Below are 72,089 nucleotides of genomic sequence, written 5' to 3'. Positions count from 1 at the left end.
CCCATGTTCCCCTTCCCCCTTCCAAATCTCATTAGGAAGTCAAATTAGAAGCCTCCACGCAGCCAAGTTTTGTTTTGCAGACGCAGCCCTGCCCCCCCTCACTGAGCCCGCTCTCGATTGAGGTTAATGGGATTCCAGCCTCCCTCGGGCCAGCGGAAAGCCAGGGTGACCTACTTTGCCAGGTCCTGCCCGTGGAAGCTGACTTGTTTTTCAATGATCTTCATCTTTATCCACAGGACCACTTCTCCAAGGACAGCCACCAATGAACAAATTAGCTGCTGACTTGTTTAGCTCAATAAATCAAGCTGTGGCTCCCACAGCCCAGAGCGCAGGTAGAGACGGGAAAGACAAATTCTCAACGAAACCCACATCCGTCACTAGTTCCTCTGGCACTGGAATAGAAAATGCCCAGGGTTCCTGCAAATCAATTCAGAGTGTCCACCACCCAGGTCCTCTGGTCTAGTCTGGATGCGAGGAATTACTGAAACTCTTAAAAAGAAATTCTAGTTCTTTAAAAAATAAAATAGTAGAGATTGTATCTTAAAGAATTTACATTCCTTTTCACATAATGAGTTCCCTTAATTATTCCGGCCACTCTGTTTTGATTAACATTTGATTAGACAACGGTCCCTGTTTTAGAGACAGATGGTGAGGCGAGTGTATTGGAGACACGGTCACCCTCACCAGAAATCCCGCCTCTGGAGGTCCCGCCCCATAATCACCCAAGCCATAAGGTCAGAGGCATCTCTCGCCACGGCTGAAGGCACAGCACCCTCCCTGCTCCCAGTAGCACTTGCTCAGACCCACTGATGTCCTCAGGATTGTAAAGGAAGACTGGACCAGAGGATCTAATCAGCCAGATGGACCCGGAGCCCTAGATGCCTCCAGGTTATATACAGTTTTCCACGTCAGGAACCCTTCCTCCACGCACCCAGGATTTCAGCCTAGTGCATGGATAGAGCGCCCTCTAGTGGTATGATTGAGTTTCTGCAACACCAAAAGCTCTTTATTGAGGATTATTTGAAATACATGATGAGGAGACAGAACTCATCATATGAGTGACCTGAGTCACCAGTGACCTGAGTCTCATAAAACCCTTTATTGCCTCTTTTGTGGTGTTTTTGGAAGTTCTGTTTAGAAATGTTTCCTCTTATCTTTTGAGATTGTGCTATTTTCTTACGGATTTGGATTAGCTCTGGAGATGCAACAGATATTAACATTTGTCAGTCACACTAACTTAGTGTGACTAGAGGGAGACCTTTTGGCCAACATGTTATTATTTATCTCTAACTCAATGCTGCTGTTTTCATGACACAGATGTTTTTAGTTGGTGTCTAATTCAATGTTACCTCTGTGATTGCTTTTACTATTGCAAAGCTGAAAAACGAACTTTCTCTAACAGATCAGAAAACTTGACATTTTTTTCTTTGTTCTGATTGTTTTCTATTTAACACTGGATATGCGTGTGTGTGTGTGTGTGTGTGTGATATTAAATGTGAATATGATATTTTTAAATTGCAATTAAGTTAGCCGAACCCCACTTGTTGCACAATCTTTTCTTTCCCCCTAATTTGGAATAAATCTTCTCTAAAGTTCGTGGGAACTCCAGTCTGTGCCACTAATTTATATTTATTTCTTATCCTGAATATTGCATCATTTTAATTATCATGCTTTAGAACATATTCAGTATATGATATGACCACATCTTTGCTAGAAAGCTGATTAAAATTTAAATCCCACATAGAAAACTGAAACCAATATGGGGAAATGTGCCATATAAGAAAGCATGAGTAAGAATTTTAATTATGGTTTGGACAAATTAAAGAACTCCGATCATATCTAGCATTTCCTAAGGAAAATTTACGTATATTCTTATCCATTTCATTATTTTAAATAGCATTTTTATTATCGAAGTAATAAATACGTCGAGGTGATTTTTAAATTAAATTTGAAGGTCAAAGGAAGTACAAGAGCTTCACACTCATTTCTTAGATTAATTCATTTATTTCAACGACTCTTTGAGGAGAATCCACTGCGCGCCGAGTCCTAAGCCAGGCACTGGGATCTAGCTGTGCCCAAGACAAAAATGGCCCCCACTCTCTAGGAGCCCAGTCGGGAAGGTGGAAATCAAACAAGACACTCCATGGAAACACTGAGTTCAACATGCTCTGAGAAGGTGCACCGGGGTCCTCAGCAATTGCGGTGAAGTCAGGAAGCACTTCCCGCAGGACACGTTATGTAAGCTAGCGGTCGGTCGGTCGGTCAGGGGGTGAATTTTCCAGTCAAGGGGGCAAGAAAAGAGCAGGGTGTAGCTGAAGATTAGAAAGCCGCTCCTAGGCCCTTATAGATTCACATGTACCATATTACCCAGCCTTGGGTCAGGTGTGTGTGCAAGGATTGGTTGATGCCCGTTTCCTGCCTCCTGAAATGCATACCAAGGATTATAGGATCCCTCACTCAGGTTGCAGATTTGGCCAAAACGCATTTGCAAAGAACAGTTTGCATAAGTCCTTATAAAACTCAAGGTTCTTAGCTGGTAGCATCCATCACTGGGCAGTGTAGATGGATGGGGGTTGGTTTGGTTTCTCTAGCTCTGGATTCCTCAGTAGAGCTGCTTTTGTCCCCTTGGGTTATCATGGCGAATAGTGTGACCAGTGGGGTACGGGACATGAACCACTAACCTGACCCAAAGCCACATGCCCAGGGAGCTGGAAAGGTAATAGGTGGAGAGGATGGTCTCGATGGCAATGGAAGAGGAAGGTTGCTCTCCGAGGCGCTGCTGGGTTCCAGAGGCCAAGGGCCAAGGAGGGCTGGGGCGTACAGCAGCCCTGCCCAGATGCCAGTGTTCTCTGTCGGGCACTCATGGAAGGCTGGCCCCGGACTGTGTCCTCTCAGTCCCTAGGTGAGCAAGGCTGCAGCTCCCCGGACGCAGGTCTTCCAGGAACCAGGTCTTTAAGGAAGCTGCTAAAACCACTGACCTGCCTGCCAGGACACGCGGGCATGGGGAAGGAAACGGGCATGATGATAACAGCTCAGTGCCAGGCCCCGGGCTGAGTGCTGTGAGCACGTGATCTCCCTGAACACTCACAGTAACCCACGTGGGGATCCCCATGTTGTAGGTTTGGACACTGAGGCACAGAGAGGTTTGGAAATTTGTCCAAGGCTGCGCAGCTATGAGAGGCAGTGCCAGGATGCACCCGGGCTTCCCTCTCTGCGATGCCCACTGTTTGATCCCATCTGGCCTGCCAGGGCCCAAGGGGTCCAGTTCCATGGCTCCTAACCAGGCTGGAGTCCATGCTTTCCGGGGACAGGTGAGGGCAGCCAGAAGCAGCTGGTCCCAACAGAGGGACACAGGGACTCCCAAACAGCTGAGGTGGCCCAGCTGCCAGCTGGACTGAGCAGACGAGCTGGTCCCCAGCCGAGGATTCCCCGCGGTTCGCAGCCTGGGGGGGTGGCGTCAGGCAGAGCTGCCTTCCAACCTCGGCCCGCTGTTGTCGCTAAGTTCATGAACCTCTATAGACGCTTTGCGTTCTTCTCTACAAAGCGATGTAATCATTCTAACCCCGCAGGATTGTCCTGGGGGGCGGGAAATAAAATACCGCAGGTCTGCCACGCAGGGTGTGCCGACTGACTCTAATCCTCCGCCAGGCTCCTCGGTGGGCCGCCTGCCTGATCTCTACAGCCCTGGCCACTCCTAAGACTGCTTAGCAGCACAGGGACCTGGCTCTGTAGCCGGTCCCCGCTGGCCGACTGGAGAGCACGGCTGTGAGTCGGGCCGGGGCGGGGCCATGGAGGCAGCGGGATCTGGTGTAGATCGCAGTACAGTGAGGAAGGGGCAGGGTGGAGGATTCAGAACTGGATGATGAAAGGACACCGACCTTGCATGGACTTGGGTTGCGGTCTCCATTCTACCACTTCACTTGGTGACTTCGGACAAATTACATAACCCATCTGAGCCTAGGTTTCCACATCCATAAATTGGAGTCGGGTTTCCCGTTCTGAGGATTCGATGAGAATGTATAAGAAAGGGCTTAGGGCATTGTTAGCCAGTTTTTATTTGTAAAGTTCATCTCACATCCAACACAGCTGGGCTCACATGTAGCACAAAGTATTTATTCATTCATTTATTCAGAAACATTTACAGAGCATCTACTCCGTGCGAGGCACTGTTACCGGAACTGGAATTAAAGCCATGAAGAAGGCAGACAAAAGCCCTCCTTTCCTAGTCAATAAACAGCTAAACAAATAAATAAAGTAATAGTAAGTGCTGTGTACACATTAAAAGTGGATAGGCCCTAGCCGGTTTGGCTCAGTGGATAGAGCATCGGCCTGCGGACTGAAGGGTCCCAGGCTCGATTCTGGTCAAGGGCACGGGCCCTGGCCAGGGCTCATGCAGGAAGCGACCAATCCATGTGTTTCTCTCACATTGATATTTCTCTCTGTCTTTCCCTCTCTCTAAAAATCAATGGAAAAATATCCTTGAATGAGGATTAAAAAAAAAAAAAGTAGATAAGATGGCAGCATATGGTTCTCTCTACGTGTGGCCAAAGGATAAACCCAGGAGAGAGAATGGTGTAAACCACTCATGGCCAAAGGCACGGGGAGACCGAGAATCTGCCTTCCCGTGCCTTCATCCTTTACACCAGGCATGTCAAACTCAAAGGCTAACACGGGCCAAATAAACAAGGTTTAAGTTTATGTGGGCCTCAAAAAAACAAAAGCTTCCATTTTCATAGAAATAAATGTAGTTTTATTTCGATAGAGACATGCTGAATACAAAGGGCTAAAATAAATGAGTCATCATTAACATAAAATAATAAAACATTTTAATAAAAATTAATATTTTCTCTTGAACATTAACTTACCAGACACTGAATAACTGCACAAATTAATAAGCGTAACGCAAATAAACCTATTTAAACCTATTTTTCTTGTTCTCCAAAAGCAAAATATTTCCTGTTGCACACACCAAACAAGTCAGTCCAAGACTAACGATGTGGCAATCGGCTGCTAAAATATTCCCTGCTATTATTAGTGGAGAGAAATGGTGCGCCTGCGCCTAAGGCGTGTAAGGGAAATGAATGCAACACGATTCTAGTAATCAGTCATTAGCGAACGTTGAGGTTCATTATTAATAATTATGCATAACAGGATATTGTAAAAATTAAGTTACAAAATTATTATTAAAACGTTTCTTACATACCGTTATACTGGCTGGGCCGCAAAATTATTCGTTGTGGGCCGCGGGTTTGACATGCTTGCTTTACATGGTCTGGCCAGATGTCCCTCAGAGTGTGCACCCCTGGACCCCCTCATGTAATGGTCTCTGTTTGGTTTCCAGGAGAGCAGCACCCTCGGCTGAATTTTCCGTGGACAGGACGCGCCACTTAATGTCCTTCCTGACCATGATGGGCCCCAGCCCCGACTGGAACGTGGGCCTGTCTGCCGAGGACCTGTGCACCAAGGAGTGCGGCTGGGTGCAGAAGCTGGTGCAGGACCTGATTCCCTGGGACGCGGGCACTGACAGCGGGGTGACCTACGAGGTAGGCGTGTGCCTGGGGTGGTGAGTGACAAACCTTGCCCGCCTCCGTCCCGGCGTCCTGGACCCAGACGTGAATCTGGCCCGGGCCGTGTCCTAGACGAACTCACAGTGTGGCGGGGGAGGCCAGCGCGGTCTCATCACCACGTCCTCACACACAGTCTGATTTGGGCTCTGGACAGTGTCCGTGTGGCCAGTCAGGAGGGCACAGAGAGGGGATCTGCTAAAGAGCCACTCATGGGTGAGCAAGGGAACAGCAGGCGAAGGGCACTGCATGGAGGAAGCGGGGAGAGAGGGAAGAAAGGGGGGACTGGACCATATGCCGAAGGTTTCTGCACAGCCAGGCTAAGGAGTTTGGAATCTCTCCTGAATGCCAATATTTCTCAGATATGGTCAATACACCAACATCAAAATGGAGCCATCAGAAAACCAGTGGTAGAACAATCGAGAACAGGTGATGGTGACTGTGGTTTACGGGATAAATCCGGCCTACCACCTCATTTGGAAATAAAATTTTTGAACCCGGCCTCACATATTCGGTTACATGTTGTCTGGGGTTGTTTTCTCACTGTAACAGCTGAGTTCAGTCCTTGCGACAGACACGGTTTGGCCCAGAAAGCCTAAAATATCTACCATCTGACCCTCTGCAGACAAAGGTTTGCCAACGCCTGGGCTGGTAGGAAGAGCTCTGGATTCAGGCCAGCCCGGCTCAGCCATTTCCGAGCTGTGGGGACCTCTTCATCTGTGCGTAATCCCACCGTGTACGTGGGAGAATCTGAAAGTACAGACCTACAAATTTCCACGCACGACACATGGCCTGAATAGAATTCCATAACATAAATAGCAGTTAAACTTGTTAAATTCCTATCAATGTTTTTGTTCTGATCATATTACAATCAAATTACTTTGCAAGCAAACACACAAAAAATTGCTTTTGTGGTTCTTAACCAATTCTATTTCCCTCTCTCTGTATCTGTTTTTGTTGTTGTTGTTGTTGTTTTCCCCATTGCAGTCACCCAACAGGCCCACAATTCCCCAGGAGAAAATCCGGCCCCTGACCAGTCTGGACCATCCTCAGAGTCCTTTTTACGATCCAGAGGGCGGGTCCATCACTCAAGTAGCCAGAGTTGTCATCGAGAGAATCGCCCGGAAGGTACTGGGTTAGAGCTCACCCTGGCAGAGACCTTTCCCACCAAGGGTTCGAGGAGACAGTCCCCCTTTCTGCTTTAGAATCATGGGGTCCCTGGCATATCCCGGGATGTAGGATTCCTGGGCCTCCCAGAGTATCTAGTATGCAAATTATTCAGGTTTCATGATGAGTCCCACAATCAATTACTAATATCTGCCCCGGGTCAGGAATGGGAAGCTGTGACTTTATTGCCATTTTTTTTTCAGTCAGACTGTAAATGTCGACCCAGAACTCCGCCTTGTATACACAGGGTGGGCATTATATTTTACATCCTCCCTCCTCTTCCCCCTACCCGTTCCATTCTTCAATGTGAGCCCTCTGAGTAAAGCTCTCTTGCAGGGGGAACAATGCAACATCGTACCGGACAACGTGGATGATATAGTAGCAGACCTGGCTCCGGAAGAGAAAGATGAAGGTGTGTTGTTTCCCTTTGTTGCCAGTGGCAACCTAAATTGGCCCCATCTTCTGGGAAAGCAATTTGCTAACATGTTTTAAAAGCCACAAATACTTGTGTCCTTTGACTTGGTCATCTCATCTTTGAGAATTTCTGCTTGAGAGCTATGAGCCAAAGCCAGGCCAAGACTAAGCACAAAGATTCAGGGAACCGGTGAAGGTGTGGTCCTGGAATAAGCACTCAACAGCATCGGGCCTTTAAAATGATCGTGTCAATGGCATTTGCATAGGCCTCACAGTACTCAGGCCGCTCCCTGCTTTGGTTCTCGTACTGGCCTGTGAGGCAGACGTGGGTGAGTCCACTCCCCCAGCAAGAAGAGTGAGGCCCAGATCCCACAGTCAGGAGGGAGTGGCAGGGCCGTGGCCGCGGCTCAGGTTTTCTCATGGGATCTCCCTCACCTTTCTGCCACGGTTTCCTCACCTGGAAAATGGGGATCATAACAGAACCTGCCTCAGAGAGAGTTGTTATGTCTCCATTGGGATAAAACATGTTTGGTTCTTAGAATGACGTTGGCTCATAATAAGTGCTCAGTGAACATCGGCTGCTCTTATTCTTATCATGACACCCATGTGTGTATCGTGATCATGGGAAGATGAAGCAGCAACACACAAAAACCTGTGCTTCCCCCCATTGCCTGTGATGTGCCCACAATGTCTGCCACGGTGAGGGAAATGAAGACGTTCATTTGTTGAGGGGAAGGGATAGCAGGAGAATCTTTACTTGTTCTTAGGTTCTGTAGCTACCCGCGGAATGCTAAAATAAAGGTTTTAAAGGGAAGGGACCGGCTTGCTCCCATCCCAGGAGTACCAGGCTCACGGAGGCCGGCCAGGCAGCAGGGATTTTCTTGTCTCCCAATGAGCTTATCTGGGGAGAGGGCCAGTCTCAGCAGCCACAGGCTCCCAGGGAAAACCTGTCACCTACTCTTCCCAGATGACACCCCAGAAACCTGCATCTACTCCAACTGGTCCCCATGGTCCGCCTGCAGCTCCTCCACCTGCGACAAAGGCAAGAGGATGCGGCAGCGCATGCTGAAGGCACAGCTGGACCTCAGTGTCCCCTGCCCCGACACCCAGGACTTCCAGCCCTGCATGGGCCCGGGCTGCAGCGACGAAGGTGAGGAGGCAACACAGGCCAGCAGGTGGCGGGCAGAAGCTCAGGAGGGAAGGGTTCTGCCTGGTGATGCCGGCCCCTCATACCTACTCAGGCCGGGTCCGTAGTGGGGCACCAGGACCCTGGCTGCAGTTGTCAGTGGGGTCCACCTAGGTCAGTGCCCCATCTCTAACAGTGGCTCCAGGCCTCTGAACACAGAGCACATTTTATGACATCAAATGGATTATTGAGATTGACTGACCACCTGCCTCCTTCCCCAGCCACCAGAAGAAAATATACACACGTTACTGAAGAGCTAGCAAACATCTCAGGACAAATTACAGATAACAAACAGCCTGCTCTGGGCCTTAACTCCAGCCTATTTTAAAGAAGCAGATGAACAGGTTGGGCAAGATTGCACCTAGGTCCCTGGCCCTGATTCTGGGTCAGGACCCTCTGGCTCTCTGTCCTGCCTGAGCCTGAGGCAGAACACTGGCTTCCTTGTGTCAGGGCCTGGGGGATGATTGCAGGAATCCTCAGTCTCTCTCTCTCTCTCTCTCTCTCTCTCTCTCTCTCTCTCTCTGTGTGTGTGTGTGTGTGTGTGTGTGTGTGTGTGTGTGTGTGTCTGCAACTGCTCAAAGGTCAGGCTAGAACTACGAGCTTGCGCCCCTATGTCAGGACGGCTCAGGCTTCCAGATGGCGCTAAGCTGATTGCTGTGCAAAGGTCAGCTGCCTCCTTTCCAGAATACGATTCCTCTCTCTGTCTGGGCAGATCTCTGCTCGGTGCTCTGTGATCTTAACCATCTCAGAGGGGCAGTGAGGCAATGGGAAGGGAGAAGACTGAGCTGGTTTATGGCCGGAAGAAAACTGCTTCCAAGCTGGGGATGGTTGAAGAGAGCTTCCCGCACTGCACGTCATCCACTAGCTGGCTCTTCCTGGGGGGCAGCCTAAGCACCTCTCCTGGCCGCACTTCCACGGTGGTTTCTTGTTAACGGTGCCCACGATAAGACTCCTCAGAGGGGAGTGAATTTTAGGATATGCTTTTCTATTTCTGCAAGTCAGCCTGCTCTTTGTACCTGGGGTCCATGTTCCCCAGAGGCTACTCGACCCGTCAAATAAGGTTCTCTTGTGCCCACAGCAGGCTCCCCTCTGCACTGGTTATTTGGGGAGCATTTAGAACAGGAAAGAAGCAAGGACCCCTTTGGACATTTGGAACTCATTATATGACCTCACGAGTGTACGTTGTATTGTGCAACCACAATAAAATAGCCATCGTTAGGGTTTCTTCCTGATTATCTGAGCCAGCCCTTTATCCCAGGCCGTATCGTCTCTGCCCACGTCCAGGCACCACTAGGAGGGTCCTTTGCCAACGAAGATCTGGTCGTGTCACTCCTTAGCTGAAAACTCTGTGGCTCCTCGCTGCCCAATGTGCAAACTCCTCCGCTTAATTCACTGGCAAAATAGTTCTGCGGAGAACCAAGGTGGAGGCCTGGTGCAAATGAGCGCTCGGACACTCACCCCACGCAGTGGACATTGTACTGAAAACACGTTGTTAGTTAAGGCACCTGAGGATGTCTGGGGGACGCCTCTCGACTCCAACCTCTTCCTCTCACAAGACACTGGGGTTGGTGGTGAGGGATTCTTCCTGCTCAGGGTAACGTCTTGCCAGGTTATGGGCAGCCTGAATTGGGGCTTGCCAAACCCTGAACCTCCACCCATATCACACCGGAACATCATTATCTTATTTGGATGTACGTGCACCTTTAGTTAGCTTTGTCCCTGGGTCTAACGTGGGTACCAGCTATGATTTCTTGCTGTGCCACCAGTATCGTGTAGCTACACTGTCCGAAGGTTAAATGACAATGTGTGGGCACCACACATGTGCAGGTGGCAGCCTGTGGCCATGTGCAGGCTGGCCTCACACTCTGACTCCAGTCTTCCTTTCCAGCTTCATCTCCCAATACCACACACATACACACTCTCTGCAGGGTGTTTGCATAAGCTGTTTCCTGTACCTGAAATGCAAATATCCATTTCCCATCCGAGTTCACTCAGATGTGCCTCTTGTGTGAAATCTTCCCCAGAACTCCCAGAAGGGGTGACTTTCCCCCGGCTCCTATGCTCCCCAATTCCCTGGGCTTACCTCTGTCATCATATTTTCAATGCCTGGAATTATTGTCAGTCTCCCCCCCACCCCCCTCTTCCTCTCTCTGGAGTAGAACAAGATCCATATCTTACACCTCTTTTTAACCTCAGAGTGTTTGCCTAAGCATTCAGTGTCTTCAGTGACATGAATAAACGGAGAGATGGTAGAGGGATGACTTCATTTTCCTCTTTTTTAAACAAGAGCGTGCGCGCACGCACACACACACACACACCTGTGCTTCCAACTGGAGCAGCACACCACCACCACCACCTTGGAAACAGGACCACAAGCCAAGCTGGGAGGTTGGCTATCTTCTTCACCAACATCCTGAGTGTTTCCTACGGGATCATGGTCTTTGCTAACACCCACTCTTGGGAGCAAAGCCGTAGGTAGTCCAGGATATCAACATGGCCTTCCTCATTCTTCCTCTATGCCCCCCTCTCCTGACACACACAGACATTCTCTCTCAATTCCCCACCCAACCGTTTGCTCCCTATTAGTAGCTGAGGTCTTCTCGTCTTTGTCATCAACCTCAACTGAGGCATTGAGGTGCCTGCGGCCACTTAATATAATTTGCTCTTTGGGTACAAATCAGCCCTCAGGTCCTATGTCTCAAGGCCAGTCATGCTCTCTCCTTTGGGAACAAAATTCTCTCATCTGTATTTCTAGACTGGGAACTGACAGCTTACACAGTACCTCAGAATATGTATATACTAGAGGCCCAGTGCATGAAATTCATGCAAAGGTCAGCTGCCAGCCCGGCCTGCACCCTCTCCAATCTGGGACCCCTCAGGGGATGTCCGACTGCCAGTTTAGGCCCGATGTGGGATCGGGCCTAAATCAGCAGTCAGACATCCCTCTCACAATCTGGGACCACTGACTCCTAACCACCTCTGCCTGCCATCCTGATGCCCCCTAACTGCCCTCCCCTGCCAGCCTGATCGCCCCTAACCACCTCTGCCTTGCCCCTGCCACTGTGGCTTTGTCCAGAAGGACATCCGGAAGATGTCTGGTCTAATTAGCATATTACCCTTTTATTAATATAGTCATCCTTCTATCATCCAAGTGTCTTTCATATGCATTATCGTGGAGTAAGGAGTAATCCTCACTGAGTGCCCCATGTACCTGGAAAAGAGTATTTCATTTACTCTTAGAGACATTTCTGGTTTTAAAATGTAGACCTTTTATGTTCCCTTACATTCTCAACTGCCTAACTCCCCTTTGAAAGCCAGCTGGTTCCTTTTGATTCCTGCCCTTATGGAGTTGGGTCCCACGGGTCGTGTCTGGCGCGCCCCCTGGCGCCCGGCGCTGGGGCTGCAGCGTCCGCTCCGTGTGTTGCAGATGGGTCCACCTGCACCATGTCCGAGTGGATCACCTGGTCGCCCTGCAGCATCTCCTGCGGCATGGGCATGCGGTCCCGGGAGAGGTACGTGAAGCAGTTCCCGGAGGATGGTTCTGTGTGCACGCTGCCCACGGAGGAGACCGAGAAGTGCACGGTCAACGAGGAGTGCTGTGAGTGCGGGGACGCTGGGTGTGCGGGGCGGGGCGGGGGCCCGGCTCTGAGGCAACCAATGACTCCGAGGCCACTGGTCTCCCCAGCTTCCAGCAGCTGCCTGATGACCGAGTGGGGCGAGTGGGACGAGTGCAGCGCCACCTGCGGGATGGGCATGAAGAAGCGGCACCGCATGGTCAAGATGAGCCCAGCGGACGGCTCCATGTGCAAGGCCGAGACCTCTCAGACAGAGAAGTGCATGATGCCCGAGTGCCGTGAGTGGGCGTGGGAGGTGGGGCAGGGGAGGGAGACAAGGACAGGATGGGGGACCACAGCACCCCCTACTACCACCTCCATCAAGGTCGGAGGTGGGGTAGGTTCCGTTCCACCGTCCTTGCAGGGCACTGCTAGGATCAAGATGAAGGCCATAGCTGTGTGGACGTCAACCAGACCCAGAGAGAGTGGCCTCCTTTGAGGGACACTCTGAGCAATGCTGGGTGGCAAAATGGTGACTTTTGGATAGAATTCACCTGCAGCATGTTTACAGGGGCCCGGAGTATCTTTGTGAGGGTAACGATACATTCAGGTGGCATGTGCATTCCCCAGGTCATCCGAGGCCTCCCCACTCCTGTACATTGGCTTTGCCTGGCCCCATAAAACACTACACCCCTGCTCTGTGCACAGATGCACATAGGCTCACACATCAGTACACATATGTACACATGCACAGAGTACATACACATTCTAGGGGTTTCCGCACATGTCCAAAGATGCAACATTGCACCTAACTTTTAGTGTATGGTTCCTGGGGTGTGTGGGAGGTTTCTGTCTCTAATAAGACCCAATCAGACCCTCAGTGGTGTTTCAAGTGGGGACTTGTATATTCATATTACTTGTGTGTTCAGTATCATGTGATGTCAGGTCAGCCTCCAGCAGGGCCAGAGGAGTTGCAGGAGAGTGACAAGAACAGCAGGAATCTGCTGAGCCACTTCTTGCCCCTGGGGTTCACTTGAGTGTCTGAATCTACCAGTCAGTTTCACCTTATTCCATGGACAAGAGTGGGGACAGGGAGTGGGGGGCACAGGGATCAAAGAAAGCAAAGGGGGCTTATTCTCAGTGGCAAACCTGGCTCTCCGCCTAGACACCATCCCATGCTTGCTGTCCCCATGGTCCGAGTGGAGCGACTGCAGCGTGACCTGTGGGAAGGGCATGCGGACCCGCCAGCGGATGCTCAAGTCTCTGGCTGAGCTCGGGGACTGTAATGAGGAGCTGGAGCAGGTGGAGAAGTGCATGCTGCCCGAATGTCGTAAGTCCTGGCTCCCACACACCCGCCGTTAACCAGCCCTGTGCCGGATCACAGTGCTAGGTCGAAATGTCCAACCAGCCCTGTGCAGGAGCACAGTGTTAGGTCGAAATGTCCAACTGTTTGCTGGGGAGGGGAAAAGAGCTTGGATTTCCATCTCTGTGTGAGCAAAGTGGTTTTGGTTGTTAATCCTAAACCTGAGGATATTTTTCCATTGATTTTTAGAGAGTGGACAGGAGAGGGAGAAAGAGAGAAACATTGATGTGAGAGAAACACATCGATTAGTTGCCTCCTGCACATGCCCCAACTAGGCTGGGAATCAAGCCTGCAACCCAAGTATGTGCCCTTGACCGGAATTGAACCCTGGACCCTTCAGTTCGTGGGCCGACACTCTATCCACTGAGCCGAACCCGACAGGGCTCTGTGTTAGCAAAGTAATTTAAATAAGCGTCTATAGACGCAAGGATGGTTTCCGTTTTGGACACGTGGCAGTTAACTGGTTAAACTCTCAGTCAGTCTCCTCATTAGTAATGAGGATCCCACATCCATCTACAAAGCACACAAACCGCAAGTTGTTGTGTAGTCTAAACAGGAGATTTAGATGAAAAACCCTTTGCACAAGGCTCGGTAAGCCTTACTTCTTAGTTCTTTCCCTCCTCACCTTCATCCCCAATTAGCAGCTGTCTAACCAATGGATATTCCAAGCTTTTTTACTTTATTCCTCTTCCCTCTGACCATTTTATTTGTCCATGACCAAAGGGTGGACACTGAGTCAGTGACTCCTGTACCCTTGCAGCCTTGATAAGAAAAACAAGCCAAGCTCTCAAAAGCTTAGTGCCCACCCCATCTCCTCCCAAATCTGCGATCAGCTGTGTGCATTACACGGGGACTAATCCTGAGGGGAGAGAGCCTGCTTTTCTGGCTACTTTTCCAGGAGAGCTTCTCTTTTAGGTGTTGGAAAGTCAGACACACTTGGCTGTGATCTGCTTTTTGGCTTCCTCTGAAATGCACTTGCAGTCGTCTTTCATGCTCCCTCTCCCTTATGACTCAGGCTGCTTGCCCAGATTCAGATCTATGCCAGAAGCTCACAGAGCAAGGCAAGAGGCTCTGTACACATCCACAAAGTCCTCTCCCCACCCCCCCACCCCCACCCCGCAAGCCTTCTTGAGTCACAGAGAGGCCATAAAATGTAGGTTATGACCTGGGCACCAATCCTGCCCCTCCTGCTTACCAACCGTGTGGGCTGGATTCTTCTTCTGTGGAATGGGATAAGAGCACCTGCTCTCACAGGCTTGGTTTGAGATGTTCAAAGGAGAGTGTAAGTGGCGGTATCTTGTTTCAGACATGAGATGCACTCATGCCCTTCTGTGTCTTGCCAGCCACTGACTGTGAGCTCACCGAGTGGTCCCAGTGGTCGGAATGTAACAAGTCATGCGGGAAAGGCCACATGATTCGAACCCGGATGATCCAAATGGAGCCTCAGTTTGGAGGTGCACCCTGCCCAGAGACTGTGCAGCGAAAAAAGTGCCGCCTCCGGAAATGCCGAAATCCATCCATCCAGAAGCTGCGCTGGAGAGAGGCCCGAGAGAGCCGGAGGAGTGAGCAGATGAGGGAAGAGTCAGATGGGGAGCAGTTCCCAGGTACTGCTCCCACGTGTGAGGCTGGAGTTCAGGGAAATGAAGCGGGGGAAAAGCAAGGGGGTCTTAAAGAGCTTGTAGGAGTTTGCCAGTTAGAGCAGGAATAGTAATTGCAAAGGCACAGAGATACCAAAGAGTGTGGTATGTTCAAGCAAAAAATGGGACGCAGATGGAGCAGAGTACAAGGGGAGCGGCAGGAAACCCGGCTGGAGCGGTGGGGACCAGGCCAGGAAAGGTCTAGTGGCCCGCTGAGGATTGGAGACTTGGTTCTGTAGGTGAAGGTTTTAAGCCAGAGCGACTTTCACAGACACGTTGAGTGGTTTGGAGGAGGCACAAAGCCAATTATTAAGTTTTGTTTGTAGCCTGGGAGAGAGATTATGTGCCCCCTCCTCCAGCATAACTTGAGGGGGTTTTAGGACTTAAATCTCCCCACCTGAGGCTACACTGCTGAATAAGCTGATCCCAGCCAAGACTGCAAAACCATCAGTAAATCCATGAGACAATGAGATGGGAAGATCCATGGTTCAGTCTTGGGTGCAGGCCAATGGATGGTCTTTGGATTCCCTAGAGTGAGTGAGGAAGGTGCCTGCATAAACGTGAAGGTTAAGGGTATGTCGTTGCACTGTTTTTAAAAGCACAGCTCACATTAGCCTTTTCTTCTCTCTTCCTTAAGGCATTCCATCTAGGGCGATGAGAAATGCACATACAAGGAGCTATCTGACAGTTCATGATCTTTCTGATAGCAAGCTGCTTGCACACCGAAATGCTGTCTGTTGCACATGGTAGTCGGTCGGCTAGTCAACACTCATTTGAGCCCCACCAGGTGCCAGGCAGACACTATGCCAGGTTCTTCTCCTCCATGAAACTCAGCATAGTATTGAAGGATCATAAACGTGACTGGTTCTACAAAGCAGTCATATGGAGAAAGCCAAGGAAATTTTTTTTTTAAAAAAAGATCTAACCTTATATCCGGGATTCAGGGAAATTTTCTTTGGGAAGGGCACATTTATGTAGGAAGAATAATAAATTACACTTGCGTTTACTTAGTATTTGGGAAGGAGGCTAAATACTTGGGGAGCAAAGCATAAGAGAAAGAAGTGATTAATTGCAACTTGCATCGTTGCTGCCTTCAGAAGCCACCCCAAACAGTAGCTACTTAGAAGTCATGTATTAACATGATTCTGTGCTCAGTGACTTGGGCTGGCTCAGCTGGATGCACCTTCTGTGGTCCAGCTTCAGTCCTTCGTGTGGTTACTGTCAGCAGCTGGCTCACCTGGGGCTGGAAGGTCTACACAGGCCTCGCCTGCATTTCTGGGGCCTCAGATAGGGTGGCTGGGGCCCCTCCACAGGCCTGCTCCATCAGTCTCACCAGGCTTTCTTATGTGGCGTGGAAGGTCCCCAGCAGCTATTTTTCAAGCCATTGGCAAGTCATATAATCAAGCCCCGATTCAAGAGGTGGAGAAGCAGACAGCCCGGTGATGGGAGGAGCTGCAGAGTATTTGCAGTCTATCACCTAGGAACTATCAGTTCCTAATAGGGACTCTAGCCATTATTTAATTCAACAACTCATTTCGTACAAGAGCAGAGGAGAAGCCCAGACAACCAGATGTGACAGCTGTTTGCTAGAATTCAGCACCCCTGTGCTGCCCCAATGTCTGCTGGCCTAACCCGGCTTCTCGTGCTTTCAGGCTGTAGGATGCGCCCCTGGACAGCCTGGTCGGAATGCACCAAACTGTGCGGAGGGGGGATCCAGGAACGCTACATGACTGTCAAGAAGAGGTTCAAGAGCTCCCAGTTTACCAGCTGCAAAGACAAGAAGGAGATCAGAGCCTGCAACGTTCACCCTTGTTAACAAGGGTCCAAGTATCCAGGGCCCCGCTCGAGATGCCAGAGTCACCGGTGGCTGGATCGTTTGTTTGCTTGTTTGTTTAAGGCAATTTAAATCGTGTATGCTAGTTGTCATTTCCGCCGTGTCATTCGCCCAGTGGTCTTGTGGGTGCCAGGGACATCCTTTCTGTATACTTCTTGGTGGGCACAGGCTGAGCAGGGCTCCCTCACCCTCAGCCGGTCCTCCTCCAGCACGAATGTGTCAGCCACCCTGTACCACACGGAAATGTGTCCCCCGAGAGCATCCACCCGGGCGCAGGGCAGAGACGTGGCCTCCAGGAAGAGGCAACTGTGTCTGGAAATGACTCTGTGCCTCAGTCCCGGGGTGCAGCAGGAAACACACCCCTCAGATAAAGAGAGCAGATCCCCTCATTCTCTCTGGCCCGCCCTCTCTTGCAAGAAGCTATGGTTTGCTCATCTCTTTTCCCTTAGTGGAGCGTGAGGTCCCTTGTTGAGTCTCCTGGGTCATCAATAGTTCTTGGGGAAGACGGAGACGGTAGACAGGAAGAGGAGCATTGAAGTTGGATGGCTTTCTTCTTTCACTGAGAAATTCCGAATACACTTCTCTTTCCTGATACTGGTTCCTGATAGCCCAAAGGAAATGGTGGCGGGTTTATCTGAATATAAGGGTGCCGGTTCTTATACCTGATGCACAGGGTCACTATGTCTAGAAAGGATTTTTGCCTTGTTTTAAATTGTTTTTTGCCATGATTCTCCTAGGAAGCCAGTCTTAAGACGTTTCCAGTACTAGGTCCTCACCAGAACCAAGGCCCAGGCAGCAAAAGGGGCCTCACTAGCAATCCCAAACCTGAGTTTTTAAAAATCTCCCAACATGCATCTAGACCTTTACGTTTTCAAACCAATTCTAACATATTTTACTTATGCAAAACAAACCTTTTGCTGAGTCTCCCCAACACCCACCACGCCATTCTTCAATAAAAATGTATCTCTGTATTTTAAAGAGGTTTTTTTAAATCATAAAATGTTATATGTAAAGTTTTTTCTTTCTTCTGTAGACAGAAAAGGTGTGGCTAAGACATTTAGAAGATAGGAATCTAGGGAGAAGAGAATATGACAGAATCAAGCTGGGCAAGAAAATCTGCTGAGAAGTTAAGCCTAGGACAGCACTCCACCCTGGGGTTCTGGTCCTGGGCACACCCGTAGGGAAGGCCGTGGTCTCCATCCCCTCCCCAGCACTCAGCAGCACCAAACAGGGAGACTTGACTACCAAGGATTAGTGTAAAAGGACATTTTGTTGAATCCATTGGCAGTTCTTATTCATTTATTATTAAAATTCATTTTGTTTCCGTTGCAGGTCTTTTTCATTATGCTTTATCCAAATATGTATCATGAATGAGATGCATACAATGCTTTGAATACACTATTTTAAGAATTTACATTAAACACATCAGGATATTTTCAAACACAACATGTAGTATATGCTATAGCCCTGAGTCTGTATTATTTTCTTTAACCCAAGAGGGACTGTTCAATAAAAAACTCATTTGGGTCTGTCTTTTGTGTTTTTACACGAACGAAGTGTCAGAAGGTTGGGTCTGTTTACGGTTGTTATCCACCTCAATCCTATTCAGCTAAGGATGTGGATTTTGCTTCCTCATTCTGGAGGCGCCATTATTGTCACATCTTTGAGTTCCTGGAGCTTTGTTTCCAACATCATTGTTGTGGCCCTTTAATAAACCGCTTTCTCCCCCTACAAAGGAAGGTAATATAAATAAGAGGCTTAGCCCTAGCTGGTTTGGCTCAGTAGATAGAGCATCGGCCCACGGACTGAAGGGTCTGGGTTTAATTCTACCCAAGGACATATACCTCAGTAGCAGGCTTGATCCCTGGCCCTGGTCGGGGCACATGCGGGAGGCAATTAATCGATGCGTCTCTCTCACATCGATGTTTCTCTCTCGTCTCACCCCCTCCCTTCCACTCTAAAAATGAAAAAATATCCTCAGGGTTAACAAACAAAAACAAAAAAACAAAAAAAGAAAGAAGAAAGAAATGAGGTTTAATTTTCATTTGGACAAAAATAAAAGTAGATACAGCATCTGCTCACTTTGGCGCTATTACTCTTCGCTATCTAGAGGCACGCTTCCTCTCAACCCATGAAAGTCAAAGTTCCTTAAGGTGGTGATTCCTAAGTAACTCAAAGGACAAGCCACCCCAGTGTCTCATGTTATTTGGTCCCTATCGGGTACACTTTTAATCCTAATTTTGGAGCATTAAAACCAGGTAACTGGTTAATGGCTGAGAATGGGTAACATCTTCCTTGTTACATAAGTGTTATTTCTTTTGCTTACAAGGGGAAATTTATAAGAAGCGCCAAACCTCTTTTTTTACCAAAGTCTTGTGTTAGGTGATTTATAGTTTTTCTGGCTAACCAGTCATTTTGGAAATAAAGACTTTTTACTACAAAAATGAAATTTGTTTGAACTTGCACTTGAGATAGTAAACAGGTCATAAGACACCCAGAAAACCTTGCCATATAAAGAGAAGCTGTAATTGTTGTATATATAGTTTTATCAATACCAAACCAGCTGTGATTGAACTTACATCCACATTTTCAGATTACAATACATTCAGAGAGATAGTCCCTAGCCAGACACTGGGTCACCCACCTGTCACCTTGCCAATGCATTATTTGAAGGAAAACTGTTGTAGCAAATGAGAAAAAAGCCTGAGCTTCTCCGGACCCAACATTGAAAAAAATTAAAGACTTTGTGCTGTTTTTAATGTGAACTTTGTGTATTAAACATGTCTCAGGCATACTCAAGTCTGTGTACTCCTTCCAGGAAGGGCACATTACACATTCCCACGGGAAACTTAGTTCAGGTCAAGTCCATGGCCAAAATGTCAACACACAAAAACTCTCCATGTCAAGGTGTTCCTGTGACCTAACAGCCCACACTGTTCAGGCAAGTTTAAAGGAGTTCAATATAAAGTGTACTAGGACATACAGTCAGTTCCTTTTGTCCCAGAGTTAAATGGTTACATCTTAAAGGAATGGGTACCATTGTCCAAACAAGACAAACTATACATATTTAATCCCTAATTACAACACAGAATCAGGGAAGACACAGACATTTCACTCTTAGTTATTTGGTACCACTAACTTTAATAACAGAATGATTCGTTTTGTTCTTTACATTGCCCAAAGTCGAGAATGAATGAAAATAAAATAGTCCTTTGGAAAATGAGTGAGATGCTCTAACAAACTGTAAATAGCAGCTGAATGCAAATGAGCATGAAGCTAATTCTTCATTTTAGATCTGTTGAAATCTATGAGCTCAAGATCTGTACTAAAATGTCAGATTTAAATAATGACATCCTGCTTCAGACACCCTGTCGGTTCAGGTTTTATACACTCTGCAGGGCAGAGAGGCAGATGTCGCTGATGGCTGAGCAAGAGAAACCTGGGTTCAAACACCCCTGTGCCCCTGAGAAACCGGGAGAGGTGGGGGCAGTTACTTGAGCTTTTCTGGTCTCAGGCTTTCACACAAGCTTTCGTACATTAAAGGATTCTATCCCACCTCCACAATGTAGCCAATTCTCATCTTGAGAGCAAGTCCTGATGGTATCCTGACATAGGAGCCATGGAAAGCCAGTTTTACCCACCAGTCCTCACTTCTTCATAAACCAGTGAATGCCCATTTTGTGTTGAAGCTGGCTTGAGTTCCACGCCTGTCACTTATAACAGAAAATGTCCTCACAAATAAATTATAAATGCAATACTTTGACCCAGGTTATCATCAGAGAGAAATGCAATTTCAGACTTTCCACTTAACATGCATAATGTCATAATGTAAGCTAGCATTCATTAACATTTACTCAGCGTGCTCTAAATACTCAGATTATGTTCTTAACTGCTTCCTGGCTTTAGAATTGATTGGTAAGAGTTTTCATATTTTAAGCAGTTGTATGTTTAAAGAGTTCTCTTTTATTTCAAACTAGGGGTCCAGTGCACAAATTCGTGCACCTTGAAAGGAACTGTGGGCTGTGAGGCTGCGGTGGGCACAGGGGCGGGTCTCGGCTCATCCTCCGCACCCCTCACCGGCCCCTCCCACGCAGCCCCTGGTCCCCTCTGCTGGCAGCCCCGCTCCCGCCACCGCCCCCACATGCTGACAGCGCTGGCCCCACTCGCACCCGCTGATGGCGTGGAGCAATTGGGGCTGGCGCTGTCAGCGGGTATGAGTAGCAGCTGCTGCCCCAATCGGCCCTCAGGAGCAGGGGGAGGTGGAGAAGCCCTCAGGGGCGACTGGGGCTGGCAGCCACCTCTCAAACCTGCTGCTGGCGACGGTCCTGCTCACACCTGCTGCCAGAGTCAGTCCCGCTCGCACCCTCTGACAGTGCCGAGCAAAGAATTTTCAGTAACAACCAGAGGCTCGCCCTGATGACAGCAACCAGCGTCCCACCTTGGTCTGGCACCCTTGCTCATCTGCTCCACCATCCCACCATGGCTGATGCCCGCCATGTTCCACACTCTGCTGCCTGCTGCCAATGCCCACCATGTTCCGTGCGCGCCCCCTGGTGGTCAGCGCATGTCATAGTGATCGGTTGTTCGGTTGTTCTGCCGTTTGGTCTATTTGCATATTAGGGTTTTATATATATATAGATAACTTTAAGTATTAGCAGAGGGGAAAAGGGCAAACATATTCAAGACTACTGACTCCATTACAATAGTAGTGTCTCATTTTTTTCTAGTATTGGCATGCAATGCCCACTGCACGATCCTAACCTGGAATTTACTGGCCTGTCTGGGAATCAGAGGGCCACTTGTGAAAAACACCTGACTCTCCAGCACCCTTACTTACCACATTAGTGCTGCTCACAGCAAGATCTGCGGCCTGAGGACTCCCTCAGCTGTTCATTACCATCCTATTAGATGCAGAAACTGGAAGCAAGCACTTAGAACATTTTATAACAATTTGTCATTGCACGATTTCCAAGAGATGATTGTTTTTATAGTAATTCATTTTTTATTACATTTAGCAAAAGTATGTCCACAGGAGTAAAAATGAAAAATTTAAAAAACTGGCTCTTCACCGCAGACAGTCCGGGAAGGGCTGCAAAACGCCATCCTCACTCGCCAGTCAGAAGAGGACACAAGCATGCGAACGCTGGGCTTTTCAATCTTTCAACTGCTTAAGCATCTACATAGTGCTATCTACCTGCAGGCTTGTATGCCTACATTATCTACAGTTAAGTACCCTGCACTGGCTCTTTTTCTTAATCCTCTAACATCCTACCCTATAGAGCAAGATAACTGCCCACTGCCCACAGAATTTCTGAGAGGAGTAACTCACGCTTACTTCCTCCACTTCTTCGTCCTCCAATCACACCTCATCCTCCTATAACCTGGTTCCCATAACCAGTAACTGAAACAAATCTCTCAAAGTCATCAGCAACCTCTGACACTCACTGCTGCCTCTTGCATGCCTTTCACCACCCCGTCGTCGTCGTCCTCAAAAATATGTCTCTTGACTATTTCTCCAGGTCTGATGGTTTCTCATGGCTTTTGGTTGCCTTATCTTCTACCCCCAATGTTCATTTTCCCCCACAGAATTTCTACCCTTGGACCTTCCCTCAAAACTGTCTACTTCGACTCCCACCTCTTCAATCATTAGCTCACACTAGATAAATTCCAAATCTGTACTTCTAGTCCTAGCCCAGTGATGGCGAACCTATGACACGCATGTCAGAGGTGACACGCGAACTCATTTTTTTGGTTGATTTTTCTTTGTTAAATGGCATTTAACTATATAAAATAAATATCAAAAATATCTTTGTTTTACTATGGTTGCAAATATCAAAAAATTTCTATATGTGACACGGCACCAGAGTTAAGTTAGGGTTTTTCAAAATGCTGACACGCCGAGCTCAAAAGGTTCGCCATCACTGTCCTAGCATCTTCTTTCGAGTTCCACTCCCATTCTCAAATGCCGCCTGGACTAACCTCATGTGTACTGGCACAATCACCACATATTTCTATCACTAGGGGGTTGCCTGTGCTCCTTATTCATTCATCAGGTAGTTTTCTGCACGTGCCAGGAAACCTGAACATAGCAGTAAACACAGCAGACATGGTTCTGCCCTCACAGAGCTTGTGACCCTATGGTGCAGGTCAGGCAAGACACATAAAAAAACCACAGATGGTAAGTGTCATTAAGCAAACACAAGGCAGTATGATACTAGAATAGGTGGTCAAGAGGGCTCTTTGAGGATGTGGCATCTAAGCCAAGAGCAAAAGGATAAAAACAGCTCACTGGAGTGGCTGAGTGAAGCAACTGATTTGGAAAATACACGGAGTGTTCCAGAGGGCAACAAAGTAAATCAACCTGAATATAAGTGAGAAGCAGGAAGATGACAGTTCCTTGTAGACTATGGTAAGAAATTTAGATATTAGGCCAAGAGCACTGAGATAATGACAGGCTTTAAGCAGCAGTGTGACATTTAATTTATGGTCTAACAAATATCCCTTTGGCCACACTGAAATAACAGCTTTGTGGGGGCAAAATGGAAATAAATTACTTCCGAGTCCACTGTAGTAACCCGGCTGCAAGATAAGGGGCTTAGACAAAAGTGGCAGAACAAATGGAAAGAGGACAGATTCCATGATTCCAATAGCCTTACCTGGCAACCCTTCCTTCAGTCCACACTTCTCTGTTGTTCAAACCTCCACCAGAGGAGATCTAGGCACCCGTTGTTCAGAACCCTTGGCAATTTTCCATTATAGACAGAAGGACCATCCTATTTGAAGTCCTCCACAACCCACGCTGAGTCTACTTTATCAGTATGTTTTTCTCACTACACTTAAAATCCTTTTAGGTTAAGGTTCCAATCCCAGAATACACCTTGCTATCCGGCCAACTCCATGCCTTGGCCCAGGCTTGCCCCCAGTCTTTCCACCTCCTCTCCCCACCTCAAATCCTACCAATCCACAAAGTTCCGGCTAAAACACCACTTCTAATTAAGCTCCCCCAGATTTTCCGGGAAGCATCACTTCTGAACTTGACAACTTTCTGCATTCTTCTTATAATGTCTTATTTCTACATATTTTTCTTTTTTTTTCTTTTCTATTTTTGTCCCTCTTAATCTTCCTCCACTAGATATTGAATAATTTGTAGGAAGAAAAAGCTCCAACGTATCCATTTCCCTAAAAACACCTAGTAGTCTTATATAAAGAAATCTGTTTACATTGAAATACCCTTTTTCTAAAAAGTACTTTGAAACTTTATAAACAGTCACTGGTTAAATATTCATAAGTGGTGAAGTGATGTTGAGAGCGACTACAGTCACCTGTTCAATGGGAACATCATGGATAGGAATGGAAAAAGAAGTAATGTGGTAATCAAAGTTAGAAGAGGAACAAGCTAGACCTTAAGTATACACAACCTTGTCACATCAAATCTTAAAAGTCAAATGATAAAGGAACCAATTTATATTATAAAACTCAAAAGCCCCAAATTTAAAGAATCATCCATTGAAGGTGTATGTCAATAAGGTATAATGTCCACCTCTAAAATATTATAAATCCTTAAACAATATAGGGAGCAAATTCCTAAGACAGAAATTCATGATTGTCAATTCAGAAAATCCTGTTTGAAAGAATTTCTAAATATATAAAGAAACATAAAAGATTCTAAAGTTAGAAATGTAACCTCAAATGCTAAGTGTGCTCAAGGGAGCAGGTTTGGCACACCACGGCCCGCAGACCAAATCCAGTCTGCCATCTGCTTTTTGTACAGATGGTTTTTACAAGCTTAAATCAACTTTAAAAATTCAAAAGATTAATACTTCATGACATATGGAAATGATATGAAATACCAATTTCACTGTCCACAAATAAAGTTTTATTGGAACATAGCCACATTCATTCATTTATTGTTTATGGCTGCTTCAGGGATACAATGGTAGAGACTATATGGCCCACAATGACCAAAATGATATTTACTATCTGGTCCTTTACAGAAACAGTTCGCCAACCCCTCAGCTATAGAGAAAAGATTTCAAGTCACAGAGGAAGAGAGCTGCAAGGCACCTCTGACTATATGAGAGAAATCAAATAGCAGAGACTTCAGCTTCCAATCACGGAATAACCAGGAACAGGATTTACCCTCCTACCTTAGACAATCAGAAAGCTGGTGTAAAATATGTGAAACAATTGTTTTCAGACATTATACACCAAGGAGCATAGGACTACAATCCCTAATGGAAGAGCAACAAACAGATAAGCCTTATAATTGCCCTGACTCTGCTAGAGGCACACTCCAGACTACGGAGGGATGGGAATTCTAAGCAGGGCACAAATGTGTCCCTGAGCTGAAAGGACGGGCACTGGAGATGGGGGAGTCTGAGGAAGCTGAAAGTTGCAGGACTAAGTTCTGGAAGGGAGAGAGCTACACAGAAATGCATAGAGTCCATGAGTCTTTGCTGAATATTAAAATATACATGTATAGAGTGAAACTCCAGTCAGCTGGACAAAAAATGGCCCAGGAACTGTGAATAGAATGGTCCCCAGAGTTCACATGGGGCTGAGAATTCAGTTCCCACTGGCCACACTAATTACTCAGTGCATTCAGTAGAGACCCCAAATGGGCCACACCTATTAGTGGAACTAAACTACCCTGGGAAAAAGCTACTTGAGATGGCATGAAGCTTAAAAACAAGCCTTAAAAGGATCAAACAGAACTGCAAGTCAATAACCGACTGCCAGAACAAAGGCCCAACAAAATCTAGGCATCCAACAACATAAAATATACACTGTCCAGCATTCAATCAAAATTTAGTAGACATGCAAAAAAGCAAGGAAATGTGACCCATAACTAGAGAAAAATCAGTCAATAGAACAGATGCAAAAATTGTAGAGATGATAGATAGGATCAGCTATTTATAACTATGTTCAAATATTCAAAGCAGCAAGAGAAAGTTATTTTAGTGACTGTTTTCTCAAATCTCTCAAGGATACACAGCTAGTACCATTCTAGATGCACAGAAGTGAATGTATTACATGCAACAGTTAAGGCATTAGACTCAATTCTGGGAACCAAATTGAGAGAGGCTGGGTAAGAGAAATACATAAACATAATGAGGAGAGAAACAGAAGATAGAAAAAAGAACGAAACAGCCCTGGCTGGTGTAGTTCAGTGGGTTGGGCATCACCCCGCACACCAGAGGTTGCTGTGGTTTGATTCCAGTAAGACACATGCCCGATTGCAGGCTTGAACCTGGTAGGGGGTGTGCAGGAGGCAGCCGACTAATGTTGTACTCTTGCATCGAGATATATAATCTCCCTCTCTCTATTGAAAAATCAATAATCTATTCTTTAAAAAAAAAAAAAGCCTGGCCAGTGTTGCTCAGTGGTTAAGCATTTGACCTATGAACCAGGAGGTCATGATTCGATCCCTGGTCAGAGCACATACCTGGGGATGTGGGCTTAATCCCCAGTAGGGGTCATGCAGGAGGCAGCCAATCAATGATTCTCTCTCATCATTGTTGTTTCTCTCTCTCTCTCTCCCTCTTCCTTCCTCTCTGAAATCAATAAAAATATACATTTTTTTAAAAAAAGAACCAAACAGAACTTCTAGATAAGAAAAAAAAGAGAATAAAATGAAAAATTCATTGGATGGGATTAATAGCAAACTAAACATTTGCAGAAAGGGTTAGGGAACTTCAAGATGTAGCAATAACATTTATCCCAAGTGAAACACAGAGAAAAAAAGTAGTAAACTGAGATAACAAAACTTAATTTCCAGGCTGCTTTGCTACAAATCATCTATTCAGAATAAAATGCAAGGATTCCCATTAAGTCTGCATATTACGTAGACAGTCTCTTGCTATCTGAAGTTACCCATGATAAATAAAAACTTTCCCAACTGAAAGTGCTGACAAGAGTAAATGTGGTATCTTACTGGGTAATAATTTTAATTAACATTCAAATAAATGCATGTACTTTCGCTTCAGTGTTTGAAGCTTCATCCTCAGATGTATTCCTCTCTCCCGTACAGTTGAGGTCTCTGTCAGGGGCACGTCACAGAGAAAGTTTAAAAAACACTGACTTAGGAACTACTCAAGAAACCCTCAGAACAAGCCATTTCACTTCAAGTTCACCTACTAAATGACTGATATTGACTTTTAGATTCAAACCCTAAAGGCACTGTTGGGAAAAGGCTTCGAGCTACTAAAGTAAGTTTCCTCGTTCACTCCTTCAAGAAACCACCGAAATAACAAGTCATCAAGCGACATCTTGTGATAACAGATCAATTTTAATTCCAGCACCTGAATCTATACAAGGGAACGAATTATAAACCTCCTGGGACTGTTGTACACATTCAATAAAGTGACAACTGTGCAATACCACTTAGTATCTCAAAATCAGGAACAGACTTTTGAATTGTTTAAACACAATCCACAGAATTAAAAATGAAATCAGAAGCCATCCACGTTACGGTAATTGTCAATTTATAGGTTTACAGGTACTACCGGATACACGGTCAATGTCTAGCGGGACGTTGAGGGCGATTTCAGATCCTCCTCTTGTTGTACTCTGCTGGGCAGGTTTCTCGCGTAGCTACGTGACTGGCCAAAGATTGCCACAACCAGGACCAGAAGAGCAGGTCAAGTTCCACCACAGTTCCTGTAGTTGTCACTTTTTTTTTCTTTGTCAGTTAAAAGTGAACAGTGAGAATTAAATACTTATCTTTACATATGCACAAGGTATGCTGTGAAAGCATAGTTGCTTACAAACATATAAAAATACTTGTTAACTAGTTTGATAAGAAAATAATGTATAAAAGTATATAGCAAAAACATTAATCATCTCTGACCCTGGAAAGATCAATTCCATATTTTATATTACAAACAAAAACAGTTTTAGTTTTTTTTGAACCCCCTTATCCAGAAATACTTACAAAGGAAGACAGACATAAATTCTTTATTTTTACTCTGAACATGGTTGTGAAAAGAGTGAAATTAGGAAACCAAGACCACTGAAATGCCTAAGTCCAGAATCAGTTCAAATATTTGGCCACACAGAATATTATCACCTTTAAGAGCAGGAGTAATAATAAAGGCTTTTAAAGCAGTTTTTAATTTATAAATACAATAGGCATTTTGGTCTTTTGGCCACTGGAAAACAAAGGCTGTAACATCAGTAAAGGTCTGAGATGTCTCACTTTTGAGGATTCAATTCAGTGTATTTAAGGTAACTAAAGGTGACATAAAAAGTTTTATAGATAGGCAAAAATTCACATTTAAAAAAAACTCCCTATGTTTCTATTTAGGTTAACAGTAGGCAATATGATTCCAGAAGTTAAAAGTTATTTCAAAACCTATGATTTCAGCTTGGCAAACAGCTTAGGTTCCAAATCTGATTCATCCCTATTAAAATGTAAGCCCTTAAAAAAGAATGTGTCTGTTTACACAGTTATCTCTTTTGAAATAATCAGACAACTTTTGAAGCAGCCTTAGTGTTTCCTTTCCATCTGTCTTGAAACGACGATGGGGTCAGCCTCACGGAAAGGGTCAGCCAACTTCTTGGTCAGAGGCCACCACCGTGATCACTTGCCTAAGGCTAGAAAGGTATCGACGTGACGTCACCGTACGGAGAGAAGGTGAGGGCTTTCCTGGCAGTTGGTAGCTGTAACTCAAGGGATTCTTAGAAAATGACACAATGGCAGCCTTTCTTGTCTTTTTCTTTCCGCGTTGGTTCTGGTGAAGGAGGACATTCCTGCTCCTGAAATTTCCTGTAAGACAGAAAAATCTACGTATAAATCTACAAAATCTACATATGCCTTCTTGGTAATATACTATTACAAATGCAGGTTATTTTTGGATAAATCCAGTGTATGTGCATATGCTTTTCAATGCTAAATTTCACCTAGGGCAGTGGTCAGCAAACTGCGGCTCGCGAGCCACAGTTTGCCAACCACTGACCTAGGGAATCAATGCAAAACTTGGGGAGAGGAGTGCCCACAAGTGCTTTAGCACCAGCATAACAGGCTGTCCAAGCTTCTTCATTAATGGGTGAGATGCTGAAGCGCCTCTAAATTCTCTTCCCAATTTAAAGTTCCATGACTCTAAGGCATACTTAAAAATAAGCATGCATCACTACAGCACAATATTAAATTACCCTTATGAGGTATTTATCCATGTTCTTTTTTTTTTTAAATTGATTTCAGAGAGGAAGGGAGAGGGAGAGAGAGATAGAAACATCAATGATGAGAATCACTGATCAGCTGCCTCCTGGACGCACCCCCTACTGGGGATCAAGCCTGCAACTCAGGCATGTGCCCTTGACTGGAATCTAACCTGGGACCTTTCATTCAGTCCACCGAGCAAACCAGCTAGGGCTATCCATGCTCTTATCCATATCCTACCACCTACTAGCTACAAGTCAGTACTAAACAAGTTAGTTGACCTCTCTGAACCTCCATGTTTTAGAAGGGAATAATAAAAACCCACCTTTTACAGTTGCTATGAGGCTTTAAGAAGATCGTGTTATGTTTACCTATTGTTTTACTCCTCACCCAAGGCTATTTTTTCATTGATTTTTAAAGAGTGGAAGGGTGGGGAAGAGACAGAGAGAGAAACATCAATGTGAGAGCGATACATCGATTGGCTGCCTCCTGTACGCACCCCAACTGGGGCCAGGGATTGAGCCTGCAACTGAGGTATGTGCCCTTGACCAGAATTGAACCCAAGACCTTTCAGTCCAAGGGCTGACACTCTAACCATTGAGCAAAACCAGTTAGGCCTGTGTAGTGTTTATACGCCTAACAATACCTAGCATTAGAAAGCCTGCCCTACCTTCTCCTCACTCCTGAGGGATGGATGGATATAAACAGATTCTGAGAATCAAATCCAAAGACAAAATATTTCAAAAAGGCAGTAAAAATTATTTTAAGAAGGACTAGTTCATCTCTGTGTATGTTACAATACACATGACATAAAATTTACATCTTATCCATTTTTAAGTGTCCAGTTCAGTGGCATTTAAAAATATTCATGTTATATAACTATCACCACCATCCATCTCCAGAACTCTTTCCTCTCGCAAATCTAGACTCTGTATTCATTAAAAAGTAACAGGCCTCAGATTTTTAACAAACTAGTAAAAAATATATAATCTTTACCTCACCGACCACCCTCCACAGAGAACGCTCAGGCAAGGGCTAAAAATTATAAGAAGTTCAGAGGTCACGTCAGCTTACGAGTAGATACACAATTAACATGAGCCTACTCCACAGACCTGTCAAACTATCTAACTAGCAGAGAACCCAGTAGATCTAGAGAGCAGGGAGTATGCTAGGGGCTAGGCATAGACTCAAAATAACCAAATCAAACCCTGCTCAAGGAAGCACCCTAATCTCTTCGCACAAACATACAGAAACTCCAGTGGACTTCACCCATCACCACAAGCTTCCTGGAACCCATTAACACTTTCTGAACCACAGGGGCCTCCTAGGCCAGCTAACAGAAAGACTCTTTGTAGTCTGGATTACACTCCATGACCCATGGGGACGCTCAGTATCTACCACTCGATTACTCTTCGCTGGGAGGAGCTGGGCAAGAAGCAAAGCTAAGAGCACAGTCTGGACTCAGAACTGTGGATTCAAGTCCCCATTTAATATGCCCAAGCTTTGGACAAGTTAGTTAACTTCTCTGTACCTGTCTCCCCATCGGAAAGTGGGGATAAATGAAAGTATCTGACTTACTGGGTTATGGTGAGGATTAAATGTAATAATACACGTAAAGCACTTAGCCCAGCATCTGCCAGAAACTACCCTTAAACATCAGCTGCCGTCATCGCTATCCTCACACCACCACCTTTGGAAATTGCATAGATTCTTTTCAAAACTCCTATGTGGACTCTCCACTTCAATTTAATTAAAGTAGGGTTTATATGCAGGAGGTACCTAGAATATAAAATGTACTTAATTAAAAATTTTAACACATGTATTAATCCCCAAATCAGAATCATTTCTACATATAATTTCCTTTCTTACTGAAAAACATTTAATGGTCCCCCTGTTAATGGTTTTGAAAAGCACGGTGTGATTACCTGTCAAATCCAATAAATTAAAACAAATTTCTAGAATGTACTTTGCTTACCTTATAACCCGGACAAGTTCATGGAAAGCTTGATCTACATTCATCCTAATCTTTGCAGATGCCTCCATATAAGTCACCTTCAGTTGCCGTGCTAACTGCTGTCCTTCTTCCTGTGTTACCTGAAATTCCAAGAGTAGTGTGTGAGGTACTGTATTAACAGTGACATCTGCTCCATCTAACCCTCAGCCACGGTTGCACTGTTAATACACCCAGAGGACAAGCTGGTCTATCACAAAAGGACTTAACAGTTCAGCACACACTGAAGCCCAGCTCTGCCGAACTCAGGAGCGCACACCTGTGACAGGAGCACGACTTCAGTCTAGAGGTTACCAAAAAGTATTAAACACAACAGTGATAAATCTGGGAAGGTAAAGGTCAAGATGCTATGAGAATCTGTAACCCTGTCCGGCTGGTCAGGGAAAGCTTCCCTGAGGAAGTGATATTTAAACTAAGAACTAAATAAAGAATATGGAGCTAGCTGGGGGTGGGGTGAGGAGGTATCCCTGACAAAGGAAATGGCACGGTGAGCAAGGGCCACAGTGGGGAATGTGCTTTCCAAGTTCCGGGAACTGAAAGAAGCCTAGAATGGCTGGGTACAGCAAACCAAGAAAGAAAACGACAAGAGGTGAGAGATGGGGAGGAGGACAAGCCTCAGGAGGCTTGGGGTCTTTTTCACTTCTGCACTTCCCAGTACCCGGTACATAGGAGATGCTCCACAAATATGTGGAAAAAATGAACAATAAATAGGACCACGAGCCTTTACAATGCCTTTCTTACATTAAGAGGCAAAGGAAGACAGGCAGGGAAGGGTGCCATGCCAGAGCTGATGACAGAAAACGGTAGACCGGAATAAGAACACATTAACTGAACTAAGTAGATACCCTATATATTTAAAATGTAAAAGGTCAGAATAGTGACATTTGCCTAAAATTATTAAACCATATTACATTTACATTTACGTAGTGGGGCTGAAAGGTATGTTTTTGAAAAAAGACTTTATTGCTGTCATTATCACAAAAGTAAACACTTGCAAAAAAGTTAGAAAAAAGGTATGGGAAAACAGAAAAGGAAGATTAGGAGCCTGTCACCCATAGAGAAGCACATTCTTCTGGTTTTTCAATGATATACCTTTTTCTCTACAAAAATAAGATCATAACTTCTGTGTATTTGTGTTACACCCTGGAAACACGCTAAACTCATTTATCTAGGTGTTCTTTGGTAATAGCCTTTCTACATAAACAGCTTATGTCATTTGCTAATAAAAAGTTTTATTGCTTCCTTTCTGACGTGGATGCCTTTTCTTTTTTCTTGCCTTAGCTCACTGCCTAGAACCGCCAGGACAATGATATCAGTGGTGTGAGGGGTACTTTCGACTTGTTTCTGATCGTAGTGACAAAGCATTTGGTCTTTCACCTTTACGTGTGCTGTTTGTTGCAGGTAGGGTTTTATGTACCTATAACAGCAGAAATTTCAGCATCCCTTTCTCAATAACTGAGCAAGAAGAAAGAAAATCAGTAGTGACACAGACGGCCTGAACCACACTATCAAACACCTTATGCTAATTGACATGAGATGTCCTTCGTCATCAGGCTAACCAAGGTCCTCACTATTCCATTTGCAAAGTGTTTTCATCAGGAATGGATGTTGGATTTTGTCAAATGTTCTTTTTTTCTGTGTCTATTGAGATCATATGATTTTTTCCTTTTCCCTTTTTTAGTTTGTTGATATGGTGAATTATATGAATTCATTTCCACATGTTAAACCAATACTGCATTCCCCACTTAAGGGATGATGCACTGTCCTTTCCATATATTGTTGAATTCTATTTGTTAAAAATCTGTTTTACATCTCTGTTCATGAGAGATGTTGGATTGTAGTTTTCTTACACCTTTGTCTGGTTTTAGTATCAGAACAATGCTGCTTCATATGATGAGTGGGACAGAATTCTCTCTTCTTCAATTTTCTGGAACAGTTTCAGCAAAATTGTTTCTATATAATTCACTAAAGATCCCATCTAGGTTTGTGGTTTTGTTTGAGGGAAAGTTCTTACAACAAATTAAATTTATTTTATCGATACAGTACTGTTCAGGTTGAGTGAGCTTTGGTAATTTGCACCTTCCAAGGAATATGTCTATTTCATCTAACATGTATAGTTATTAGTTTATTAGTATAAAGTTGTTTATAGTATTTCTTCATTATTTCTTAAATATTTATATATTTATAAGATCTGAAGTGATGGTATCTTTCCCATTACTGATGTTGGTAACTGTGTCTTCTCTCCTTTTTACCATTCTAGCCAGATTTGTCACTGACCTTCTAAAAATCAGTCTGGGTTTTTTCCCCTGTGTTTTCTATTTTCCATTTCATTGCTTTCCATTCTTCTGATTAGTATGGCTTTAACTTACTCTTTTTCTTTTAGTTTTTAAGGTGGAAGTCATTTCACTGAGACCTTTCTTTCCTAATAAAAGCATTTAGTCCTATAAACTTCTTTATATACTTCTTCAGTAGCTCCCATAAATTTTGATATGTTGTTTTAATTTTCGTTCAGTTTATAATGCTTTGTAATTTCCCTTTGGGTGTTTTTTGTTTTTTTTTATCAAGGACTTGAAGTATGTAGTTTCCCCATATTTGGAGATTACTTAGATTTCCTTTTTATTGATTTCCAATTTAATTCCACTATGGAATTAAAACAAAATATATGCTGTCTCATTAGAATCCCTTTAAATTTATTGAGATTTGTTCTGTGATCCACTCACATTTCAAAAGATGTGCATTCTGCTATTGTTAGGTGAAGTGTTCATTAAATGTCATTAAGGATAAGTTGTTTGATAGTGTTGTTCAAGCCACCTATATATCTCACTATTGATTTTCTTTCTGCTTGCTCGGCCAACTAGTGAGAGAGGGGTGCTGAAATTTCTGACTCTTAGTATAAATATGTCCATTTCTCTTTGTAGTTCTTTCAATTTTTGCTTCAAGAATTTTGAAGCTGCTATCAGGTACATGAATATTTAGGATTGTTATGTTCTCTTGATGAATTAACCTCTTTATCATTATGACACAATCCTCTTTATTCCTGGTAATATTATTTGCTATGAAATCTACTTTGATATTTATAGAGCCATTTCAACTGTGTGTTTTTTTATGTTTTTATTGATTTTTTAGAGAGAAGGGAGAGGGAGAGAGAGAGAAAAAGAGAGAGAAACATCGATCAGCTACTTCCTGCACGCACCCCAACCAACCAGGGAACAAACCTACAACTCATACATATGCCCTGACCAGGAATTAAACTGGCGACTTTTTGGTGCACAGGACGATGCTCAACCAACTGAGCCACACTGACCAGCGCCAACTGTTTTTTCATTAGTGTTACAATGGTATATTTTAGCCCAACCTTTTATTTTTAACCTATTTGTGTCTTCACATTTAAAGTAGATTTCTGGTAGGGTCTTGCTTTGTTTATCCAATCTGACAATATCTGCCTTTCAATTGAGGTGTTCACACTATTTACATTTAATGTTACTGTTGATATAGTTGAATCACCTTGAAATTTGTTTCCTGTCCATCCTATTTGTTCTTTGTCCTACTTTTCCTTTTTCTGCCTTGTTGTGGATTAACTGTGTTTTTTTAATGATTCCATATTATTTCCTATGTTGATTAATGAACTGCATACTTATTATGTTATTTTAATGATTGCTTTAGAGTTTATAATACACATTTTCACTCATCGCAATCTAATTCAAATGACATTGTACCACTTCATGTATAGTTTAAGAATCTTATTACAAAATGAGTATGTTTCTCCTTTCTGCCTTTTTTTAATTACCTTTTACCTCACAATACATTGCTATTATTCTTGCTTTGAACATTCAATTGTTTTAGAGATTTAAATAACAAAAGTAATTTACATTTGTCCACATAATTACCATTTTTGGTGCTCTTCATTTCTTTGTATAGATCCAGATTTCCATTTGGTGTAATTTCTCTTCTTTTATTTTTCTTATAATACAGGTCTGCTGGTAATGAATTCTTTCACTTTTTGTATACCTGGGAAAAGTCTTTTTTTCCACCTTCATTTTTGAAATGAATGTTTAGTGGGTATTGAATTCTAGGCAACAGTTTTTTCTTTCAGTACTTCGAAGATGTTGGGTCACTCCAGTCTGGTTTGCATTGTTTCCCATGAGAAACTATGACGACTGGTCGCATCTTTATCTTCACTCCTCTTGTCATTTTTCAGATTCTCTCTTTATCTCGAGTTTTAAACAATTTCATGATAATATGCCTTATTGTCATTTTCTTCATACTTCTTGTACTCACGGTTTGCTGAGCTTCTTAGATATACAAGTTTATGGTTTTCATCAAACTTAAAAATTTGTCATCCTTTATTTTTGCTGTTAATCTCAGACATTGTAGATCTAATTTCTGGGAGTTCTATTTTGATCTTTATACATCTTCATGTCTATAGTTAACATATTCAGTCTTTTCTCTAGCTCCTTTAATATAGGAATATGTTTTAATGTCTGTGTTCACTAATTATGTTATCTGTGTCATTTCTGGGTCTGTTTCTATTCACTATTTTTTTTTCCTATTATGAGTCATATTTTCCTGCTTCTTTACATGCCTAGTAATTTTTGAGTGAATGGTTGGGTACTGGACTTTGACCTACTAAGTTCTGGATAGTTTGTATTCCTATAAATGTTTTGAGCCTTCTTTTGAGATTCAGTTATTTGGGAAGTTTGATCCTTTTTGTTATACAGTGCCAGAACAGCATTTAGTCTAGGGCTAATTCTGCCCCACTAGTGAAACAAAACACCATTCAATACTCCAAGAATTATGAGGTTTTCCACTCAGACCAATCAGATTATGAATTATTTCTGACCCTATCTGAGCTCAAGGCATTGTTCTCTCTAATCTTTTCAGGTAGTTTGTTCTCCCAATTTAATAAATTCCATTCCCCAAATTCAGCAACCTCAATGAAATACCATTAGGTTATTATTACATTAATGCATATACATCTAACAAGTACTTCATAACACTTTATACCCTGTTGTGTTCCAAAAGGGTGGCAGGCAGGTTTCAAGTTTATGTAATTTTTAAATTTACCCTTCCTCTCTTCAAAATAGCATATGCACCATAAGACCTATGGTTTTGAAATATAAACCAATCTGATTTAGCAATCAATTAACAAGTAAGGAAACCAAGTAAGAAAGTTTCATGAAGCCAAGAATTTAGAAAACATATATTTTTTAAATGTCCTTTAAAAATAAATTGACATGGTAAATTCCTTCCTATAAAAATATCCTCATGTTGTCACAAATTCTGTTCCTTCTCTCTGGAAGAGACCTCCCAACTCTATACTCTTAATTTGTTTCTTACTAATACTTTAAGACTGAAACAATCAGCAATTTCTCCTTAGTGTGGATGTTGTTTTAGAAGAGCCTGCCAGGACTCCCGTCACACCCTGCCGTGGCTGTGCTAAGGTTAACACACTACACTACACTGTAATTTTTGGTTTAGGTTTCTTGTTCTTCTGCTATTATCTCGTCTCCTGACATTGTGTTCTTTGTAGCTAGGGAATAAGGAATACTTGTCTTTGTAAATCAAGAGCCTAGAAGAGGGCAAAGTAGTTAACTAAATAAACATATGTTAGTGAATATGACCAATCAAGTAACTACACCTTGAAATAAAAGATGATATAGGGCCCTGACCGGTTTGGCAGTGGATAGAGCGTCGGCCTGTGGACTGAAGGGTCCCTGGTTCGATTCCAGTCAAGGGCATGTACCTTGGTTGCAGGCACATCCCCAGTGGGGGGTGCGCAGGAGGCAACTGATCGATGTTTCTCTCTCATCGATGTTTCTAACTCTCTATCCCTCTCCCTTCCTCTCTGGAAAAAATCAATAAAATATATATATTTTTTAAAAAGATGATATAGGGAGAAAAGTAAAAATAAATATTTGAGACAAGTTCATCTCAACAACTTCCTTTATTAATAGAAATTTGACTGGGGAAGGAAAATATGTGTCCTTAAGAATTTTCTATTTGTCTTTCCGCTCAATTATTCTTCAAAAAGGTAGTTTGCCTTATTCCCCCTGCATAATGTAATTCAGCTAGTGGGGAACAGCAAATGACCTGTCTTTATAGACAGTAAGAAAATTAACAAATTAATGGTCTAGATGATAAAACAATCCCACTGCTAAGACTGTGTATGTGCTTAATTTATTTATTTTTAAAGCATGGTCTCACACCACTGTCTTCCAGGAATTAAGGTCAGCAAAGTTTGTACAACCATATTTCTGCTCAAGAACTCTCTAACCACATATAAAGTTGATGTCGAGCTCACGGGTGTAGCCTAATTTTAACTGAGTGGAAATAGCATTGCTACCACCAACACAAAGAAAATGAACATCACGTGGAACAAAGCGAAGCCACAGCACTGCGAAGCCAGAAATTGACAGAAGCTTGAAGACTCACAAACAAGGCTTTCTTAGAGGTTCCTCAGAGAGTTTTATAAAGATGCCAAATACTCAGCCTTATCCCCTGGATATTCTGATTTGGTAGGTCTGAGGCCTATCTAGAAATGTTTTGTTTTAAACAACTGAAGTGAATCTGCTGCAACAAATTCACTGATCTACATTTAGAAACCTCCAGGGAGACTATTCCAAGGCACAATGTATAGTAGCAGAAATCTACAATATTATGAACTTATGTAATATTACATATTTCCAAAGAGAGAAGACCAAATTGGGAATGATGAGAGCAACTTTATTAAAACAAACTGGGCTTAAATGGAACAGACCACAGCACTTGTAATACTTATTTCGGGATGTGTGTAGTTAATGAATAACCTAAGTTTACAGAAGCAAAACTTGTTTTTCAAACCTATTATGTAGAAAGAGTCATTACATTAATACCACATCTTGATTCGTTGATGCCGATTCATTCATTCAGCAAATATTTACTGAGTGCATCTTTGTTCTATGTGCTAAGGATAAAGCATGAACAAAACCAACAGGTGGAAACTGAGAGGCCCTCGGTGCACGTACTTCAAGTCAACAGTTGACAAACCTTTGAGATGCAGTCAAGGCACGAACAGGTAAGGCTAGACGACCCTTGCTCTACTGTTAGAGGGGGATGAGTTCTTTGTCCTGGGAGGCGGCAGGGGCACACTGTGGTCCAGGTACTGACAAACAGGAGGAGTTAGCACATTTAGGTAGCTATTATTATAAGTGTAATGAGTTCCTTTATTGTTGTTTTTATATATATATATTTATTTTAATTTTGTTATTTATTTTTTGAGAGAGAGAGGAAGGGTGAGGGAGAGAAACAATCGGCAGCCTCCTGCACGCCCCTCACTGGGAGTTGACGTGGGCCACTAGCAATTAAACACCTAACGAAGTGGAAAGAAAGGGACAAGCTAAGGCAAGTCAGGGAGGAAAAGGGGGCTAACGACAGTGCATTCTAGACAGAGCTGTCTGAAGGACAAGGAACTTGAAATCGTAGGTTCGTAAAGTCCACAGCCCGAGACCACACACTGCTGTATTAAGTTTCAGCATCAGTGTGCTGTCATACTTACCTACTCTTACATTTTAGCACGAGCAAGCCAATCAGTTACCTATGTGTTCTCCCTGAACTTTTGGTAGGATAAACAAAATGATCAATGCATCTCTAAGGGATCAGGTATGTGGTAATGCTAAATAACCATTCAAATTCTATAAATCTCTTTCTATAAACTTCAGTGATTTTGTTTTTTCCTACTGCTCTGTTGTCAGTGTCTGGAAAAAGAGTTCAATAAATTTTGAATAGATGAAAGAACAAGTCTACGGAGATACGAAGCCAAAGGAAGCAGGCGAAGCTGCTTCTGGCTAATCTCCCCTCCCTCATGGGTTTAGTCTCAGGGGCCAGTGGCAGGAAGCCCAAGGCTGAGCACACACTCAGAGAACATGGGGAACTGGCATTTGCTATCAAAGAGAAAATAGGCTAGAAGCTAGAGAAAGTCCAAAAGATCGTGTCTAAGACAAAGGCAAAGATGAATGAGCTAGGTCAACAACTATGAGCAAGTCTGACTGGTTACTAAGAACCTGGAGATGACCAAAATGTAAGCATTTCTAAAAGGGGGCGGGGGGTGGGGGGGTGGAGAGAGTTCCTATGGCCTGTCCGGGCTCAGACAGTAGAGCAATTAAGGGTGCCAAGACATTACAGAACATCACCTTTAATTTTGAAGAGATTTTAAAAAGGTAACATTTCAATTTCAAATGTAGTTGAGTATGGCCCTCAAGGCTGGGAGGCACGTTTGTCCTTGTACATCCCTGGGCCCTAAGACACCCTAGAAAGATAAGGTGGGGAGGAGCCAACAAAGGCCACTGCAGAGGAGAGGAGAAGGGGAGGGAATGGTGTCTCAGAGCTAAGTAAACAGTGTTTCAAAGAGGAGAATGTGAGCAACTGTGTCAAATGTCACTGACATCTGCGTAAGTGGTGACCTTGACTGGGGCACTGCATGCCAGAAGTCAGCGCCAGCAAGAATGGCAGGAAAGAAAGCAGAGGGAGCAAGTGTACAATGCTTTTAAGGAGTTTTGCTATGGGGTGGAGCAGCAAAAAAGTACCTGGAGAGAAATGTCAGATTGAGAACAAGTATTTGCTATCATTCCTTTTTGTTTTAAAGACTGTAGCATGTTGTATGCTAATGGGAATGACCACGCAGGAGAGAAATGCAGCAACTCAAATGAAACAATCACTGGGGCGGTGCCCACGAGCTGGTGAGAAGGAACAGGACCCAGTGCTACAGGAGGGGCTGGTCAGACAGAGGTGAAGGGTTTATCCATGTAAGTGGGGGAAGGAAGAATTGGTGGGATACATGTGCACTGAGGTTAGTTCATGTGGAGATCGGACATGTAGAAACTTCTCAGTGAAACAGAAAAATATCACTCATACAAACTGAGAGGAAGGGGAAGAAAGTGTTGTAAGTTTAAGAATGAGAAAGTAGATATCAAGCTATATTACCAAGCCACGATTCTCAAAACTGCCTGGTACTGGCACAAGAACAGACATATAGACGAATGGAACAGAACAGAGAACCCAGAAATCAACCCAAGCCATTATACTCAATTAATATTTGACAAAGGAGGCAAGAGCATACAATGGAGTCAAGACAGCCTCTTCAATAAATGGTGTTGGGAAAATTGGACAGATACATGCAAAAAAATGAAACTAGACCACCAACTTACACCATATACAAAAATAAAATCAAAATGAATAAAGGACTTAAATGTAAGACGGGAAACCATAAAAATCTTAGAGGAATCCACAGGCAGCAAAATTTCAGGCATATGCCGAAGCAATATCTTCACCAATACAGCTCCTAGGGCAATGGAAACTAAAGAGAAAATAAACAAATGGGACTACATCCAAATAAAAAGCTTCTGCACAGCAAAAGAAACCATCAACAAAACAACAAGAACGCCCACTGCATGGGAGAACATATTTGCTAATGTTATGTCTGATAAGGGTTTAATCTCCAACATTTACGGGGAACTCATACAACTTAACAAAAGGAAGATAAACAATCCAATCAAAAAATGGGCAATGGACCTAAATAGATACTTTTTGAAAGAGGACATACAGAAGGCCAAGAGACATATGAAAACATGCTAAAACATGCTCAAAGTCACTAAACATCCAAGAGATGCAAATCAAAACAACAATGAGGTACCATCTCACACCTGTCAGAATAACTATCATCAACAAATCAACAAACAACAAGTGCTGGAGAGAATTCGGAGAAAAAGGAACCCTCATGCACTGCTGGTTGGGAATGCAGACTGGTGCAGCCACTGTGGGAGACAGTATGGAGTTTCCTCAAAAAGTTAAAAATGGAACTCCCATTTGACTCAGGGATCCCACTGCTAGGAATATATCCCAAGAAACTAGTGCCCCCAATCAGAAAGGATATATGCACCCCTATGTTCATAGCAGCACCATTTACAATAGCTAAGATTTGGAAACAGCCTAAATACCCATCAGCAGATGAATGGATTAAAAAACTGTGGTATATCTACACAATGGAATACTACACTGCTGTGAAAAGGACGGAACTCCTATCATTTGCAACAGCATAGATGGATCTGGATAGCATTATGCTAAGTGAAATAACTCAGTTTGAGAAAGATAAATATCACCTGATCTCACTCATTTGTGGAATATAATGAACAACATAAACTGATGATCAAAAACAGATCCAGAGACAGGGAAGCATCGATCAGACCATCAAACCTCAGAGGGAAGGCATGGGAGGGTGGGGGTAAGGAGGAGAGATCAACCAAAGGACTTGTATGCATGCATGTAAGCCTAGCCAATGGACACAGACAACAGGGGGGGTGAGGGCATGAGGGCAATGGGGGAATAAGGACACATATGTAATACCTTAATCAATAAAGAAAATTTAAAAAAAAAGAATTAAGTTAGTATAAACCAGCCTGCAACTAAATACTGAAAATATTTTTTTCTTGCTGGTTACTAGTGGTAGAGCTAGCCAATGTGAAAAATTAACAGAAAATTCGGTCATTAACGGGACTTAGAAAAAAAATCAAGTCCTGTCATTTAAATCAAATCCACTCTCTACAAGAAAGTAATTTAGCGCTAATAATGAATAAATTAGGCCTTTGGGGGTAATTTTAAGAATGTCTAACTAAATTAGAGCTTTGGATGTTACCCAAGAAATTATAACATGTGAACTGGAGCTAGTATAAATACTTGTAGGTTTATACAGTCCACTAAAGCTCTGCGCAAAAAAATGTGAAAACTTAATTTCCCCAAATCTACTACCTTTTTATTTCTTACCTATTGTGACTTCTATAAACAGTGTGCTGTGTCAAACAGCACAGTCTTCCTATCATGGCACTTTCAATTGTTGCATTAAATACATCCACTCACTTACATAGAAACAACTGTTTTCCCAAATGCAAAATTCCTTCTCACCTGTCTCTGATGATCCAGATCTGCCTTGTTACCAATTAAAATCATTGGAAACTCATCACGATCCTTTACTCTGAGAATCTGTCTTTGAAACTTATAGATCTCTTCAAAACTAAAAAAAGAAAAACAATTAATTTGGCCAAGGAGCAGCATATGTCCCATGTCCCATTTAATACTCTATTTCTTTTTCTTTCTAAAAACCAGAAAATCCAAATTCAATAAAACAGTGGTCTAGACCCGCGGTCGCCAACCTTTCGGACCTCACGGACCATCAGTGGTCCGTGGACCACCAGTTGGCGACTGCTGGTCTAGACTGAAGAGAGATCTCCATTTTAATATTGGTACAAACCTGCCTCTATCTGTGACTGAAAAGACCAACAGGAAACCCTCGCCGGTTCGCATATACTGTTCTCTCATAGCTCCAAACTCTTCTTGTCCTGCTGTATCTAGAACTAAAGAAAAAACAACAACTGTAACTGTGTCCATGTTTTCAATGTAAAAATTGCCTCCCACAAAGGCAGGTCCAATTAATGTGAGTCCTTCAGAGCATGTCATACTTAGTGTGATAAAGAAACCGTTTGGCTCGGTTCTGGTCAAGGGCATGTACCTTGGTTGCGGGCACATCCCCAGTAGGGAGTGTGCAGGAGGCAGCTGAATAGATGTTTCTAACTCTCTATCCCTCTCCCTCTCCCTTCCTCTCTGTAAAAATCAATAAAATATATTTTTTTAAAAAGAAATGGAATTCTTCTCCTCCTAGTACTTTATTCTCAATATGAAAGACATATATATTCTAATGGCAGCCAGTTTCAGAATTACCTTCATCAGCACAGGTTGATTTTGTAGTTAGAATATATTAGCATACCAATTACAAGGTTAAAAATATCAAATACATCTAGGCAGTTGGAGTCGGATAACCTCTGAATTCATTTGAATGTTTATTTCCTCCATGGAAAGAACTGGAAAAGATACCTATAAATTCAAAAGGAAACTCTGCTTTACACCCCAAATACCATACTTCAAGTGCAGGTGCTAATGTTTCCTTCATCTCTGTGAAAGAAAGGACTGTACTAGTCAAAGGGACAGGGCTTTCTTTTGTGGAGAGGTGAAGTGTTAGGCAAGCAAAAAAAATATTTGCTAAAGCCTCTGTGCTATAAATTCTAAGCAAGTTAACAAATATTGAAGCTCTTCTTTATTTACTTCACTTAGTTTAAGCTTTACCAAAAGGTAGTACAAGAAAAAGAAAATCCTTGGATATTCTAAATTACAATTACAGCTGCCAGAGAGTGAGAGAGACAGTCAGTCTGTGGACCAGGACTGACAAAAGACGGCTCACATTCCAGTGTATCTGCTGGGATTTGGATTAATTTCCAGGTGGCTATTCCCACAATTACCCAAAAGAGAGAACAGCGGGGCGCCACAGAACCCCAGGAGCCCCCACTTCTTTTTTTTTTAAATATATTTTATTTATTTTTTTACAGAGAGGGAGAGAGATAGTTAGAAACATCGATCAGTTGCCTCCTGCATACCCCCCACTGGGGATGTGCCCGCAACCAAGGACTGGGGATGTGCCCGCAACCAAGGCACATGCCCTTGACCAGAATCGAACCTGGGACCCTTCAGGGCCCCACTTCTTATTTACACATGAATTTTCGAATCTGCTGTCCACCACTAACCCACGGGAGCCGACGCCTCTTCCTTGGACTCCTTGGGCCTATCCCAGAACTAGCCCGCTTCACTTTCTCCCATCCCCTTGGTCTATAGGCAATGGAAATCCTTTTCAGAATGACTTACATCTTTCCCCCCCACACCTAATGTATTAACCACTTGCAAAACTCCGGATGACGTGCTATCTTCCCCCTTCCCCCCCTCCCCCCCAGCCATGCTGTTGGTAGCGTAGGCTCCATGCCCCAAGACTGGCCTCTTTTTTTCTGCTAGCAATGGCCTAATAAAGCCTTTTTAGGCCATGGAAGCTAAAATTTTTTTTACTAACACTAGAAAGAGCTAAAACCTCACATGTTTTTCCCAAATAGCCCAATAAACACAACTTCAAGTTATAATGTTATAGGACTAGTTTCCCCAGAACAAGATCAATCCAGGTGCTGTTTTACCTTACATTTACTGAGGAATATTTAAATTACCCAATGTGCAGATTTATCAATTAAAACGTAAGAAAGAGACAGGCTTATGTGTAAGATTATCTAATATTTCTATTATATTTAACCTAGAAAAACATCAGAGCTTAGTTTTTAAAAATAGGATATATGAACTATCAAATAAAGGAAGATTACTTACTATCTAGCCGGGCCGCTCTGTCATCTATCACGCACTGCTTTGTGTAGGAATCCTCGATGGTTGGATCATAATCCGTCACAAAATAGGACTGTAAGAAAAATTACCTTGTTTTAAAATTCATGTCTGCCTAAACAAGTACCAATGTAACTTTATCAAATCCCACATATCCAGAATTAATCAAAATATTTTCATTGTATTAAGGCTTATCGCTACTATGTCAATTCCCCATTAAATGAAGCAGCTTTCAAATGGAGAAAAAAAAATTAAGTATCTGAATTGTCATATCTGAAATATGCAAGAAGACTATAAAACATCTGCAGGTTGTTCTCATAATTAACTTATATATACACCTAAGAATCTAGCTATCAAGAAAAACTAAGAAAACGCAATAAATTAAAATTCAGGTCTATTTGCAACCCGACCGTAAGCATCAGTCCCAAGAACAAAGTAGTTAAAACAAACGGAGACAAGAGAGAGGCCTCGAAGACTGCATGTCCCGCTTCTTTTCTCATGCCTCGTCTTAGTCTTTTCACCGGCCTTGAATAATATTATCATAAGAAACACGACTTCGGGATTCTTTCATTTATGGGGATCTCAACTTATTCTTTCACTGATATTCTTGTTGTTATCTTAATTTCAATTTCCCTCTTCCGTTAGCAAAGCCTCCCAATTGTTATCCTCTGAAATCATCACCAGCAGGAAGCACAGTTCAGGTAGCAGTCAGAAGGGAAGCGTCTTAGTGAACCAAATAAATGTCTGTGTATTATATTTCAGTTTTTTTTAAAAAAAGATTTTTAACAAGGAAACAACAGCAACCACAAAAATCTGAGAGACTTAGTTGCCTATTCTTACAGAAGAGCACTAACTAGGACACTGACATCACCCTGTTCTGCTATCTCCTTCACTCCCCGCCCACTGGCTCATTACAAAATCTGAGGGAATGACTTGGAGGAAGGCAGTTCACCGCTAAGAACCAACGCCAGAGGTGTTCAGCCGTTGTTCAGGCAAAGGTTCTTGGCAGCAGGACCGCTTGGCTCCAGGGACACAGCGTTCTTAAGTGACAGCCCTGGGCATGGCGACCTATGCAAACTCCAAAAAGCTACACAGACACAGGCACTCTGCACAGGACACTGAAGAAACCCCTGGTTTGAGGAGGGCGGGGTAGAAAGGCTGAGAACAATGATCTGCTTGCTTACATATTTATTTTATTTTTGAGGGACACTTGCCACAGTTATATTTTAGGGTTAACTTCAATCATAGAATTCAGTATCCATAATCCTACTTCCCAATTGATGGTTTCACTTAAATGCATAATTTATTAAACAAAGTCTGTAAAAGAAACATTTACCAACAGGAGCAGCTTGGAGTAGAAAGCCATTTCCATCACTACCCCATTCCCCATTTAAAAATAAACAGATATCAAAACAATCCTGAACTCACTTCTTGGCACCCACACCTCTTCAGAAAGTAAATACAACTGGCAACAATATTCTTTGTACCGACTACTCTAAACAACTTAAAACTGCAGCCTTTCGCCGAGCAAGTGGGATAAAGCATGCTGTTTATATATTTTTAAGATTAGTTTCCTGAAACATGTTTCTCCACAGCAATCTGATACCTCTTGCCATGCTTTCATCTCACAAACCTGAATTTCATTGAGTATTCCCAGCTTATGCCTAAATGCCCTAAAATGTGCCCACTGTCGTTCCCACTTTGTCTGAAAATATAATGGACAAATATAACTATATTTTTCAAATGTCCAGGTCATGCATAATAGCTAGAGTTCTTTCAATGAGATGGGTTCTTTTTGCATTGTGAAACCAAATTAAAACATTACCACTTTTAGGAGACTTGTAGTTTAAGCAACTTTGAGGGCCATTAAAATAAATTTAGTGGCTGTGGAAGTTTCATGTTTTCTTTGGATGTCTTAGTTCCTGAAACAATCTTAATGTTGTAAAAAGTTTGCCACTTTACTAACACTGGCAAGCACTTATTCCATTCATATTAATTTTTAAGACAAACTAATTTTGGAGTTTCCGGATATTTAGGTCCACATTTCATCTATATTGTGTCCTGTTTTCAAAAGTTGTCTGTAGAGCCCATTGTCTTACTTTATATGTAGACTTTAAAGAGTCATCCTTACTGAAAAGCATCTTCTTGTCTCATAGAGATCCATCCTAAGGAACACTGTTAGATCAAGGGCCTCAAGATCTGGGCAAGACAGAGCTTTGGATATAAATCCTGTTTCCTTTCCTTGCTGCAAGTAAATCAAACTACCTTGTGACAACTATATCTCATTCTTGAACAGAACACCCCAAGTGGCGAGCCCCTTGAGTTCAGTAACAACATCACTCTGGACATGGCTGTCACAAAACCAGAGACCCTCTTTCCGGAACTTTCATAATTCTAATAAGCCACAGCTCAGAATATGCCTAAAACAGGCATTCATCATGTGCAGGTAACAAACAGAATCATCACCTCCCACCATAAAGACATAACATTTTTGTTGTTTAAACTTGGGTACCAGATATTTGATCACCAACAAGAAATCAGGCTCTGATGAAGGGCAGTCCTGGATTGAAGTCTAACTCTATTTGCTAGCTGTGGAACTGGAGGCAAATGACTTTACCTTTCTAACCTTTAGCATCTATAAAATAGGACAGCGACAAAACCTGGTGGAACAGGTAAAATGAAGTCATGCATATAAAGTGCCAAGGCATGCTGATGGTTCATAAACATTAACCATAATATTATTTTTGTCACATGGTTAGATGGTATGAACTAGTGTTTTTATTCAAGTCTATAGACTTGCTAATCCCAGGAACAACTGTAATAATTCCAATCCTAGTTATACCACAGACCAACCATGGGACTTGGTATTCAAAATGTTGTGAACCAAAAATAAAAGCTACCCTCACCCCATCTGGGATTCTGGAAATATTTTCTGGATCTGAGCTGTAACTGCCAAATATATACATATGTAAAAATTCATCAAGCTGTACATTTAAGGTATGTGTACTTTTTTGCATGATTCAAATTATACCTTTCTAAATTGCATAAATTAATGGTTGGATTAAATGGTGCCTTTGTTGCTTATATGATTCAGTACTTTGTTTACACAGTATGCAAAGCCTTCTAGTTTGATCTGTTATTCACCATTCAGACTTTTTTTTCACTACTTAAAATCCTTCAGTCAATTGCTCTTGCTCTCATTCATTTGCTCAACAATTATTTATGGAGCATCACAGGGACAAAGTCCCTACTTTCAGAGCCCACTGCTTTTTGCACAACATGCAGTAATTGTGCTGTGATTAGAGGAGAATAAGGAGTGTTAAATGTACTGGCCAAAGTACAGAAACAGCATGAAATGCCAATACCATGCTTGTTCAGAAGGCAACAAAATTTAAGGGGTTAATACTGCAGTGCCTAATGCACAGGAACTATGTATACATTCACCTATAAACACAGAGCCCCTGCAATTTGCCAGAAAAGAAAACAGTCTGTCTACTGAAGTTGAAATGTTACCTACCACAGTCCAGAAAGGATATTCTGTAGCAGAAAGCAAGGAAAACCGGAGTATGGTATTGCACTGTGGAAGATAGTAGGGGTTCAGGTAAGGGCAGGAAAGAATTGGACTAAAGAGTCCAGAAAAACACAGTGAAGGGGGGAAAAGGAGGGGGGGGGAAATATGTGTTTTCTTGGTATCACAGGAAAGGATGCATGGAGAAGGATCCTAGCCAGAAAGAAAGGGAGTGCTCCTTCCAAAGGGCAGGATGCCTTCCAGGTAGTAAGAAAGGCAAATGGACTTAAGTCTCTTTAAGGATGTTAGGAGGCGTGGAGCAAAGTTAGGATTAGGGAAGCTAGCCCGTTCAGACAGGGAGATCTATTTCCCCAGATAAAATCTGGGGAAGCCCTTAATAATGCAAAAGTGTTAACGCTGTGATAGCAGGAATATTCGATTATATGTCACTAGATTGCTTGGCCAACTCACTATCTTCCCATTCAAAGAAGCTGCCTTAGGGAAGAAAAGAAAGGGGAAGGGAAGGAATGAGAATGATACTACTTCTGCATTCAGTGGGCAAGAGTGACAACCCACTTTCTCCTGCCGCCAAGCTACTGATGAAAGTGTAGTTCCCAAGCACTGCCACAGAGCGGTGCCTGGTCTATGTACTGGGACAGGTAGGTAGAGGCTGGGAACTCAGTGAAGCCACCACACTGGTTAAGTCCACTACCCTTGTATTTAAAAAGGACAGAAGGCTAGACCGACCAGGCCACTGATGAGTTTAAACAAGTGACAGAGCATTTCTGAGCACAGCACCATCCTCAGGAGTCCTGCAGTCCTCTAGAAACATGGGGTCAGAAAGGGGAGGGGGAAAGGAGAGAGCAGGGGAAGGAAATAGTTGAAACCATGTAGAAAAACACTGCTAACTACTGAATCTGGGTAATGTGTATGTGAGAGTATATTTTACTATTCTCTCTACTTTTGCACATATTTGCCAATTTTCATATGAAGTTTATTTTTTTCAATCTGGTGGTAGCACCTAAGTACTATAGAAAGGGTCAAATCAAGGGAAGAAAGGATGCTTTTCAACTGAGCTTTCACCTCATTGTATTCAAAACCAAATTGCCTAGAAGCCTAAAAATTTTTTTCTTGGTCAGAATATTTTCCAGTTTTCTTTATATATTTTTTACTTTTACCATCCATCCTTTCCCCCACTCCAACAATATAAACTCCATGGGGGCACAGATTTCTGTCAGAGGTAACGTGACTTCCCTAGCACTTAAAACAGCAAATCGCTGGCAGATCCAGCACTAAAATCAAAGTTTGCAGGCTCTTTGGCCAAAGCTCCTTCTGCTTCACTTATTCTGCCTTTCGAAAGTTAAATGACTCTCAAACTCATCTCCATTCCCTCCTCCATTACATCCATTAAAAAAAAAGGAAGTATCTTCAATTACAAGAAGAGCAGTCATCTTTTATTTAGCATTTAGCATGTGGTAAGCAGTTTATAACATTACATTTTATTATGTGATACATACAATATTTTCCTGATTAATTTTTACAACAAGGTTGTCTGTGGCTCCTTCAGAGAGCTAGAGTGGGGAGAGTAGGAGGGGTTGGAAGGCTGCACCAATGAAACCTGATGTCCATGCTTTCTCACGAGGGCCTGTGGGTTTCCTGGAAGAGTCCCTGTGTGGGACCCGCCCTGTGCAATCCCAGGACTTAAATGAGGCTGTTTACACTCCCACTCTCATCCGTGGGGTTTCATGGGTACCTCTCCTCCTGGGCTACATCATCTCCAGGTGGCCATGCGCAGCGCCCCTTTCAGAAGCTTTCCGCTGGTTCCATCCAGAAGCTCTGGGAAACACTGCTGTTTTTCGACGTTCAGGTGGCTAACTCCAGGGTGGGGCAAGAGTAGGTTTACAGATGCTCATAGGGAAAATAATGCAATCATTAATAAATAATAATACAAGAATAAACTTTCACGTGTTCACAACTGCAAACCTACTCTTGCCCCACCCTGCACAGCCCTCTTTTTTTCTCTCTGCTCTGCTATTGATTCACATTTGAATCCTTATTCTCCCCAAACAAGAGGATATGGGTCAAGTTCTCAGAATAATTCTGTTAGTGCCTTCCCCATCACCTGGCTTCAATGAAGGGGATATAAGAAAAGCACCATTTCCTCTCCGCTACGTGCGATGGTCGGAAAGGACAAAAAGCACACCGCATACTAACAGCTCTTTCCTGAAATCTTCATCTCAGACCCCTTAACTCTCCACACTGTTATTTCCTGGAGATAAGTATGGGCTAAATGTGCAAAACCAATTTAAGGTCATATTCCATGCATGTCCTTGGAATATGAGGGTGACTTGGCAACTATTACTTTATTCTCAGCCTTTGGGGCTTCAAGAGAAACTAAAAAGGGTTAGTTAGAGTTCTAGTGAAAATCCAGTTACATACGTCCAAGTAGATTTGATGTATCCAAGGTCTATCTCATACTTTTTGGAACTTCCTTGCAAGGGAGTTAAGCAATGTACCTTGTACACAGACCCTCAAAATACTGACTGCTGGAAACTCCAGAATTATAAAGATCGCAACTGAGAGTTAAGGATTAATTTCCCAGAGCGCAGGAGGGACCTGGTTAGCCACCGGTGGCCTCTATTTGCTAAAACAAGAGCAGCACAAATTCCTCTGGTAAGACTGCAGCAACCTCAGGCAGCTGGGAGCCCGAGCCCGGCTCTTCCTGGTGTCACTTCTGAACAGCAGCTGTCAAGTCACAGAGAACCTTTGTTCCCTGCAATACCCTCTCTTATTTTTATGTCAAATGTTTCCAATGTGCTTAATATTCCTTCACTTAAATACTTTTTTTCTGACTGAAATTAGTATTTCATTTAATCTAACGTGTATAATTAATTACAGAGCTCTCCATAATGTATCCTCCAGAACTCAAATGCAGAATAATAAAGGCTACACTAAGCCCAGTAATCCTTTTAGTTTCTTTTTAGCAAAACTCAGGCCTCCATGTGACTTCTGGGCAATCTCAGCGATACGTACACCTCATGTAGAAAGTATTTGGTTGCAAATCAATGGGCCTGGTATGCAGCAAGCAAAAGCACAGTACAAAGTCAACTTACAAACTAGTCCTGTTACAAAAGTTTGTTTCTAAGTCAGTTATTTGGTACTCACGCCCCCAGAGAATAATCTGTTTAGGTCCATGGCCAGACCACAAACTACCATTGAAATATGGTGCTGAGCCAGTATTAACCCTGAGTCCAAACCTCTGAAGCAGAATCATTTGACCCTAAAAAGAACTGGGAAGAGGATTTCACTTCCTTTCCCAGAGTACAGAGCCAGCCCTAACCTACACTTACCCCAGCCTCCTCATTATGCCCCAACTGCCCACTACACTCTTAGACTTTAGCCCTGTTCTGAAAACAGTCTAGGTACAAAGCCACTTACCTCTCACCCCGCTGTTCCACTCTCAAATGAAAACTAACAGTTCCCTCAAGAGAGCTAATCTCACCAGAGACACAAGGTGAAAAATTATCAGTCCAAATTAGAGCCCGCTGCAGTCTAAGAAAGATCACCCTGACCCTCCATGCCCACACCTGCTATTCTAAAAAGCAACATTGAAAACCAAAATGAATCTTTAGTAACATTTTCAGCACAGGTGAGAAGGAAAAGAAACACTTCAGACTGCGAAGGAAAAATTATTCAGGACTCAACCACCATTTCATGTCGGCTCCCCAAAGGGAGCTTTCAGCTTATTCTTCAAAGCTTTTGTCCTTTCAGAAGTAAAGAAAGGTTTTCCTCTTTCCCCTTCCTCCACAATACTACAAAAATGTTTAGTTCATAATACCAGCAGAGTGATTTTTGAAAACTGTCAACATGAGGAAACGGAAGCTGCCATGGCTGCAGCCACTATTCCTATATACAAGCCATTTGCAGGTAAGAAAATACATCACTGCGTATTTATCCTTCAGAGTTGGCATATGTAGAAACCATTAAGCAACAATAAGCCAGTGGCCTCCATCATGCAGCATGAAGTTTATTTCCCTTGCTTGACCTTAATTGTTATTAGTTTGCTTTCATCTCCCAATTATTAGTCTTATTATAACATGTAACACAAAGCCTATATGTTTTAAGGATAAGAAAACAATTTTTTCAAAGCATAATGATAATTGGCACAGAGTAATAGATAAACAGAGAGGGTCTATGTATGATATGTAGACATTCAATAAACATCTCATGCCATTCCCATGGGAAATTTGAGTAAATCCCATGACATTCCTTTTTTCACACCAAGGCACAGGTCCTTTTTGATTTGTGTCTTTCGGCTCCTGCCTTGACTTGAACTCTGCACTCCTAGGGAATTTCCATATCCAACCCATCCTTTCCATCGGGCACTATTACCTTAGTTAAGTTAGCCTTCCTTACCTCCACAGATGCTTCAACAATATAAATGCTTGCCTCTGTGGGACCCTTTAGATCAGCGGTTCTCAACCTGTGGGTCGAGACCCCTTTGGGGTCGAACGACCCTTTCACAGGGGTCGCCTAAGACCATCGGAAAACACATATATAATTACATATTGTTTTTGTGATTAATCACTATGCTTTAATCATGTTCAATTTGTAACAATGAAATTGGGGGTCACCACAACATGAGGAACTGTATTAAAGGGTAGCTGCATTAGGAAGGTTGAGAACCACTGCTTTAGATGAAAACATAGACCAGCGGTTCTCAACCTGTGGGTCGTGACTCCTTTGGCGGTCGAACGACCCTTTCACAGGGGTCGCCTAAGACCATCCTGCATATCAGATATTTACATTACGATTCATAACAGTAGCAACATTACAGTTATGAAGTAGCAACGAAAATAATTTTATGGTTGGGTCACAACATGAGGAACTGTATTTAAAGGGCCAGAAGGTTGAGAACCACTGACATAGACCCCTGACCTCTATGTGTACACAATGTCCAGGCTTAACCTGGGTCCTATCTGTGTACCCTTCCTCTCCATATCAGGGTGCTTCCCCACACTGGAGTCCCCTAGGTCCTCTCTGCAGGCTCAGCCCAACCATGCAGACCTCAGGGCCAATACCTACTTCAGGCAGGAAAATTTCAATCATTACAAGCCAACATTCAGAGCCTCACCATTGTTAGCTTTGTTATTCGTCTGACCTTGGCAATGCTGATAACTGCTTCTGTTTTATTCCCAAACTTCAATATCACTTCTCCTCCCTCTTCTCAAGGATTTTTCCAAACAACAGGTGTTCCAGCTCTTATAATTTGGCTTCTTCGACTCTGAACCCTTATGCTGATAATCTACAAACACAGGTCATTCCTAGAACCAGAGCCTCATTGTTTTTGTTTGTATGTTCATTCATGTTGTAGCATGTATCAGTATTTCAATTCTCATTCCTTTCTATGAGATGCACCATATGGATATACTATATTTATCCATTCACTGGGTGATGGACATTTGAGGGTTTGTTTATTTTTTTCATTTTGGCTATTAACAGTGCTGTGATGAAGATTCATGTACACCTCTTTGTGTAAACATGTTTTCATTTTCTTTGGATATATACCAAAAGTGGAATTGCTAGATCACATGGTAAAACTATGTTTAACTTTCTGGGGAACTTCCAGAGTTTTCCAAAGGGGCTGCACCATTTTACATCCCCATCAGCAGTGTTTGAGTATTTCTCAATATCCTCACCAAAACTTGTTACTAATATCTGTCTTTTTTACCCTAGCTATCCTAGTGGGTGTAAGGTAATATCTCTTTGCAGTTTTTTCTTTAAATATATTTTATTGATTTTTTACAGAGAGGAAGGGAGAGAGACAGAGAGTCAGAAACATCGATGAGAGAGAAACATCGATCAGCTGCCTCCTGCACATCTCCTACTGGGGATATGCCCGCAACCAAGGTACATGCCCTTGCCAGAATGGAACCTGGGACCTTTCAGTCCGCAGGCTGATGCTCTATCCACTGAGCCAAACGGGTTTCGGCTCTTTGCAGTTTTAATTGGCATTTCCCTAATGGGTTATTGGTCATCTTCTCACATGCTTATTGGCCATTTTACACCTTCTCTGGAGAAATGTCTGTCCAAATCTTTGCCCACTTTTAAGTTGGGTTGTCTTTTTATTGTTGAGTGTGAGAGTTCTTCATATATCCTGTATACAAATCCCTTCAGATACATGATTTGCAAATATCTTCTCCAGAGTCATTAAAGTCTTCCTGACACAAATTAGTACACAGTTCCAAAATCTCAGCCCTGAGCTAAAGTCCTGTTGTCCACAGTTTGCCATAATTCCAACTTCCATATACCCAAATTTGTGGGTAACGTTTGTTCCCGTGCTTCAACGAGCAGTTGTATTATCCACCCACCATGTGGTGGATCTGCTATTCTGACCACTTGCCTAAAACAAAACACCACTGCTCTACCCACTCCTCTAACACCCATCCACCCCTTACCTCAACCCTGAACTTTCCCCATCACACTTCACTCCTCCACCTGTATCATGCCCTAGCACAGTCCACTTGTGCCAGTATGTGGAATCACCCTACTTCATCTAAAATGCCATCAATTGTCAGACCATTATTATTTTATGTGCCAAGAAAGAAAAAAAGCCAAAACAATTAGGACTTGTCTTCGATTATAAAGCATTTCAATGTCAGAGATACTAAAATGTAGGGGGGGGAATGTGTTTCTTAGAATCAATGACATACAGTAGTCCTAAACAACTCACTTTGTCAGGTTGGTATTACTATTCCCATTTTACAATGAGATTATTGAAGCTCAATGTTTAAATGACCTACCCAAAGGGCAAAAGTCAGTAGGTTGGTGGAACTGGAATCCAAATTCAGGTCTGACTCCAAAGCAATACTGCTTCCATTATACTTTCTTTAACCTTCCATATTAACATAAAAGCATATAGCATATACCAGTTTAAAAGAGAAATTCTGTTACTCTTAAAATAAGTTATTTTTAAAGTTATAAACTGCCACTGTCAATTAAAAAGACAAAAGCAATTTCATTCAAAGTGAAAACACTCCATTTCTACATTATGGATAAAGGTCTACCCTGGCCAGTGTGGCTCAATTGGCTGGGCGTCATCCCATGCACCAAAAGGTTCAGTTCAATTCCAGTCAAGGCACATGCCGGGGTTGCGGGCTCAATCCCTAGTGGGGAGTGTGCAAGAGGAAGCTGATCAATGTTTCACTCTCGTGTCGATGTTTCTCTCTCTCTCTCTCTCTCTCTCTCTCTCTCTCTCTCTCTCTCCCTCCCTCCTTCCCTCCCTCCCTCCCTCCTTCCCTCCCTCTGACTTCCATTCAGAAAATAAGTGGAAAGGAGAAAATAAATAAATAAAGGTCTAAGTATGGCATTATAAAAAAATATGTACAGAAATATTCTCTTTGACCTAACAATGTTATTTCTAGAAATTCATCCTACCAATACATCTGTGCCTATAAGAAATGACATGTGTAATTCATTATGCAACTGTTTTTAATTTAAAAGACTGGAAACAACGTTAATTGTCCTTCAGTAAATGAGTGGTTAAATTATGAAACATTCATTCAATATGAATGAAGCCATAAAAAAAAGACTTCCTGTACTAATATAGAGTAATCTACAAGATACGTTGTTAAATAAATACACACAGTTTACGTATTTCCTTTATGTGTATAAAATGTCTTCTGGGAAAGACATACAAAAACTAACCTCAATTACCTGTGGAAAGAACTAAGTTGCTGGGAGACCTGAGTGGGAGGAAAATATTTTTGTAGGTTTTGAAAGCTGAAACCTATGAATGAAAGAGGGAACCGAGGGGAAAGACCTACACAGATTAAATAGAAACTCTTTAGTAATAAAAGGAGCATGAGGAAATATAAGTTCTAGTCCCAGCTCTACAACTAAATGAGTGCTCCTGGGTGAGTCACCCCCTTTCTTGGCTTTGGCTGTACATGAGGAATTTTCTCCTATGAACCCTGAAAGGAAAAAAAGGATACCCAAGGACTAAAAAGGGCTCCTGGTGGCCATCTGGACTCAAATAATTTAAAAAAAAAAAACAGAGCCTAGCAGCCATTTCTGCACAGTGGCCTCTAACACAAACTGCACTTCACAGAGGATGCCTCTGTGCTGAACTGCCTGCAGTTGGACTGCTAGGCTGCCTGGCTCAATGCTGCTGAACTGCCTGCCTGCACTGTTTCTGCCAACTGAGCCAACCCATATAAAGTAGTTCCAGGAGTCCTATTACAACCAATAGGACTGAGGTTTTCTGCACAGTTCTGACCAATCAGAGCAGCTCTAAGCTGACCAATCAGGGATCAGGGATGGGACTTCTGTTGCTAAAAACCAGCTCCTGTTGGCATTTGAATTGGTGCCAACTACCATCTTTTAAGATCGCTTAAAAGATTCTAGCTCTCTAATTTTATTGTGATATATTTAGCTCCTACAGTGTGTCAAACATAATGTGTAGGCACTCTCAAGAATTTCTTTAAGTTTGTGGTATAAAGAAAAGAATATCAGATTTTAAGACAGGAAGGATTGATGAAAACCGTAGCTCCTACTTCCTAGCTATCGAATTTGCAGCAAATCACATCACTGATGTCAAGTTCTATTACCTGTAAAGTTGAGTTGGTAGCCACTTTCACAAATTTGTCACAAGGAGCAAATAAGATACATGAAACTTTTCTGAAATTTTTACACCATCGTATAAAATGCAAATTATTAATATACGTAGAATCCCCCTTCAAGTATTATGAAGTGTAAGAAAAAGCATGGATTTTGGAGTCAGTCAAACCTAGATATCTCACTTAATTGCTATGAGATCTTAGGAAGATTATTTAACCTCTTAAATATCAATTTCCTGACCTATAAGATGGCCATAATGATTCTTATTTAAAGACTATTGTGAAGATTAAGTGACATTGTAAAGTACCAGTACACTGTTAAGCTCAAAATGGGCCTTTGCAAATTGGTTCTCTTCCTTTCCAAACTTAGAAACAAAGGCTGTCCCATAAGCAAGTTGCTGACCAACTCACTTCTAGCTGTAACTTTTGCTCCCCAGAGCCTGGATACTTCCTTTTTCGTTTTCTTTCCCTCTATACACTGCTACCTATGAATATCCTAGACCCCATTTTCACTTCTCACCTCTTCTAGAGCAGAGATGGTCCGTAGAAGCAAAACTGGAAATAAAGGAAATAGCCCACATTCTTCCACATGAATTCTTCCTTAGGTTCACTCACTAACCCACTCAACCTCTAAATGCTAACTGAGCACCTATGCTGAGTCAGGAGCTGAGGATGGAATCCCACCTCTCACTGGGCTTGCGGTTTTTTGGAAGATTGACCATCAGCAAATAAACATAATATATCAGAGGTAATGCGAACTCTGAAGAAAAATAAAGGGGGTTGTCAGCGCAGGAGCTAGAGGGGAAGATATGACAAACAATGGCCACAGAAGGCTTCACGGACAATGTGGCATTTGAGGAAAGAATCCAAGGTCAATTGAGGGAGTGAGCCATGTTGTTATGTAAAGGAAGATCATTCTGGGCAAAGTGAACATGAAGTTAAAGACAGCAAGGTGAGAGTGTGGGTAACACATCTGAGGAACAGCAAGGAGGCCAGTACGGCCACAACAGAACAAGCAGTAAAATGTTATGAGAGAGGCAAGCAGAGTGCCTTATAGGCCATGGGAGGACTTTGGATAATATGAAATGAAAACCACTAGAATTTAATATTCTAATCTTCTACATTGGCTGTTGCTTTCCTTTCCCAGTCTTGCCATGTGATGGACAGAAGGGTTCTGACACTTCCTTTCACAGAGATTAGCCAAGATCCTTCCCACAGAGGCAATCAAAGCAATATGTGTGTGTGTGTGTGTGTGTGTGTGTGTGTGTGTGTGTGTACACACTGCTCACACACACTGCTCACCACTGCTTACAATCCCCCTTAAGATATTGTGGCAGGAGATTTCCATTGATTCAAGGAGGAAAAAAATTAAAACATTTTAAACTGTACTTAGGAAAATGTAGGTCAATTATACTTAAAATTATTTCAATAATACATTTTGAAATGTGCTTATTTTGTAAGAATGTAACTATAAATTAAGGAAATTAACATTGCTATCTACAAAAGTTACATATGCACACATATATACAAGCTGTTCAGGCAGCTTTGTTTGTTACTGTGAAAAATTATTAATAACCTAAATGTCTGTAACAGATAATGATTAAATGAATATGCTATATGCATAAAAGATTAGTAAACAACCATTAAAGGGATGAAATAAGTCTCTATGTATGGATTTCAAAAGTATCCATAACATACAGGATAGGGCAAAAGTAGGTTTACAGTTGTTCATATGGAAAATATAATAATTACTAAATAATATAAGAATAAACTGTTTCACATACAACTATAAACCTACTTTTGCCTCACCCTATATTAAATTCGTTCATTCAACAAATATATTTTAAGTGCTTACTACTTAGGAACTATAGTCCTGAATGAGCATAAAACTGACATGGTTCTAGCACTTCTGGAACTTATATTTTAGCAGAGGAGACAATACCTACACAAGCAGAATAAAGATGATAATGTTTGAAATAAGCACTACCAAAAACCCAAAACAGACTAGTGTGGATGGAGAATGAGTGGAGGTAAGGGGCTTCTTGTTTTAGAAAATTGTATTATTCAATATTATAGTTATGGGTCTAAAGCTCAACTAAATTTTAAAAAACAATCCAACTTTACTTAGCCTATATCACTGTTATTTTATCCTAGTAACAATAAGAACTAAATTCCTCCTGACCTTCATCTCAAAATTGGAGAAAAGGAGAGAATGCTCTCCTCACCAGAGCTTTTCCCAACCACATCCCAGAAGGCCAGGCCGGTACTTCTCAGAAAGTGGCTCTGTCTATTCACACCAAGGACCAACCTTCTTTCTTCTAATTATTTAACCTCATTTATCCACCCAGCAATTCTCAGTGGTTTCCATAAAATCCCTCCTGGTGGCATATAAATGAAAATCAGACACCAGATCACTGGATAAATTTAAACTCTTTCAAGTAGAGACAAACATGATTCATATCAAAGGGAACCATATAAACATTCATCTTAGAAAAATACCCATGTATGTAGGTTTAAAAATTCGAGAACTAAGTGGCATATGTTCATAGAGTTTAAGACTTTGCTCACACCATTTAAAGTCACAAATTATAGCTTGTCTATATGAGTACAGACTAATTTCACAGTAAAAGAATGCCACATCAATTGCAAACCACATGAAGAGAAAGTAAACATGCAACTAAATTCTGAATCACATTTACATGCATATTGTCAGAGTCTATAACTATTATTACATTTAGTAAAAATACTTTTACAGTGCTTATTAGCAAATTCAGAAAGCAGTTTACTAACTTTAGTGGGTTGAACTGTGGCACCCAAAAAGGTATGTCTAACTCTTAACCCCTGCTACCCACGAATGTGACCTTATTTAAAAAGAGGATCCTTGTAAATGCAATTAAGTTAAGGATCTCCAGATGAGATCATCCTGGACTTAAATCCAATGACTGTGTTATAAGAGAAAAGAGTGGGAGATTTGAGAGAAGACCCGGGGAGGGGGGGGGGGGGTGGTAGGCCATATGAAGCCGGAGGCAGAGATGGGAGTGAAAGCCAACGAATGCATAGGCTGCCAACAATCACTAAAAACTGAAAGACACGTGGAACCCATTCTCCCTCAAAGCTTCCAGAGAGAACCAACCCTCTCAACAACTCGATTCCAGGGTTCTGGCCTCCAGAATTGTGGGAGAAAAAAAATGCTGTTGTTTAAAGCTCTGAAGTTTGTGGTAATTTGTTACAGCAGACCTAGGAAATGAATACACTCACCTATAAAATTTGAACTCCTCATTCTTCTATTTATTTTCTGCAGTTTATAAGCTCAAAAAGAGTGTATGACAAAAAAGAATTTTTGTTCTTCTCACTAACTATTGGAACTCAAATACTGAACAGTCTTCACAATACCAGCACTACAATTTACCGCAAAGGTAATTCATAGATACATGAAGTGAATTTCATTCTTTGAACTAGAGAGATTCAGTTAGTCAACAAAACAAAAAATAAAAAAGGGTAAATGGATTTAAATTGGTTCTAAGATTCTAGTAGTTTTTGGAAAGAAGTCAAAATAATTATTTGTTTTAAAAGATAATAAGTCTCAAGGCTTTAACAAGTTAATTTTATTTTTTAGTTTTTTTTCTTATCATGAAATAATACATCTCATCGCAGAAAATAGAAAATTGTAAGAAAAATATTTTCAAGCCCACCTTTAAAAATATTTTTTTTATTGATTTCAGAGAGGAAGGGAGAGGGAGAAAGTTAGAAACATCAATGATGAGAGAGAATTGTTGATTGGCTGACTCCTGCACGCCCCCTACAGGGGCTTGAGCCCACAACCCAGGCATGTGCCCTGACAGAGAATCGAACTGTGACCTCCTGGTTCATAGGTCTCCACTCAACCATTAAGCCACATCAACCAGGCTCAAACTCACCTTAAAATCAAAGCCTCTCTTCACAATTTAACTTAAAATGTAAAATTAGGCATACATTTTCTACCCTTGGAGCTGAATACCCCTTTCTTAAATTGCTCGAATAAAGCCCATCATTAAAGGCCTCTGTTTACAATCAAGTTTATATGGCAGTTACACAACCATGAAATTGAGAGTCTACCATGGAAATTATGATCTAATTTTAACATAAGCCTTATAAATTGAACACACAAAATGGGAACTACAAGGAGAGGGTTTATTGTCATGGGGGTTTCCGACAAGGTGCTTTCCCTTGATCATTTTGGGGTCCTAAACTGTTCTGGTCTCTAATCATAATTTACATATCAACTAAGCCCTCAATTTTAGAAACATTTTTAAGTGCAGAAAAGCAACAGACGATGATCAAAATATTTTTTTTAATTATTCAAGTTTTTGACTAATGATCTCCTACATGTCCCTTTCATTTTATGTTCTCAAAAATAAGTATCAAATAGATAGAACAAGAATTAGGTAAAGAGGAACATCTAACAGCTGCCACATAATAAAAAAGGTTGAAGCACTAAGAAATTTTAAAAACTTGAAAAATTTTGCCAAAACAAATCTCTAAATGTAGGCACATTTCTTAACGTTCTAAACAGTGATAGTTTATTAAAAGCAAATATTTCACTAAACTCTGGGTACATATTTAAATTGTTCTGCCATTTAAATATTTATACAAAATTACAAAGCAACTCTACTGCACATAATGACTTCCTTCCAAAGAATACCATATGGGGAGGAGGTGGCAAGGAAAGTAGTAACTTTACAGTGGAGAAACCAAACACTACCTCACTCAGTTGATCAAGGTCAACATCCACAGTCATAAATCAAGATAGTTTTGTGCCCTAGATGTGATGTGATGAAAATGGCACTTGACCTCTGTGGTCTTCCTTCTAAAATCCATAATCCCAGTCCAGTCATGAGTAAAACAGGCAAAGTCCAATAGACGGGCATTCTACGAATATCTGACAAGTATTCCTCAAAATGGTCAGGGCCACCAAAAACAAGAAAGTGAGCCAAGAGGAGCCTAAGGAGACATGACAACTAAATATAATGTGGTATCATGATGAGATCCCAGAACAAAAAAATATTAGGTAAAAATTATGGAAACCTGAATAAGTAGGGAGTTTAGTGAATAATAATGCACAAATATTATAGTTAGTGGTTCATTAATTAGAACAAATGTACCATACAATGTCAGATGTTAATAAGGAAACTGGGTACCAAGTATATGGAAACTGCTTTATCTATATATCTAAAACTCACAACATAAAGTGTATTAAAAGAATTTACATGACCCGGCAGGGTGACTCAGATGGTTGGAGCATCGTCTTGTACATCAAGAAGATTATGGATTTGATTCCCGGTCAGGACACATACGCAGGTTGCAGGTTCAATCCCTGGTCACAGCATGTACTCCTGATTGATGTTTCCCTCTCACATCAACGTTTCTTTCTTTCTCTCTCTCTCTCCCCCACTTCCTCTCTTTAAAAAAAAAAAAAATCAATAAAAACATAGCACCAGGTGAGGATTAAAGAAACAAACAAAAGCAACTTATATGGCAGTCATTTCTAATTAATGGATCCTAGATAAGACTTTTCTAACCACCCACCTGTAACTTAAGGAAAACAACTAAAGCCACTAAGCAGTTTCTTCTAGCACTAAGATTACATCTAGATTCACAAGAATGATAATTATGGTACTCAGGAGCAAGATAAAGGGAGACTAGATCTACTCCACCTTTCCAAGCAAACATTTGATTTATTGTGATAAGGTTATGCAAACCCAAAGTCTCATAATCACAGAACTATCTATAATAATAAAAGTGTAATATGCAAATTGACCAAACGGCCAAACAGCAGAACGACCGTCCGGACGGCCACACTATGACACACACTGGCGCCAGGCCAGCCAAGGCGGGTGCAATGCGATTGGTGGAGGGCCATCGCCCCATAATCACCCCACAGAGGGAGGCCCAGGTCACCGACCTGAGGGGTGATCCATGGGGGGAAGCTCTGCGATCGCCCCACAGAGGGAGGCCCAGGCCACCCTCTGTGGGGCGAATGAACAGGGGGCTCCGCGGAACCAGGGAACTGAGGGTGTGTGGCGATAGACAAGGGCAGCGCCAGGCCAAGATGGGTGCAGGCAGGGGGCGGGACCGCGAGGCAGCTGGGGCTGCGAAGGCCTACCCTTGCACGAATTTCGTGCATCAGGCCTCTAGTCTGAGTATATATAAAAGGCTAATATGCTAAGTGTCTGTCCAGGTAATGACATCACATAGCAACACCTGGCTTCCTCTCCCTAGCGACTAGCCTCCTTGCAGTTTCTTCTGCCCAGGAACATGATTTGCTTTATAGCCAGGTGGAAACATTTTACACTTTAACCAAATGTCTATGAAGCGTTTTCCCATGCCTCATCTCATTTGATCCTCACAGAAGTCCTGGAATAGGTAGATAGGAGACTCGGTAGAATTCTATTTGCTTTTCATTAGCCAGCAGAGATTCAGAAATTTAGAAACTTGACCCAACTGAAAAGAAGAAATGATGGACCTTGAAAATGACTTCAGGTTTTCTGACTGCGCAGAGTATAGTCAAACACTGCTGCAGTTAAATATTTTACCCTTTGTTCTCCCTTCGTGATCTACAATAATAATCTGCTTCGTGTTGATATTTACTGCTGTGTTGCTGACAATAACCTGAAAGAGAAGTTGAGGTGCTTCACTGGGCTGGAAAAAGTTTAGCTAAATCAGAAAGCAGGTCTAATTAAGCAAGTTTATTCTACATATATAAAAGGCTAAGTTGACTCACACATGCACAACACATATAAAGCTGGCGCCAATTGCATGCATGTGTTTCGATCTGTTACTGTCGATCATGAATTTGGTTGACACTTCTATTACAGAGAAAGGGTGAATAGTGATATTAAAATATTTCTCCTAATTTCCTTTCAATGTGCATGAATTCATGCACCGGGCCACTAGTTTATAAATAAAATTGATAATTGTAAACTAATAAAAATAACAACAAATAGTAACTCAGAAGAAAATTCTTATAAAGCAGAAGCCTTGAGCAGGAAGTCTGGCCTTTCTTCCATTGCTACATACTAAACATTATGTCCCTAAACACACTTACACCTGTTCCTCATTTACCTAATATAAGTGACTATGGCACAGTGCAATATCCAAAGGATGCTCAAAACATAAGAGCATACCATAAATGAGAATACAGCATTCTTACTCTTTCACTTCTCTGGCATCTGCTAAAAGCAACAAATTCAGGTAAAGTAATGCTTTGTCTGTGAGGGATGTATCAATCAAAAGATTAAGAGAATCAATCAAAAGAGAAAGAGAGAAGGGGTACAAAGAAGGGGAAGTAGAAGTAGCTTTTAACTACCTATCAGCATTGCAGGCCCTGTTTTTCTATGCCTCACCCTGCAAAAGTGTCTTAATGAAACTCTCATTTCAACTTATACTTAATGAGATGATCCTAAAAACTGTTACACTGTAATTCAGCAAAAGCAGGGCTCTAAATGCAAACCAGACCCTGGAGATAACAAAAATAAATGAATATCAGTTCTTGCTCTCAAGAAGTCTACTCACTGTCATGTAGGAGGCCAGAGAAAAAAAGGAATACTATCTTCTGTTGACTCTAGGATGCCATCAATTGGAAGATGATTCTAATTACAAAGATTAAAATAAGAAAAGTTTTCAAGGTGTCTTAGAATAGGTAAGATACTATAGTTTCCAAGTGGTTAAGTACTAGAGTAGGTTTAGCATAAGGGACTATGGGAGCACAGATGTGACGGTTCTACTGTTTGACTTTGCTCTCTCAGTAGGTATTTAAGGGGGTAAGAGGGCTAAGCAATTCCACAGGTTCTTAATCCTTTACGTCAATAGGAAATAGAATTCGAAATTTACATATCTTGCCAGGAACAAATTTATTTACAAAATGTAAGACAGACCTTACATAATAAAAAAATAAACAAAAAAAAATTTTACGCCAACATAAATTCATAGTGACATTTCACTAACTCCTTTGAGAAACAAAATTAATAGGTAATTTCTTTACTTCTAAGAAATGTAGCTTTTAATCAACAAGAAACTTAGAAGATGAGAGGACTTATCAGTTTTTCCTCTTGATCTTTCTCTAAAAAACAAATCACAGCAAAACTTTTAAGTGTACAAACGGGACAATCATAAAATAAACGACATTTATGTCATTTTCAGAGATAGCAGAAAGAACAAAGCAATCGTTTTCATGTTTTTCCCTTCGGTTAGTATGAAAGCTCTACTTTAAGCACAGGAAAGCCTTGTCTTTACAAACTTAAGGCCACACACATAAAACTTAGAGAATGATTTGTTGAACAAATGAATCACTACCCCAATAAATTTTATTTGGACATTCACTTCTTTTAACATTAGAGTACCCAAGGATGAGGTGGCACCTGTTCGGGTAGGTGCCCTTATAAGAAAAGCAAAACCCTTCTCTTTTTCAAATATATTTTTATTGATTTCAGAAAGGAAGGGAGAGATAGAAACATCAGCGATGAGAGAATCATTGATCGGCTGCCTCCTGCACGCCCCCTACTAATGGTTGAGCCCGCAACCAGGACATGTGCCCTTGACCGGAGTTGAACCCGGGACCCTTTAGTCCGCAGGCCAACACTCTATCCACTGAGCAAAACCAGCTAGGGCGCAAAACTCTTCTTTTACAGCAGAACTCCTGTACCCAGTCAAGTGAGGCACTCATGTGGTCTCCTAGGACAAGCTTCCCTGCTGTGGTCACTCCAGCAGGAAGCCCAGCTTAGCTGGGCCGTGAAGCAGCTAAGACAGAAGACATGTTTCCCAAGGAAGACAGACAGTATACAGTAATGATGACACAAGCACAGACGTTTTATTCTTTCAAAACGCCTTCAGAGAAACATACACCGAGTGGCCAGATTATTATGACCACCTGACATTTGTAGGCAAATTAGCTATAATTTTGCGCTGAAGTTGCTAGAGGGCCAGACCATTATAAACGTCTGAATAGCACAACATACCTAAGTATCATTGCTGATCAAGTTCATTCTATCATGTTGATGGCGTATCCCAATGGAGATGGCTTCTTCCAACAAGACAATGCGCCATGCCATGGTGCTCATATTGTGCAGGAGTGGTTTCAAGAACATGAGGGAGACTTTACCTTGCTTAGGTGGCCCCCACAATCACCAGATCTCAATCCAATGGAGCATTTGTGGGACGAAGTTAAAAGAGCCATCAGGCAGCTGGTTCCACAACCATCAAATCTCACAGAACTGGACAGTGCTACTCATCAGGCATGGTGTCAGATTCCTCGCATCACCTTTCAACATCTCGTGGAGTCAATGCCAAGAAGAATCGCCACAGTATTGAAGGCAAAAGGTGGCCCAACGAAGTACTGATGGGGTGGTCATAATAATCTGGCCGATCATAATAATCTGGCCACTCAGTGTATATCGGCCCACCTTGAGTCACGCTTATTGACTTGACAACAATATCTCCATCGAGTTTTACTATGTGCCAGGCACTAAGTCAGTGGTTCTCAACCTTCCTAATGCCACGACCCTTTAATACAGTTCCTCATGTTGTGGTGACCCCCAACCATAAAATTATTTTCGTTGCTACTTCAAAACTATAATTTTGCTACTTTTATGAATCGTAATGTAAATATCTGATATGCAGGACATATTTTCATTGTTACAAATTGAACATAATTAAAGCATAGTGATTAATCACAAAAACAATATGTAATTATATATGTGTTTTCCGATGGTCTTAGGAGACCCCTGTGAAAGGGTTGTTCGACCCCCAAAGGGGTCGCGGCCCACAGGTTGAGAACCGCTGCACTAAGTGCTTTACACATATCAATTCATTGAAACTTCTCAATTAGTCCATGAAGTAGGTAGATATTCTTATTATTGTCTCCATCTTACAGCTGAGGGAATGGTGCCCAAAGCTACACGGCAATCAGCGGTGAAATGGAGATTGATTCCAAGCAGTCTGGTTAGATTCTGTGTCCCAAACCACTACCATCATTACACTGTGAACTACCTTCAGAAAACAAAATAAATGTACTGTCTCTAAAATGTCCAGACCTCAAATCCTTCTCCACACTTAGTCAATCCTGACACTGACTATAAGCTGGCAAGCAGGTAATTTCCTAGGTATGTGAATATGGCCTGTATTACAATGAACATAGACATAAAATATCCAGACTCCCTTCTGCCTTCTAAGAGTACAGATAACTTCAAGATTACCATACATAATGAAGGACTTCTTTAACGTATCATCATAATGTCTCATACTCAATGCTCAACTGAAAAAAAGGCCATGATTCTACCCACCCAAAAGATTTATGGTAGAGAGATATAAATATCACTTTTATTTTTCTGAGTACAAAACAATTGTGTGATCAAAACAACAGAAACTTGCATGATAAACTAGCAAAAGCAGATGTAAAAGAATTTAACATGACAAGATAAAAGAGGGTTAATGCCATTCTTCCTACAGATCTCTCTTATAAAGATACTCAGAAGTAAACTGTCAGCCCAAAAGAAAAACAGAACTTACCAGAAAAATGGTAAAATAAGGTTATGAAAAAACTAAATAACTAATTGTAAATATGCTACTTATTTACAATGAACTTAATCAGTATAAAAATGTTTCAAGAATAAGGAGTGGTTCACCAAAAAAGTCAGTGTGAGAAGAACATAAAGATGAGTTAAATAAAGATCTTCCTACACAATTTGTTTATTTAGTTGTAACACTGCCCACCCACAAAAAGCCACATTCACTTGAGGTCATTTTACCTCTTGCTATTTCCTTTGCAGTGAGTCTGCAAAGTTGTGATGCATGGTGTGAGCCTATTCATGAACAGAAAGCAATTGAGTGAAACACAAGCAACCAAACCTCTGGTACCCTGAAAACCACACGAGAGCAAGATCTTTTTTCCCATGTACTAACAGATTATTTTACAGCAGTTTTCTTAAGCAGCAATACACCTAGGGTGGCTGCATGTTTGTCTAGAGCAGTGGTTCTCAACCTGTGGGTTACGACCCCTTTGGCGGTCGAACGACCCTTTCACAGGGGTTGCCTAAGACCATCCTGCATATCAGATATTTACATTACGATTCATAACAGTAGCAACATTACAGTTATGAAGTAGCAACGAAAATAATTTTATGGTTGGGTCACAACATGAGGAACTGTATTTAAAGGGCCAGAAGGTTGAGAACCACTCGTCTAGAGTCACATGCTCTCTACCAAAAAGAGGTCAATTGACACTGAGACTGTAAATTAATCAAGTCAAAAATGTTAAATAGACTTCTTTAAGCAACTCCCATTTACTACTTGCTCATTTAGCTAATTTTAATCTATAAACAAAATGAAAGCAGTAGAAAGTTTTTCCTATAGCAACTCAGGAGTATTTCAATATTTCTAAATATTTAGATGCTATTCTAATTGAGAAAACATATAGTACTTTCATGGAACAGTAATGCTTAATAATGCAAGTACTTACTAAATATTAGCTATTATTACATGTGAACTGTCAAACTCACCTTGTTGTGAAGCCTTGTTTCAACCACTTCCTAGCTCTCAGAGAGGTTACTTGACTTCTCTGGGCTTCATTTTACGCATCTACAAAATGAGCCCACACTAAGACTTACTGCCTCAACAAAGTAATTGTCTGGTGGAGTTTTTTTAATCCTTTTAGTTTTATTTTATAATGCCATTAAGTTTGTAGATTAATTTTTTGAGTTAAGAACCTGAACCTTCAAGAATATAGTATGCTTTTCTATTTATTTAAAATATGCTGTGAACCATGACAGCATAATTTAGGTTTCCTATGCTGTTTGTACAAGAGGTCTCTTCTTCCACTGTATCTTCTATTTGGCTTATAAAATGCTAATTTTTGCATAAAATACTACTGTCCAATTACAGAATGGAGTGGGAGTTGGGGAAGGAGCAACAATTGATCCCTTTTTGAGGGAAGATTAAGTTTAGACTCTCACTAGGCTTCTCTCATCTACTTCCTCAAATTTAAGACTTTCTGTCTGGGAATATTATAGAAGAGTACTCAGCAAAACATTGACATATTAGAAGATACAGAACTTAGTTTTCTTCCCTTGAATAGCACTAAATACAATCTCATCATCCCATAAACCCAAAAATAGTAGTGAAGGCTTCAACAGAATATGTACAAATCTGAAAAATGCTTTATTTTTCATAAAAACAGAAATAAGTGACAGCTTAAAACTACATTCACTAGGATGTTATGTAGCTTCTAAAATGCTACTGCTACTATATAATTTCTAACATTTCATATATTAAATGACTGTGCCAGGAAGTATGATATTGTTAAATATTTTACATGATAATTAAGTTTTCTTTTAAATAAAAAGTTACAGCACATGTTAGATTAAATTCAACCATACCAGTTGTTGTGATATTAAAACTATTTCAGGGAATATATGCTTTCCATTGCTAATAAAGTTTTGGAAAAGCTTGTATATATATATTCAACATAAAATTATGAAGTTTCACTGACTGAAATTTTGAAGCTTATCAATGGTAAAAAAATAAAATAAAATAAATAAATCTATCTATATATATAAAAAGCCAGCGACCATAACATCCGTAATGACTGGACAACCGATTGCTATGACGCCCACTGTGGCCAGCGAACCCAGCCCCTCCCCCAGGCCAGGTCTACCCCTGATCAGCCTCTCCCACCCCAAATGAGGGGGGGCAGCTGGCCAACCCCCCTGCGGCCCCTCGCCCTGGCCAGCCCCGCTCCCCAGCGGGGACCCCCCACCCGGATCTGGGGTCCTCATCAGGGCAGGACAGCCAGCCCCAACCCGTGCACCAGCCCCTCTATCCTATATAATAAAAGGGTAATATGCAAATTGACCCTAAAGGCGGAATGATGAGAACGACTGCTGGACCAGTCACTATGAGGCGCACTGACCACTTCTTGGTTCCTTTCCCCGGCCAGCAGGCTCTGATCGCCTGATGGTGAACAGGGAACTGGGGGTGGGTGGTGGGGGATGCGGGCGGTGCCAAGCCAAGGCCCCCGCCCCACCGGTCGCCCCACACACAGAGGGAACCCATGGCGGAGGCGGGGCCAGCGAGCGGGCAGTAACAGCCGACCTCTCAGCCCCTTCTCCTGCCCGTCAGGCACTGATCACCCTATGAAGAAAGGGGAACCAGAGGTGGGTGGCAGAGGGGAGGGAGGGGCCGGCTGTGGGCAGCCATGGAAGATGGCCCTGATCGCAGGCCAGGCCTAGGGACTGTACCCACACACGAATTTCATGCACTGGGCCTCTAGTAATAACAATAACAACAATAGTGGATAAAAGTTCTCCTATACCCTTATTCTAACTGACATGATACTATCAGAAATCCAATTCAATTTAGGACATAGTTTCCAGTAAGAGCAAAACATCCTCTACTGGAATGTTAGCGGTGGGAAGGTGGGGACACTCAATCAGCCAAGCAGTTGAAACTCATGCCATTTCTTAAATCATTTACACATTAAACAGAAAAAAACAAACACTGCCAATCTATTAAGGGTATGATTTTGCTATTCTGTTCTGCTGTGTAACTAGGCATTCACTTGTTAAAAAACAACTCAAATGAAACAGAAATAGCATAAACTAATTAAACCAAATTAAGTCAAAACAACAGGGGTGTTTTAAGACATAATACACATGCACAAATTTATTTTTTATGCTAACATTTTTTAACAAATTTCATTATAGAAGATATTATAGTTAAAATACCACTGAGTATACTCAAAGTGACATGTAAAAATAAAAATAGCTGAATAGAGGGTGGTGAAACCTCAAAACAAGTGCTATAACCACCACAAAAATGCAAAATAAAGGAAGTTGTCTTCAGAGTGAAGAGGGAAAGAAGTCTCATTCTATCTACTAGGTGGGGAGTCCTTACGGAGGGAATCAGTTCCAGGATCCAGCAATTTTCAACCTTTTTCATCTCAAGGCACACATAAACTAATTACTAAAATTCAGCGGCACACCAAAAGATACTTTGCTGATCTGAGAAAATAAATAGGTATAATTTGATTTACAAAGGAAATAGTCATAGTATTTACCTACCCTTTTTGCTCTAATGTGACTTTTTTAAAAATCAGGTGCCTATACTTGTATGTAAGATTTTCTGGTATAGAATTAACCAATCAGACACAACCTTATATGCAACATGACCAGTAAGATGCAACTCTATTATATAACCTACATATTTATGGTTCAAGACAGGGCATTCACACCGATCACCTATTGTTTTGTTGGCTGTTATCTTTTTTTTATATAATCTAAGGGGGAAAAGGTCAGTATACCTGACTCAATCAATAGTCAGGTATTGCATGTTTTAAAAATTCTTGTGGCACACCGGTTGAAAATCACTGCTATGGCCTTCTAAGTGTTTAAAGAACAAATACAATGTGTCATTACTAACAGTAAAAAAGGCAAGTAGTGTTATGTTAGCTTCAGAAGCATATTTATTTGTACTACCAAAACTGCCTTTTAATTTGCACTAATCAACTAAGCAAGCTAAGTTTGCATTGCTTCAGTGTACAAACGTGTACACACACACACGCACACACACACACACAATCTAAAGCAGCGGTCACCAACCGGTGGTCCGTGAGGTCCGAAAGTTGGCAACCACTGATCTCAAAGACCCCAGAAGGATGTAGAAATTAAAATTTCACTCCAGGAGAATAACTGGTTATCTTATTAATTCTCACTTGATTTCAGTTGAAAGTCATCAATAAAATTGCTGCTAGAATTGTGACTATACAAATTCATACAACATAACCCACACAACATAAATTCCCCTCTGCTTAACAAGTTTCTAAATGCTATAGGGAAAAAGAAAATGTGCAATACATAATTTTAATCTCTTCCAATCAACTCTTCACAGATTTAGATAGACTTCTTACCCACAGCCACAACTCATCAGAGAAAAAATTTCATAAATGAAAACTTTATTTACTCTCCCACTGCAGATAATGAAAAAATAGATGTGGCTCCTTAAAACTAATTGTAAAATAAACTAAAACAAAATAATCATGCTAAAAATTTAGTAGCTTCACTAGAAAAAAGGCTCAACAAGATTTCTTTTTAAATAAAATCCAACAATGTGGTGCTTAAAAAACACAGCTAACAATATGAGGGAGAGCCAAAAAATGCATCAAATTTAGTCAACAAAGGAAAGCAAGTATGAAAACATCATTACCAAATATGGTAAAGTTTACTTGGCAAGAGCTATAGTGATCATTTAAAATGTCATTATGCAATAAATGGAAACATTATTTAGGCAACAAAAGGATAAATCAATGCAAAAACTATGAGAAATACTGTAAGTTAAGTAAAACATGCATGTAGCAAAAAATATAGCATAGAAAGACTATAAACAAAATTAATCAAGATTCAATGCACACAAATCAAATTTTATATTTTAACTGAGGCAGATTCACAACAAAATGAAGATTTCTGGGTCTGGCCAGTGTGGCTCAGTGGTTGAGTATTGACCCATAAACCAAGAGGTCACCAGTTTGATTCCAGTTAGTACACATGCCCAGGTTGTGGGCTTGATCCCCAGTAGGTGGCACACAGGAGGCGGCCAAACGATGTTTCTCTATCACTCTCACTCTATCTCTAAAAAAAAAAAAATTAATAAAAACAGCATATTTTTAAAGAATATAAAGATTGGGCTTTGAAAGCCTTCATTTACATGGATGCCTTCTTTTCTCATTTTAAACAAATGTTCATCTGTATACATAATTCTGTGTTCTCTTTTTTAAAGAGGGTCCCCAATATTACATAAACTCTAGGTCCCTTAACA

General features: G+C 41.9%; 2 protein-coding genes across 6 annotated transcripts in view; one reads left to right on the top strand and one right to left on the bottom strand.

Moving 5' to 3' along the window:
- Positions 1–18,248, top strand: part of SPON1 (spondin 1) — a 251,717-nt gene extending 233,469 nt beyond the window's left edge. The window contains exons 8-17 of one of the 2 annotated variants that reach the window (XM_023754511.1): positions 5,342–5,543; positions 6,552–6,692; positions 6,935–6,979; positions 7,068–7,143; positions 8,113–8,295; positions 11,759–11,929; positions 12,017–12,184; positions 13,051–13,215; positions 14,592–14,852; positions 16,538–18,248. In XM_023754511.1, coding sequence (XP_023610279.1) covers positions 5,342–5,543; positions 6,552–6,692; positions 6,935–6,979; positions 7,068–7,143; positions 8,113–8,295; positions 11,759–11,929; positions 12,017–12,184; positions 13,051–13,215; positions 14,592–14,852; positions 16,538–16,701 — 1,576 coding nt within the window. In that variant the 3' untranslated portion in view covers positions 16,702–18,248. The remainder of the gene's footprint in view (positions 1–5,341; positions 5,544–6,551; positions 6,693–6,934; positions 6,980–7,067; positions 7,144–8,112; positions 8,296–11,758; positions 11,930–12,016; positions 12,185–13,050; positions 13,216–14,591; positions 14,853–16,537) is intronic. The other variant, XM_006089580.3, reaches the window with a different exon arrangement.
- An 8,738-nt stretch (positions 18,249–26,986) lies between these two features.
- Positions 26,987–63,821, bottom strand: RRAS2 (RAS related 2). 4 transcript variants are annotated; one of them, XR_002829495.1, is made up of 7 exons: positions 60,991–61,041; positions 44,112–44,199; positions 42,169–42,271; positions 41,823–41,931; positions 30,855–30,973; positions 28,309–28,486; positions 26,987–27,400 (listed from the first exon to the last, which is right to left on the bottom strand). XR_002829495.1 is itself a non-coding variant. In XM_014456576.1 (6 exons), the coding sequence occupies exons 1-6, from the start codon at positions 63,804–63,806 to the stop codon at positions 28,399–28,401; spliced, it is 513 nt and encodes a 170-aa protein (XP_014312062.1). In that variant the 5' UTR covers positions 63,807–63,821; the 3' UTR covers positions 26,987–28,398. The 4 variants fall into 4 exon arrangements, 3 of the variants coding, with proteins under 3 accessions (XP_014312062.1, XP_014312064.1, XP_023610278.1); XM_014456576.1 differs by lacking the exon at positions 60,991–61,041 and adding an exon at positions 63,801–63,821 and having other exon boundaries at positions 26,987–28,486; XM_014456578.2 differs by lacking the exon at positions 60,991–61,041 and adding an exon at positions 61,496–61,639 and having other exon boundaries at positions 26,987–28,486.
- Between the last annotated feature and the right edge of the window lie 8,268 nt (positions 63,822–72,089).

This window comes from Myotis lucifugus, unplaced genomic scaffold, assembly GCF_000147115.1.
Source record: "Myotis lucifugus unplaced genomic scaffold, Myoluc2.0 scaffold_61, whole genome shotgun sequence".
Classification (NCBI taxonomy): domain Eukaryota; kingdom Metazoa; phylum Chordata; class Mammalia; order Chiroptera; family Vespertilionidae; genus Myotis; species Myotis lucifugus.
The sequence above is the reverse complement of the archived record's forward strand: the minus strand, read 5'-3'. Positions and strand labels throughout refer to the sequence as shown.

What these genes read in the sequence shown, in the direction of transcription:
- RRAS2 (XM_023754510.1), bottom strand. Translation starts at nt 61,026, where the DNA reads ATGACTGTGGATGTTGACCTTGATCAACTGAGTGAG. An exon ending in ATCTGGATCATCAGAGACAG is followed by an intron (nt 30,974 to 41,822) that starts GTGAGAAGGAAT and finishes TTGGAATTTCAG; the next exon opens with GTAACACAGGAAGAAGGACA. An exon ending in GAACTTGTCCGGGTTATAAG is followed by an intron (nt 28,487 to 30,854) that starts GTAAGCAAAGTA and finishes TCTGTCTTACAG; the next exon opens with GAAATTTCAGGAGCAGGAAT.